The sequence below is a fragment of the Salvia miltiorrhiza genome, chromosome 1, assembly GCF_028751815.1.
Source record: "Salvia miltiorrhiza cultivar Shanhuang (shh) chromosome 1, IMPLAD_Smil_shh, whole genome shotgun sequence".
Taxonomy (NCBI): Eukaryota; Viridiplantae; Streptophyta; class Magnoliopsida; order Lamiales; family Lamiaceae; genus Salvia; species Salvia miltiorrhiza.
The window spans coordinates 23,344,615-23,408,988 of record NC_080387.1 but is presented as its reverse complement, the minus strand read 5'-3'; the positions used below and the strand labels follow the sequence as shown (position 1 = coordinate 23,408,988).

Genomic DNA, 64,374 nt, shown 5'->3' with positions numbered 1-64,374 from the left:
ATCTTCAAAGTCTTCAGTAGTCTTCAGTTTCTTCGGTCTTTGTCATCGAGAAACTTCAGCTACCAGTCACCTTTAGTCTAGATAAAAAGATTGAACTCTAACAGTTGAGTTCAAGCAAGAAGTCTAGTCTAGAGAAAAGTAAATCTAAGGGTTTTGGGATCATCAAAATCGGAATAGGATATTTATTCTATTTTTCAACAATTTCTCCATTTTTGATGATGCCAAAACCTTACAAAGGTTATGAAGGTAAAGAGACTGAAACAGGTTTCTAAGGGAGTTATATCAGTTCCCCCTGAACATTATAATCCTATAACCTGTAGTCAAAGCAACTTAAGCAATTGAACAAATTACAACTCAAACAAACACACAACTCAGCAGCAGGCATCATGCAAATGACTTGAGAAATTATAAACAGAGCCTGAACAAAGAGTTGTTGTCATCAGGTTGATGGAGCAATTCTTTTCTTATATAATCTTTGAAAAATTGATTAGATATCAATTTCAAAAGAGCATACACTGCACAAGGCAAATACAGAAAAGCTAAAAATATAAGGACAAACACAAACTAAGGTTTGGGCTCTTGCTCTCCATCAGTCTGCTTGTTAAGTGTTGATCTCCATCTTCATCTTCTTGTTCATGTGCTCGCTCTCTCGCACTTGCTCTCCATTGACTCGATGTCTTTTGATCAGTCTTCATCCTGGTCTTTTGGTGATCCTACCGCTTCATCAGCTAGTTTTTTATAGGTTTTTTCTTTGCATTTTTCTATTTTTCCCTTTTTGGCATCATCAAAAGGGGAGATGACTGACTCAACCTAAACACCTCTAAGTTGACTTGCAATAGAACAAGGACATCCTAGCAGTGATAACTTAACCCAAGTCGATCTCACAAGGAAAGTCTTTAAGGGCTTCTAGTAGTATCGTAGGAAAAACAATAAAAGAAAGCAGTAAAGAGTTTTGATTTAAAAACGTAACTTAAACTTAAACGTAAATTGAACTTAAACTTAACCTAGACAATAATTTAAACAACTCGAATTAAACCTAACTTAAGGAATTAAATACTTGTAAATTTAAAGACTTCTAATCTAGACGTGAAACTAAAGTGCATAATTTAAATTGCATAATTGAAAGGAAAGCATAAACATGAATGAAAAACATAAACATGATTAAACATAAATAAATTGAATTGAATTACGAAATACCGTAGATGTCTTGAACATGTAATTGTATCACTCAATCACAATCCAAGAAACTAAACTAAAAACTAAATTGAAATCTAACTTAGAACAATGAATTTTGAAAACTATGAAAAACTATGAAAGCAAGTAAATTCCTAAGCTTCGGATGCGAACAGATTGCAAGGATGGCGTCTAAAACTAGGGCAAGGGATTGATTGGATTCTTTACAATGAAAAGTATGGCCCTATTTATAGACTTCAAATCCTTCTGGATCACCATGGAAGTAGCCATGCAAAGCCGGACTCTAAAAGGAATAGAATCGTGCAAAGGAAGGTAAGTCCAGCTGTGATGCGCGCTCTGGAAGTAATCTCCACTCGGGCGGAAATCGCGGCTCTCGCCAGAGAAATGGATATCGCCAGGGGAACGGATGATTTCTCTGACTTCGCCAGCGGAATGGGTTCCGCTCTGGCATTGATTCCTCTGGCGTGTCTCTCCCCTCTGGCGCTTTTATCTCTGGCACCTTGACTCCTCTGGCGCATTGACTCCTCTGGCGCCTATGTTTCCAGTAGCGAAGTGATTTCTCTGGCGCTTCCTTTTCTCCCCTCTGACTTGTGATTTCGCTGCTCTGGCGAATGACTTCTCTGGATCTGAAGCGCTTGATTCCGCTGCTCTGGCTTCCGCGTGGGGTTTTAGCTCTGGCGTGCCAGAGTATACACATAAACACAATTCTTAGCCCAAACTCTCCAAATTTGCACTCTTCATCTCGAAAACCTAAATCTCCTGCAAAGCATAAATTACACCATAAAACGCACCGATTTCCAGAAGATTTAACTTAAAGTAAGCACATTCAAACCCCTAAAATTAGAACAATTAGGCATAAATCAACCCCCCCACACTTAGCCTTTTGCTTGTCCTCAAGCAAAATCCATATGAATCCTAGGAAGAGATTGATTTCAACGATGCTAATTTCCATCTAAACATTCTCAAAGTCAATTCAAAATTTTACAATCAACACACATCTCTCGATCATGCAAGTAACTCAAAGTTCAAGAAGCAACAAAACAGTAATGTAAGCAATTCGATCAGACTCAATTCTCCGCTAGAAGTGAATTCCCTAATGTGATCGCCTTTATAATCAAAATCACCATTTTTCACGCTTTGTGTGCTTAAGATTTTTGACAGTTGAGCCATAATTCATGAAATAAAAACCATTTAGATGTAATCCAAAGTCTTTTCAAGTGGTTTTCCATGCTCATAGTTAGACTAGAGGAGCAGAGACTCAGAGCTATCACATTTTAGAACAGGCCAGATGTTTCAGAGCTGGCAATTTCAGAGCTGGTTTCCAACGTTTTTCACAGATAAGATATGACCGTAGGTAATCACAATGACAACACTCCTTCTAGCATCTACCGGACAAATCACGTTTTACTTACTTACAAAAGTGTTGCAACAAAACTCCTAATTCTTTGCACAATTAAGAAACACATATCAACAGTAAAACAAGAATAACCACCATTCATTCACAAACCCGAAATTCGCATCGAAAACCATCTACTCTTCCACAAATTCATAAAAACTCGCAAAATTCGAGACTAAAAACTAAGCATAGAAAGATTAATCTCGCCCAATTGAAAATATAAGCACAATACACCACCCCCCCACACTTAAAGCATGCCTGTCCTCAGGGCACAAAAAGAATAAGAAGAGTTGAGAATAAGTCCCTGATTATCGGCATTGAGACACTGAAGCATCGTGCGAGGTGGTGAGATGGGAATTCGCTGGCTGTGGCAGAGCGGAGAGTTGCAGCACGAAACAGGACCGCACTGGATAAGTGCAGCGGGGAGAAGGGCAGTAGTGGTGAAGTGCAATGCGGAAAAGTGCAGCGGTGGTGGCAGCAGCGCTGGCGGCTGTATGAGAATTTCAGCGCTGAAAATAAGACATGCTCACCAAGCATCATAGTATCCGCAAAGCAACCAAAACTTAGGAAAGACATGAAACACCCAACTAAAAACAAAGAAAAGCAAAAACTAAACAAAGAAAAACAAACCAACGGTCGGTTGCCTCCCACCAAGCGCTAGAGTTAGAGTCTCCAGCCCGACTTCAGATCTGAACTTCAACAAGGGTTGTGCAGAGTTTGAGACTCCACTTCCATAGTCTGACTCTGGTGCTCGTAGTATGGTTTCACTCGATGGCCATTCACTCTAAAACTTTCCTTCGTGTTTTCATTGAATAGCTCAACGGCACCATGCTCAAACACTTCCTTAAGTAAAAACGGACCACTCCATCGAGATTTCAGCTTACCCGGGAACAACTTCAGTCGAGAATTGAATAAGAGCACCTTCATCCCGGGGCAAAGCTTCTTATGGCAGATACGGCGGTCATGGAGTCGCTTCACTTTGTCCTTGAAGATCCTCGCATTCTCGTACGCCTCGTTGCGTAGCTCGTCTAACTCCTCCATTTGCAGCGTGCGCTGCTTCACCGCAGAGTCCAAGTCATAGCTGGCAGCCTTGATCGCCCAATAAGCCTTGTGCTCAATCTCCTCCGGCAGATGGCAGGCCTTGCCATAGACGAGACGGTACGGACTCATCCCAAGTACGCCTTTGAAGGCAGTTCTGTACGCCCAGAGAGCATCATTCAACTTTACGGACCAATCCTTGCGCGAGGGCTGGACCGTTTTCTCCAAAATTCCCTTGATCTGCCGATTGCTCATCTCGGCTTGTCCAGAGGTCTGCGGGTGGTATGGTGTTGCAATCTTGTGCGTGATCCCATTCTTCTTCATGAGCTTTGCAAACAACTTGTTGCAGAAGTGCTTGCCTCCATCGCTAATAATAGCTCTAGGAAATCCGAATCTAGAAAGAATATTCTCTTGCACAAACTTAAGCACCACATTAGCATCACATGTCCGTGTGGGGATAGCCTCAACCCATTTGGACACGTAATCTACAGCAAGTAAAATATATTGAAACCCATGCGAAGTAGGAAATGGCCCCATGAAATCAATGCCCCATACATCAAAAATTTCGACAATTAAAATGCTTTGGAGAGGCATCTCATTCCTGCGGCCGATATTTCCTACTCTCTGGCACCGATCACATGCAAGAGTGAAAGTGTGTGCATCTTTGAATATGGAAGGCCAAAACAAACCTAATTGAAGAATTTTATGTGCTGTTTTCTGCCCCCCAAAGTGTCCACCACAATGATCTTCATGGCACATTTTCAGCACTTGTTGTTGCTCCTCTGTCGGCACACATCGTCGAATAACATCATCCTTTCCAATCTTGAAGAGGTGAGGAATCTCCCAATAATAATGTCTGCACTGAGCTAAAAATCTCTTTCTCTCCTGCGACGTCAGCTCCGGCCGTAGAATACCACAAGCTAAGTAATTTACAATATCTGCATACCAGGGCTCGGCGCTCGCAGGGCTGCACTGAGCAGCACTGATTTCGTCAAGGTTGGCAGAGGTGATCTCGGCAGAGATGGCCAGAGCAGAGCTGGCTTTGATTCTGCGCTGGAGATGTCGGCTCCTCTGCTCTGGCTTGGGTAGAGTAGATCTCGGCAGTGCTGCTCTTATCAAAGGTTAATGCATATGTATGCTCGAAAGGAAATGATTCAGGGATGCAATTGCGACTCGATTCTAGTAGATTTTTATTCAATCGGGAAAGGTGGTCAGCTACGTGATTCTCGCTCCCTTTCCTATCCCTGATCTCTACATCAAACTCTTGCAACAGTAAGACCCAACGGATGAGACGAGCTTTAGCTTGAGGTTTAGTCATCAAATATCGAAGTGCAGCATGATCACTATAGACAATGACCTTAGACCCAATGATATATGCTCGAAATTTATCTAAGGCAAAGACCACAGCAAGCATCTCTTTTTCAGTAGTGGTGTAATTTACTTGTGCACTATTCAGAGTTAAACTAGCATAGTAAATCACACGTAACATCTTATCCACACGCTGACCTAGCACCGCTCCTACAGCAGAGTTAGACGCATCACACATAATCTCAAAGGGCAATGACCAATCAGGCGCAATCACAACCGGGGCAGAGCTCAACTTAAGTTTCAATGTTTCAAAGGCATGCATGCAAGAGTCATCGAAATTAAAAGGAACATCCTGAGCTAGCAGTTTGCATAGAGGTTGGCTAATTTTAGAGAAATTTTTAATGAAACGCCGGTAAAAACCGGCGTGACCTAAGAAACTCCTAATCCCTTTGACATCAATAGGGGGCGGCAACTTTTGGATTACCTCCACCTTGGCTCTGTCGACCTCTAGTCCATGCTTAGACACCACATGACCTGATCACTAATTTCTTAGCAACAAATACTGCAACTAACACAGGCAATTGTAGCAAGTAAAAAGTAATCGAGTATCGTATCCACAGGAACTGACACAACGAAACTACTTTAGCTATCTCCTAAACAAACTAAAATAGTAGACAGGCAAACGAAAATAAAGATTGATTTACTAAAACGCAAATAACAAATAAAAACACTTAGGAAATTCAAATAATAAAAGACTCTGACCCTAGGGATGTACTTTTACTAATTAATTATATACATTTAATCTATTGATTCAATTACCAATTTAATCCAACCCTGATGAGAGATCACAGAACTATTCACAAGCTTCTCTAACGAACACCTATGAAAATAGATTAATTTACCCCCCTTCACATTCAAGATTCCAAGGAATAAATTAACTCCCAAGCGTACACAAAGAATAGCTCCCTATAGTTTCACCTATCCCATTCAAGTGTCAAGGCTACTTCTATAACATGCATTCCTGAATCGGCTGAACAATTATCGCATTCAAGACTCAAACTGAACAGCTAGACATGTAAATTATTGGCCAAATAATTCACAAGAAATTAAGCACCAGGAATCATGAATCACAAGTTGGAGGGCAAATTGATATCAATAAATCATACACACATAATTAATCAGCTATGTACAAACCCTAGGTTCAGATTAACGAACTAGCCAGACATATTAAAATAAAATAAAAGCATAAATAAAAGAAAGCAATTGAAATAAATAAAATAGATAAAACCCGGAAGAAATTCTGGATGAACAGCTTGAATCTTGAATCTTACAGGAAAAAAAATCTAATCTATGAAAGCATTAAAATCCTAAGTCTAAAACTGAAAAATATGAAAAGAGGTAAAGAGATATGAAAAGATGTGTCTATTAGGTCAGGAAAAGGACCTATATATAGGCACAGAAGATAAATACAGTACAGAGCTCGAAAATACTGATAAAATCCGAAAATCCCGCAAAATCCCGAAAATTCGGAAATTTCCGTCGGGCACTATTCACTACTGCGCGCGACTTTCTTGTTTCGGCCATATCATTCTCGTCCGAACTCGGATTTGTGAACCGTTTGGGCCTACAAACTCGTATCGAGACGATCTACAACTTTCATTAAGAGCATTGGTCCAAATTCGAACTCCATATTTCTGTAAAAATCATCAAAGTACGAGCAAGTAACATATTTCACAAGATAAAACAATTTAAGCACAAAACAATCATCCAACACTCAATTTCCTATAAAATTAACATCATAAGAACACTAAAAACCATGGAAACATGAGTGTTATCAACTCCCCCAAACTTAAGCCATTGTTCGTCCTCGAATAATGAGAAGAACACAATCAATATCACGAATGGGTAAGAAATCTAGCTCATTGATGCCTCTGAAAGAATAAGAATGATAGAATTCTCAAATCCTCAATAATTAAGCTCAAAAATCACCAATAAACACAACTTATAGCAAAATCAACCTTGACATTCCAAACAATTGAATCTCACAAGGTATGTGTATCACTCAACTCTCAATTTGATGGAATATATAGGACGTGTATGCTCTCATCGAATTCAATGCAATGCAGATCTCTTACCATAGGCTTGCCAATCGTCTACAATCTCCATCGCTAAAAGTGTGCCAGGACTAAGATCAGAAAGGTCTTTTTCTTTGGGTTATAATGTAGGGACATTGGTTAAGGTATGAAAATATAGGCTAAGTGACTCAAATAAATTAAGAACACCAACCTTATAACTTCACAAAGCAAGTATGGAATAAATTCCATCTTCCACCCAACTATATCACCAAAATCAACACAACTCAAGGGATTTAATCATCACAAAACAGAACTAAACACTCTTTTATGCTCTCCATTTATTTCCAACAAGCAAAAAGTCGATTTTCTAACAAATATCTCAAAGTACACTCGACTTCACACTTTTTTTTTCTTTTTTTTTTCTTCCTCGACAATTTTTTTTTTCTTTTCTTTTCACAACTTTTCTAGAGCTCATAAGAGTAAATATTATCATAATATCATCCCTTCTTTTTTATGAACCACTATGATATTCACCACACAAAGATCCCCATATACTTCATCACCCCCTATCATCCGGCTAAAGAATAAAAGCTAAATAGGCTCAAAGAGGGTAACAAAGGATAATTTTTTTTTTCAAGGATAGTGTTTGGGAAAAATTGTGGCTAACAAAAGATGGCCTAAAATCATCTCATAATCCTGGGCACAACAGCAACCTCGACACAGAAACCATGGCAAGTTCTAGAAGATCACCACATGCATGATAAAACTCACAACAAAGAATAAACTGTGTATGATAAACAGTTATGGCTCAAAATCTCACAGGTTTATTCAACGTCCAAAAGTCAAGGTTAAAATCACTCTAGAATTATGCAAATTAGTTCTAATTATGCTTAAATCATCAAAGAAAATCAAACTCCAATTTTTTTTTCACAGAAATCATCATTGGCATCTTACCAGAATCTAATGGAGCAATAAACATCTCAAAAATAGAACAATCACACACCACCAACCAAGCAAGATAAAACAATAAACGCAACAAAAATAATAAAAGTGATACACATATCTATTCTCACCCCCCTCCCCCAAACTTATTACAGAACATAAGTTCGAAAATAAGTTTGGAGGGATGATGATATGTGTGTCACTACTCACAGAAACACATGCTCCATGGTGGTAGTATGGACAAGGCGCGAGTTCCCACATCTTTCAAGCTCAACACTGCACTAAACTCCCAAACAAAACAAAGAAAACAAAGGAACAAAAAGAAACAAAAAGAACGAAAAACAAAACAAAGAAGAAAAATAGTTGGGTTACCTCCCAACAAGTGCTTAATTTAACGTCTAGAGCTCGACGATACCTCATGTTCTCAATCAACATCAAACACAGCGGGCGTGACAGAACGCTTAACACGAACAGAGGTAGAAGACCCATGCGCATCAGCTGTGTGAAAGACGATGCTTCCATTGTGTAATGACCCGATTTTTAATTGATGATTAAATTCTTCTAATGACTGATTTAAGGATTTATTATGATAATTAGGGTTCGGCATCCATTAATAAAATACAGACTTACATGAATTTGATGATTTATACGTGATGATTTATTTTATTTTTATTTTCAGTGGACGATGCACTCAAAATATATTTTGAGTCCATTAATTTATTAATGAGGATCTAACATTGAAGTGTTAAATATGAATTTTTATTTATTAATTACTAAAGTTGATCCATGTGGTTAGTTAATTTATTAAATTGACAAGCCCAAATGGATTTTATACTTCAAATAAGAATTAGTCTTGTATGTGTCAATGTATTTAAATGAGTTTGAAACCATATGATTAATGTATTAATCTCTTAGATATTTTGATGATTAAGATGGAACCATACTAAGCATACTGAAGAAATTCCACAGTCATACTAAGCATGCTGAAGAATTTCCACAATCATGCTAAGCATGCTGAAGAAATTCCACAGCCATGCTAAGCATGCTGAAGAAAGTCCATGTTCATACTTATCAAGCTGAAGAAGTCCACGATCCTCATCCATCCAAGCCACCCCATTTTTCTTTTATAACCTACACCATTTTTCAGCCAATTCCCACCTCTCACATTCATCAACCATCTCTCACAGCCAAGAAACGACATCACATCTTTCATCATTCAAGGTTTATATTCTAATTGATATGTTATGATATCCTTCAATTTGTATATATCAACTCCAGAACACCAACACATGCTCATTAACTCAGATTTACATATGCTTTGATAAATGAAGAAAATGAGTAGCAAATTCATAATTTACAGATACAAGATATGTTACATGTGAACTGAAATTGCACAAATTCTCTATGCTATTATGTGAACTGATATATGGCTTGAAACCCTGCTGTGTGTGTGTGAGTCGAGATCAGAGGGAGGCGGCAGCCGCTGTGGCTCGTCGCCGGCGACGGAGCGGCGGCGGTGAACCTGCCGTGGTTCCGTTCTGCCAAAGGGAAAAAGAAGAGAGGGATTTCAGATTTTAATTTTTTTTTTAAAAAAAGGGGAAAAAGATGAGGAAAAAGAAAAAGAAAAAGAAAATGAGAATAGGGAGATCCGGGGGCTTACCTTTGTGAGACGGTGCTCGGCTCCTCACAGCGAATCCGACGACGAACGGCGGCGATGGAGGACGAAGAGACGGCGGCCTGGCTTGGACTCCGGCAGAGAGGGCGCATGCCCTGTTCCGATCTAGAGATCTAGAAACCGAGAGAGAGAATCAGGGCGGGCAGGCGGCGGCCGTGCTCTTCCACGGCCAGGCGATGGCCGTGAACACCCAAGGCGGCGGCGTGCGGCTGACTTCCGGCGAGACAGAGTGAGAGAGGTAGAGAAAGGAGGCTGAAAGAGAGAGAGAGAAAAGCAAGGGAAGAGAGGGCCAGAGGGAAAGAAGGAAGAGATGAGAGAGGGGAAGGGAGTCGCTCGGCGAGGCGGCGCGCCGGAGGCGGCGCCGCACTCGACCGAGCAGAGATAGAGCAGAGAGAGAGCCGGGAGAGAGCCGAGAGTTAGAGAGAGAGAAGCTTGTGTGTGTGTTGGTGTGTTATGTGTGTGTTATATTTTAGGATTAGGCTTTATTTTTTTAATTGGGCTTAAACCTCTAATGGCTGGGCCGAAAATTTTAAAGAAAAGAGAAGGAATGGGCCGAATTTTGCATTAAATCAGTAGGCCGAATTTTAAATGCTGGACACTTTATTTTAATTTCTGTTGGGCTCATTTTGCCTTTAAATCCTGATGGGTGTTTATTTAATTGTTTGGGCCTTATTCAAAGAAAAATATGATAGACTTAATTTATCTAATTAATTTGGGCTTATATCTATTTAAATTATTTGAGCTCTTAATTATTAATTTAAATTGAGCTTGATTAATTTAATTATATATTGACCTTTAAATTAATTATTTAAATGGAGTTCTTTTATTTCAAGTATTTTTACAAATGGACTTTAAAATAAAATATTTTGAGTTAAACTCTTATTTAAATTAATTCTTTTCAAATGACTTATTAATATGGATTATTTGAAAATGATTAAATTATTTTAAGTATGAGAAAGAATGATCTATGATGATTTAATTTGTCTATGTGATATTGTTTGATTTGTTGTTAAAAGATGGAATATTTGACTTGATGACGTGAGTAGAACGAGTTATGATTAATGCGCATGTTGATGTTCGAATAAATAGTTTCGAACCTAAATGATAGTTATGTGATAATGTTTTGAGTTTAAGGTTTTGACGAGATAAGATTAATATGGATGCTAGAACCCTAAAATAATTAAAGGAGATAGTTTAGTTCAGAGACCTATTTTCTTTTCTTCACGACTTCTTCTCGAACTTATCGATTCTTCGTCAATAAAGGTCCAGGCGGGAAGTGATAGCTAAAGAGGGAAGTAACTCTACGCCCGTTGTGGGAACGAATAAGGTGGGCTTTCTTAAAACACGTATATAGAGATCCCCTGCACACAGGCCTCTTATACGAAATGAAATGATATAACTGTGATATTTCAAATGATGAATGATTATTATGAAATGAAATGTTTATGGAAATGATTAATTGATGAATGGTTCTTATGAAAGGAAAGGAAATGTTTATGAAATGATTGTCTGCCAAAAATGTTTATGTTTTATGTATGTATCCTATCTGTGTTGGTTCGCCAACTATAAAGGAAATCGAATTCGGACCCTACGCTAGACGAAGGTTTGCTAGTAAGGGTTAACGTGTACACCCATGGAGACTGTGTGTCGCTTGCGACCGGTCTTGGCGTCCGTGGAAGGAGGCCTCCTTCCCGGCGCGTAAAAGGAACAGATATGGATCATATAGACCGAAAATGGGATGCGCATCCAACTTTATGAAATGAAAGAAAATGTTTAGTAAGCACAGGTCCTTCAAGTAAAACCCTGTGTGTTACTGTTGGCAGTACAATAAATGATATAAAATGTTATGTTTCCGGCATATGTTCACTGAGTATTTTTACTCAGCCCTGCATGTTGTTTTCCCTAATGTGCAGGTTGAGCGGGTGATGGAATGGAGTGGAGTTGAGCGGATGTACCTTTTGACATAGAACAATAATGTAACCTTGAGTATACATCTTCATATGTATAATTCACACGTATTTCCGCTGCAAGATACTCTGATTATGTTAAGGTTTTTATTTTAAGTATGATACTCTTTTGTTGGTTAATCCACTTTGACGGACCTTCCTGAACGAATGTCTTGTTTTTGCCCAAGTGATCAGTTATGATCCTAGTGTTATATAATAATTGTCTCTTTTCGTAAAATGTTTGATTGTTAAGTAAATGCCCCTTTCTTTCCCCGCTTCTTAATCCCCTTCCCGAGTCATAACCCCGGTTAAACCATCCTTAGGGATTGCGGGCTGTGACAGAGTGGTATCAGAGCAGTTCGTTTGCTCTGGACCCTAGAAGTTCCTTTCAAAGTAAAGTCTAGATCGAGTCATTTGACTTAAATGAATCTTATGACACCGCTCAACGCTCCATTGCATCACGCTCAATCAAGAAAAAGGTAACTGAAGTTACAATGTTTAATTATGTTATGGTTTTAAACAGTTGCAAGGATGTGATTGTGAAACGCAGGTTATGAATGAAATGTTGATGCTTTACCTTTTTATGGCACAATTTGTGTATATTATGTTGATACGATTGTACGAATGAAAGGACATGGACACGTTTTTCAAGGAACATAGATTGCTATGAGTTACATGATCATAAATTGGAAAAGAACATAGATTGATGGATCAATAGGATATTCCTATATATTAGATGCTTGATATGTTGAATGAGAAAAATGACTGAACACCTCGAATGTTTTGGTTTCCTTCGGAAGACTGTAGTTTCGTTAAAACTCAAAGATAGACTGAAAAGATACGTGCCACGATGATAGTAAGTCAACGAAAGGTGGCATGAGACAACTTTAAGATGGACGTTACACCACGAAGGTTTTAAGCATAGTCTCTACGTTCGAAAGTTCACACATGACAGAATATCAAATTGACTTCGTTTCATGATGAGCTGTAGAAAGAATATGGTTTGACTGTTACATTACTATGTTGTAATATGTCTACTTATGTAAGAATGCTGAATGTTCAGAATATGAGTCTAGAACAAATGATCCTAAGTTTGAACTTTTAGCTTACTGCGAGCTGAAGTTTTGTTATATATAGTATCTTGAGGGTTTAGAAGACCCAGAATTATCAAGTTCGGGATGATGTTTCCCGTGTAACTGGGAAGTGATTATGTTGGACCTGGCCAGTCCACATGATCCAAATCTCAGTAGACGTCTTTTGGGTTTATAAATCCCTGTATTTCAACTTCAGTTTAAAAAAAAAAAAAATCAGATGGGTTCTCACTCTAGGTCATTTTGTTCGACCTGGTAGTTACTCCTTTCTACCCTCTGGTTATTTATTTGAGTCTCTTGAACAAATTTTCTGCAACACTTTATTTTGATATCATTCCAGATTTGAGCCTTTGCAACTTTTGAGTTGTTCTAGTAGATTATTTTGATGTATACGACTAAGAAGCGTTAGTATATTGACTTAGTAAGTCACCCAAACTATAGCATGGTTAATTGACCTTCAGTTGTGTCTAAATTAGTTGAGATTAGTATTTCTCCTCTGATTATTATCGACCACTCCTTTTGTTAACAATTTATAGTACAAACCGTAAGGTTTGAGAATAAGGACTTGAGTTATTTTGTCTATGCTGATTTCACGATGGAATCATGGAAAAAGTGTTACGCATGTGATATGAGAAAAGGAATGTATTGATGATCGTTTTTTTAAAAAAAATAGAATGTCTGGTAGATGAGAAGCTAGAAACGAGATGGGGACAAAAAAATGAACCATTACGAAAGATGGATGAACTTTTTCTCGAGTAAAGCTTGTTATAGCTATGAAACCAAGAATCCAGTTGAGGGTAAACTCTAGATTAAGACGATGAAGAAAACCTTTGATTTTCTTTGTACCGCACAAGAAAGACTTCATGTGTTGCGTTCCAGTTGACTAGATTTACAGATTTTGGTGGGAGGCCAAAAGAAAAGCAATGACTCAAGAATGTGGTTAGCAAACTTGTCTTAGAAAGACTTTAAGACGGACACATATTACATATATATATATATATATTTTCTTTTCCAATATCTGCGATAGGAGGAGAGAAACGAAAATGTTCAATCTAAAGCAAAACAGGATATCTATGACCCAGTATGACCACATTTGTTGTGGCATGTCCGTTATGCCCCACAATAGGTGGACACCAATGAAAAGATCCAGAAGAAGTTTCGACCTGGCCTAAAGTATGAGATAAGAATGGCATTCGCCAACCACGTTGAGTTTACGTACTTTGAATTGCTCAGCAAAACTCTAGACGTCGAGGTAGTTATGCACGGGGATCACCCGACACAAATTCAAACTGAACAAGGTGATCAAGACATAAGAAACTTTTCACCCATAGAAGGAACGATGATAGTAACACGTAGTTATATGAACCTTTAATTGAATGTAGGATCACTTAAGGTGGTAGCGAATAACTTGATGTTATACCAATATGGAACGTAGATGTAACCCTAAGAATGGACTGGTTAGCTGAGAACTATATGCTATGATTTATGCAATGAATGGGAAATCTCCTTCAAACCTCCAAGAATAGACGCTTTAAGTTTTCACGAGATTAGTATAAGGAGCGGATACCAGTTATTTCATATATACAGGCCATGAAGGTGATAAATAAGAAACATTACCAAGCTTTCCTTGTATACCTAAACGGATGAGCTAGCACAGAAAGGACAGTTGAGGACGTAGAAGTTATACGTGAATTTCATTATGATTATCCGGAGAACTTACCAAGACTGCCACCCAATAGATAAGTAGAATTTACCATCGACCTAGTACCAGGATCGACACGTGTATCAAAAGCATTGAACAAGATGACTCCAAAGGAATTGGAGAACCTAAAGATCCAATTACCATCGACCTAGTACTTAGGAACTACTAGACCTAAGTTAGATCATGTCTAGTGCATTCCCATCGGGAGCGCATATTTTGTATGTTATGAAGAAGTATGGTACTTTAAAAAGGCGCACAGACAATAGAGCGTGGAACAAATTAATACTCAAGAATGAATATCCTTTACTGAGGGTAGATGAATTGTTTGACCAACTCAAAGGTGCAAATGTGTTTTCCAAGATCGATTGAGGATCGGATGTCATCACCCAAGACAACTTTTAGAATGGGTTATGACCACTACAAGTTTGTAGTTGTGCCATTCAGGCTAACAAATGCCCAGATATATTCATGGGCATCATTGATAGAGTATTCTACCTTCACCTGGATAAGTTCGTCTTAGTGACTCCAAGAATGAAGATGAACATAAGGAACATTTAGGGACCATGTACACAAGTACTATTGGGTGAACGAATTTATGCCAAATCAGTAGGTGTGAGTTTTGCTCAAGGAAGTGGCATTTTCTGGAACATATTGAATGATTTGAGTTTATATATGTGTTTATATTTATTAAATATTGCACGTATAATTTACTTAGATTAATTTGAACACCAAGGTTCAAATTTGATGAAGGCCGTGAGTCATAAGGCCAGAGACGAGCGATGCTCGATTTTAATTGAGTTATTTTGAGCATGCCAATGTGTTTAGAATAATTAAAAATATTTGTATTTAAATTTTTGGAATTTATTTCCATTAAATACGAATTTTCTAACTATTCGATGATTTATTAAGTTAAGATATGTGGAGTATGTGAAGTCATGTAAGTGAACTAGCAGTGCATATGAGTTAATGCTATGTTAGTAAGACTATATGAATTATTTGAGTATTTATGAGATGAGCATGATTAGTAAGTTATTGAGCTTTTTGAATTGCATGAGAAATGCATATAAAATGGCTAAGTATGAGAAATTAGCATGGATTAGATTTATTAGTTTAAATGAGATAAATAAATTAGAGAAGCATGTTAATTAATTATAGTTGGAATTTAGTATTTAATTACAAAGTCCGAGATTTAATCGAGAACTATGAGCATGATAAATTGTTAAGATATAATTTATTATTTTGAGTTTGATATCGATTATGTGTCTAAATGGAGTGAGTGTGAGAGTTATGAATAACGCACATAAATGTTGGTATCTGACACTCGAACAATTGGTGTCGAGTATAAATGATAGTTTACTGATAAAGAGTTTTGATGATTTTGAATTGTAGTGCTAGAGATTCTAAAACCTAATAAGGAATTTGTAGTAGCTGATGAGACAAAGAGGATGGGTTGAACCCGTAAAAGATTATGATTTTGGTATTAACCATCACATGGACAAGACCAATGTAGTAGATGATACAGTGAGCTGGAAGGCCTTGTCTAAGATATGATAAGATGATGATAGAAGTGATTAAACCACCCAACTTGAGGAAAATTGTGGTAGGAGCACGAAGGAAGGATGGGAAGTTACGAGTAAGAATAAGGATAAGAAATTTCAAGAATTACAACGACGAATCAGATAATGCTATCTTCTTTGAAGGGAAGATATGCATCTCCATGACAATGAACTTAAGAATAAGATAAAGCCATGGCACCCATATACTGTCACCAGGAAGTACTAAGATATATTAAGATCTAGAAAAATTCTAGTTAGGAGGAATGAAACGAGATGTAACCTCATTTGTTGAAATATGTCTTGCGTGCTAGCAAGTGAAGGTTTTACCACATATCATATTGTTATTTTGAGTCTTCGAGCTCATAAAGTCAGGCATAATGTCGTGTTTGGGACAAACCGAGCCCTTAACGAACCAATGGATTTCTTTGTCGAGATGGATTTTTTTCGAATCCTTCAGACCTAAGCAAAGGTTGTCACGAAAGGGGGCAGTCAATGCCCACATGACTCGAGATTCCTTCGATGAATGAATAAAAGTTTATAACGGCGTTTTAGGCTGACTGCCTACATGCTCGAAATGGTTGGTCTCCTTACAAACTGTTTAAGTTGCCTTAAGAACGCTTTAGAGATATTAGTCATTATAGTTCCGCTTAAACGACATAAAAATTACTAATAAGGTATGTTGAAGACGACTGAGCTAAACCGGGGTGAAAGCTGAGAACATGTTTTTACCACTCATTGTGAGACATATAATACCAGTTATCAATCGACTATCGATAGGTTGGCAAATGAGGCGTTACACGTGAGGAAATATAGATCACCACTTTGTTGAGATGAAATGACTAGATGATTGAAATCATCCGTCAAAATTTGATAGTGAATAAAAGAGGGCCATGATTGACAGAGTCATATGTTGACAAATGACGAATTGACCCATGATGTGAAAGTGGAGAGATAATTTTCATAAAAGTTTCTCCATCAAGAGAAATCATTGGATTCAATGTGAAGGGTAAACCTAAACCCCGTTTTATAGGCTCATACAAGATTGTAGAAAGGATAGGCCCAATAACTTACTGGTTGGCGTTAGTGCTAAGCTTTGAGAATATGCGTAATGTATCCCATGTGTCGCGAATAAGGAAGTATGTTTACGATTCAAAGCATATGATCCATAAGAACAACATTGTTATTAGTCAATATTTGATTTACGAAGGAAGATCCGAATCTATCTTAGATCGGGAAGTTCAGGTACTAAGGACTAAGCCGATACCGATAGTAAGGGACCTATGAATACATCATGGTCAAGAATAGACTACGGTCTAACAAGAAAGTGAAGTACTCAGAGTTATTTCCTGAGGTACAAATTTCGGGACGAAATTTCTTTTAAGGGGGATAGTATGTAATGACCCGATTTTTAATTGATGATTAAATTCTTCTAATGACTGATTTAAGGATTTATTATGATAATTAGGGTTCGGCATCCATTAATAAAATACAGACTTACATGAATTTGATGATTTATACGTGATGATTTATTTTATTTTTATTTTCAGTGGACGATGCACTCAAAATATATTTTGAGTCCATTAATTTATTAATGAGGATCTAACATTGAAGTGTTAAATATGAATTTTTATTTATTAATTACTAAAGTTGATCCATGTGGTTAGTTAATTTATTAAATTGACAAGCCCAAATGGATTTTATACTTCAAATAAGAATTAGTCTTGTATGTGTCAATGTATTTAAATGAGTTTGAAACCATATGATTAATGTATTAATCTCTTAGATATTTTGATGATTAAGATGGAACCATACTAAGCATACTGAAGAAATTCCACAGTCATACTAAGCATGCTGAAGAATTTCCACAATCATGCTAAGCATGCTGAAGAAATTCCACAGCCATGCTAAGCATGCTGAAGAAAGTCCATGTTCATACTTATCAAGCTGAAGAAGTCCACGATCCTCATCCATCCAAGCCACCCCATTTTTCTTTTATAACCTACACCATTTTTCAGCCAATTCCCACCTCTCACATTCATCAACCATCTCTCACAGCCAAGAAACGACATCACATCTTTCATCATTCAAGGTTTATATTCTAATTGATATGTTATGATATCCTTCAATTTGTATATATCAACTCCAGAACACCAACACATGCTCATTAACTCAGATTTACATATGCTTTGATAAATGAAGAAAATGAGTAGCAAATTCATAATTTACAGATACAAGATATGTTACATGTGAACTGAAATTGCACAAATTCTCTATGCTATTATGTGAACTGATATATGGCTTGAAACCCTGCTGTGTGTGTGTGAGTCGAGATCAGAGGGAGGCGGCAGCCGCTGTGGCTCGTCGCCGGCGACGGAGCGGCGGCGGTGAACCTGCCGTGGTTCCGTTCTGCCAAAGGGAAAAAGAAGAGAGGGATTTCAGATTTTAATTTTTTTAAAAAAAAAAGGGGAAAAAGATGAGGAAAAAGAAAAAGAAAATGAGAATAGGGAGATCCGGGGGCTTACCTTTGTGAGACGGTGCTCGGCTCCTCACAGCGAATCCGACGACGAACGGCGGCGATGGAGGACGAAGAGACGGTGGCCTGGCTTGGACTCCGGCAGAGAGGGCGCATGCCCTGTTCCGATCTAGAGATCTAGAAACCGAGAGAGAGAATCAGGGCGGGCAGGCGGCGGCCGTGCTCTTCCACGGCCAGGCGATGGCCGTGAACACCCAAGGCAGCGGCGTGCGGCTGACTTCCGGCGAGACAGAGTGAGAGAGGTAGAGAAAGGAGGCTGAAAGAGAGAGAGAGAGAAAAGCAAGGGAAGAGAGGGCCAGAGGGAAAGAAGGAAGAGATGAGAGAGGGGAAGGGAGTCGCTCGGCGAGGCGGCGCGCCGGAGGCGGCGCCGCACTCAACCGAGCAGAGATAGAGCAGAGAGAGAGCCGGGAGAGAGCCGAGAGTTAGAGAGAGAGAAGCTTGTGTGTGTGTTGGTGTGTTATGTGTGTGTTATATTTTAGGATTAGGCTTTATTTTTTTAATTGGGCTTAAACCTCTAATGGCTGGGCCGAAAATTTTAAAGAAAAGAGAAGGAATGGGCCGAATTTTGCATTAAATCAGTAGGCCGAATTTTAAATGCTGGACACTTTATTTTAATTTCTGTTGGGCTCATTTTGCCTTTAAATCCTGATGGGTGTTTATTTAATTGTTTGGGCCTTATTCAAAGAAAAACATGATAGACTTAATTTATCTAATTAATTTGGGCTTATATCTATTTAAATTATTTGAGCTCTTAATTATTAATTTAAATTGATCTTGATTAATTTAATTATATATTGACCTTTAAATTAATTATTTAAATGGAGTTCTTTTATTTCAAGTATTTTTACAAATGGACTTTAAAATAAAATATTTTGAGTTAAACTCTTATTTAAATTAATTCTTTTCAAATGACTTATTAATATGGATTATTTGAAAATGATTAAATTATTTTAAGTATGAGAAAGAATGATCTATGATGATTTAATTTGTCTATGTGATATTGTTTGATTTGTTGTTAAAAGATGGAATATTTGACTTGATGACGTGAGTAGAACGAGTTATGATTAATGCGCATGTTGATGTTCGAATAAATAGTTTCGAACCTAAATGATAGTTATGTGATAATGTTTTGAGTTTAAGGTTTTGACGAGATAAGATTAATATGGATGCTAGAACCCTAAAATAATTAAAGGAGATAGTTTAGTTCAGAGACCTATTTTCTTTTCTTCACGACTTCTTCTCGAACTTATCGATTCTTCGTCAATAAAGGTCCAGGCGGGAAGTGATAGCTAAAGAGGGAAGTAACTCTACGCCCGTTGTGGGAACGAATAAGGTGGGCTTTCTTAAAACACGTATATAGAGATCCCCTGCACACAGGCCTCTTATACGAAATGAAATGATATAACTGTGATATTTCAAATGATGAATGATTATTATGAAATGAAATGTTTATGGAAATGATTAATTGATGAATGGTTCTTATGAAAGGAAAGGAAATGTTTATGAAATGATTGTCTGCCAAAAATGTTTATGTTTTATGTATGTATCCTATCTGTGTTGGTTCGCCAACTATAAAGGAAATCGAATTCGGACCCTACGCTAGACGAAGGTTTGCTAGTAAGGGTTAACGTGTACACCCATGGAGACTGTGTGTCGCTTGCGACCGGTCTTGGCGTCCGTGGAAGGAGGCCTCCTTCCCGGCGCGTAAAAGGAACAGATATGGATCATATAGACCGAAAATGGGATGCGCATCCAACTTTATGAAATGAAAGAAAATGTTTAGTAAGCACAGGTCCTTCAAGTAAAACCCTGTGTGTTACTGTTGGCAGTACAATAAATGATATAAAATGTTATGTTTCCGGCATATGTTCACTGAGTATTTTTACTCAGCCCTGCATGTTGTTTTCCCTAATGTGCAGGTTGAGCGGGTGATGGAATGGAGTGGAGTTGAGCGGATGTACCTTTTGACATAGAACAATAATGTAACCTTGAGTATACATCTTCATATGTATAATTCACACGTATTTCCGCTGCAAGATACTCTGATTATGTTAAGGTTTTTATTTTAAATATGATACTCTTTTGTTGGTTAATCCACTTTGACGGACCTTCCTGAACGAATGTCTTGTTTTTGCCCAAGTGATCAGTTATGATCCTAGTGTTATATAATAATTGTCTCTTTTCGTAAAATGTTTGATTGTTAAGTAAATGCCCCTTTCTTTCCCCGCTTCTTAATCCCCTTCCCGAGTCATAACCCCGGTTAAACCATCCTTAGGGATTGCGGGCTGTGACACATTGGGCACATCTATCATAGCCCTCCCCGTAGCTAAGAATGATCGACCAAGAATCAACGGCGGATTTGTATCTTCAGGAATATCGAGGACCAAAAAATCCGTAGGTAAGACGAGCTTGTCAACCTTCACAAAGATGTCGTCAAGCTTTCCTCTCGGCTTCACTCTTGATCTATCCGCCATCTGAATCTCCATTGAGGTCGGCTTGAGATCTCCAATTCCCAACCGCTTGAAAACAGAGATGGGCATCACATTGACACTAGCCCCTAAATCGCAAAGAGCCTTGGGAAAGAGCTCTCCTCCAATCTCGCACTCAATGGTGAAGCTACCCGGATCTTTCTTCTTCGAAAGTAGCTTCATTGGCAGCTCAGTGCCCACAGCTGTCGCCTGCGAGATTTTCCTATCTTCATGACCCATCTTCTTGGTGTGAACGACTGCCTTTTTTTCTTTATCATTGGCAGAGGAACGGATATTGGCAGAGAAATGGTTGATTTCTCTGCTCTGGCTGTTGAGTTCTGAACTTTGCTTCGCTGCTCTGCTATCTTGAGGCTCTGCACGCCGGTCTGATTCTTCAAGTAGCCTCTCTAGCTCATCCACTATGCGTCTATGCTCTGTCTCCTCGGGATTTACAACTTTTCTCTCATTCTTGCAATGGGAGATCTCCAGCTTGATTTCCTTGGCATCCTTGCCGTTCCTCCGCTCTGGCCGATCCCGCTGCTCTGGCTGATCCCGCTGCTCTGTAGAGGAATGGTGATTCCTCTGCTCTGTACGATCTCGCTGCTCTGGCCCGCTTCTCACTTGAATTGCGTTACACTTTTTGCTCGGCTTCTCAGCACATTGCTCTTCAAGCACCTTCCTCTTCATCAGCCTACGGGGAAGTGGACCCTTTGGAATGTATTCCCTAAGTGGAACAAGAGCCTTGTGTGGTTCCTCAATCAGAGATTCATGCTCCTTGCTCGTCTCCTCACAGTTTGCCAGGAAAAATTCAATCGCTTCCTCATATTCAGGAGACACAGTGTCATCGAAAATCGCATTGCATTTGCCCTTTGGATTGATAGTAGTGTTGCTCGGGAATTGGCTCGACTTGTGCTGCGCGGCTGCTTGGTTGGCAATCTGACCAATTTGAGTCTCCAACATCTGCACTTGTTTGGACAGTGCTGAGAAATTATTTTCAATATGACCCACTTGAGACTCCAAATTGGTCATTCTTGTATTAACAGTTGTCTTCATACTAGACATCTCTGTTAACATCTGCTGCATCATATCCAACATTTGAAATTGAATTTGCTCAATAGTTGCCATCGTATGCAGTGCCTGAAAAAACGAGAAATAGAAAAAAAATAAAAATAAAAAGAAACAGTAAACGCCTGAAGTACTACTAAGTCCTATCGGAAATATTAAAGTAACTTCTTATCAGTCCCCGGCAACGGCGCCAAAAAGTTGATCACTAATTTCTTAGCAACAAATACTGCAACTAACACAGGCAATTGTAGCAAGTAAAAAGTAACCGAGTATCGTATCCACAGGAACTGACACAACGAAACTACTTTAGCTATCTCCTAAACAAACTAAAATAGTAGACAGGCAAACGAAAATAAAGATTGATTTACTAAAACGCAAATAACAAATAAAAACACTTAGGAAATTCAAATAATAAAAGACTCTGACCCTAGGGATGTACTTTTACTAATTAATTATATGCATTTAATCTATTGATTCAATTACCAATTTAATCCAACCCTGATGAGAGATCACAGAACTATTCACAAGCTTCTCTAACGAACACCTATGAAAGTAAATTAATTTACCCCCCTTCACATTCAAGATTCCAAGGAATAAATTAACTCCCAAGCGTACACAAAGAATAGCTCCCTATAGTTTCACCTATCCCATTCAAGTGTCAAGGCTACTTCTATAACATGCATTCCTGAATCGGCTGAACAATTATCGCATTCAAGACTCAAACTGAACAGCTAGACATGTAAATTATTGGCCAAATAATTCACAAGAAATTAAGCACCAGGAATCATGAATCACAAGTTGGAGGGCAAATTGATATCAATAAATCATACACACATAATTAATCAGCTATGTACAAACCCTAGGTTCAGATTAACGAACTAGCCAGACATATTAAAATAAAATAAAAGCATAAATAAAAGAAAGCAATTGAAATAAATAAAATAGATAAAACCCGGAAGAAATTCTGGATGAACAGCTTGAATCTTGAATCTTACAGGAAAAGAAATCTAATCTATGAAAGCATTAAAATCCTAAGTCTAAAACTGAAAAATATGAAAAGAGGTAAAGAGATATGAAAAGATGTGTCTATTAGGTCAGGAAAAGGACCTATATATAGGCACAGAAGATAAATACAGTACAGAGCTCGAAAATACTGATAAAATCCGAAAATCCCGCAAAATCCCGAAAATTCGGAAATTTCCGTCGGGCACTATTCACTACTGCTCGCGACTTTCTTGTTTCGGCCATATCATTCTCGTCCGAACTCGGATTTGTGAACCGTTTGCGCCTACAAACTCGTATCGAGACGATCTACAACTTTCATTAAGAGCATTGGTCCAAATTCGAACTCCATATTTCTGTAAAAATCATCAAAGTACGAGCAAGTAACATATTTCACAAGATAAAACAATTTAAGCACAAAACAATCATCCAACACTCAATTTCCTATAAAATTAACATCATAAGAACACTAAAAACCATGGAAACATGAGTGTTATCAATGACCCAAGACAATCCCGCTAGTAACCATGAAATGACTCTTTTCCCAACTCAAGGTTAGGCCACTTTCAATACACCTTTGCAACACTACATCAATCTTAGTCAAACAATCATGAAAGGACTGCCCAAAAACTGAAAAATCATCCATAAAAACCTCCACGAATTTACCAATCATATCAGAGAATATGGACATCATGCATCGTTGAAACGTCCCGGGTGCATTGCACAATCCGAACGGCATCCTCTTCTATGCAAATGTCCCAAAAGGCGTGGTGAAGGCAGTTTTGACTTGATCTTCCGGTGTGATTGCGATTTGGTAGTATCCTGACAAACCATCTAGAAAACAATAAAAATCATGCCCTGCCAACCGATCTAACATTTGATCAACAAAAGGGAGGGGAAAATGATCCTTTTTTGTGACGGCATTGAGTTTCCTGTAGTCGACGCACATCCGCCATCCCGTGGTAGGACGTGTCGGCACCAACTCCATCTTGTCATTGCGCACAACCGTCATTCCTCCTTTCTTTGGCACGACATGCACCGGGCTCACCCACTCACTAACGGCGACAGAGTAGATAATCCCTTCGGCAAGAAGCTTAAGGATTTCCTTGCGCACAACCTCCATTAGCATAGGGTTCAAGCGTCGCTGGGCATCTCGCTTGGGTGAAGCTCCTTCCTCGAGGTTAATCCTGTGCATGCATGTGGCTGGGCTAATGCCACATATGTCACCTAGGCTCCACCCCAGCGCTGCTTTGTTTCTCTTCAACACCTCGAGCAGCGCCGCTTCTTGCTCTAGAGTCAGAGTAGACGAGATGATAACTGGCTTCTCCTTGCCTTCTTCCAGAAAAACATACTTAAGATTGGCGGGAAGTTCCTTCAGTTCCAGCGCTGAGCTCGGCAGAGCTGGTTGGGCATCACTGAAGGGCAGAGCTGGCTGGGCATTGCTGAAGGGCAGAGCTGGCTGGGCATTGCTGAACTCTTCAACTTCCCTAGCCAATTCCTCCATGTCGGCTGATCCAGCGTAAACTTCCACGCAATCCTGCTCCTGTAAAAATACCTTCTCAACCAAGCCATTAATAGCATCTATATATGAGCATTCATTCATAAAGTTGGCAGAAGGCATAGCCTGATTTTCATGCACCGAGAAAGACACTGATTCCCCTAACACTGTCATTTTAATAGTTCCATTTTTGACATCAATCAAAGTGTTAGTGGTCGCCATAAAGGGTCTTCCTAATAGCAGAGTGTGATCTCTACCATTCTCATGTACATCCCCAATCTCAAGCACTACGAAATCAACGGGCACAATCAAATCCCCGACTCTAACCAGAATATCTTCTACTATCCCACGGGGGTACCTAACGGACCTATCAGCAAGTTGTAGACACATGCGAGTGGATTTCAGATTACCTAACTCTAATTGTTGAAAAATAGAGTAAGGCATCAAATTAATTCCCGCTCCCAGATCTAACATACCCGTGGCTTCCTTACCATTTCCCAAAGCAATATTAATTACAAAGCTACCTGGATCGCGCTGCTTTGGTGGTAGGGATTGCTGCATGATTGAGGTTGCTACTTCTGAGACTAGAATCTTCTCATTGTCTCCGAACTTTCGCTTGTTGGAGACTAATTCCTTGAAAAACTTCACATATGCTGGGACTTTTCTGATCACATCAAGGAGAGGAAGATTCACGTTCACATTGGCAAGCATGTTGTAGAAGTCAGCGAACTGTTGGTCCTGCTTCTCGTTTCTCAATCTGCCCGGGAAAGGAATCGGTGGTCGATAAGGTGTAGAAGCTTTGTGGAGCTTGACCTCCTTCTCCTTCTCTCCTTCCATTTGCTGGTCTGCCTTTTCTCCATCAGTCGAGCTGGGCAGAGCTGAGCTTGGCAGCTCTGGTCTGGATTGAGCAGAGTTCGGCAGCTCTGTTCTGGTAAAGCCAGAGGAATCGGCTCTACTCTGGCGGGACGGTTCCTATGCTCTGGTTTGTGTTGGAATATCCACTTTATTATCCAAAATCTTACCACTGCGGAGAACAGTTACAGCTAGGGCTTGATGCGGGTGAGCAGGTTGGCCATGAAACTTCCCGGGCTGCTGTTGTTGTTGGATTTGATTTAAAGTACCGGAAAGTTGCCCGACAGTTGTTTCAAGCCTTTTTATGGTAGATGCTTGAGACTCTATATTCTTCTTCGTCATCTCCATATTTTGCTTACTAATCTCCATGAAGGCTTGCAATGTATCCTTGAGAGATGTTTTCTGTGGTGGAATGGGCTGTGCACTCTGCTGCGGAGCTGATTGTCGGTGTTGGTATAGCGGTCTATATGGTTGAGAAGAGCCTTACTGCGGTGGGAAGTAAGGTGGTTGTTGTTGGTAGCCCACTTGGGGTGGTCGACGGTATTGATTCCCCCCAAAGTTTTGATTTCCCCATCCAGCATTCGGCTGATTTCTCCATCCTCCAATAACATTTTGTTGACCTTGATTCATGTTCTGCCCATAAGGTCTGCTTGGCCCTTGATTGTAGCCTTGAAATCCTTGTGCCGCATAGACCTCAGCTTGTCCTTCTGGAGTAAACTCTCCCATTCTATGGCATTCATTGGCCCCATGGCTGAAATCTCCACAAATACCACACGGCTCTACGTACTGCATAGCTGGATTCGGCGGGGCTGACATCGGCAGAGCTGGATTTGGCTGAGCTGGTATCGGCGGTGTTGTCATCGGCAGAGCTGAATTTTCCTTCTTGTCCATCGTAAGATGCTGCACTTGTCTCACAAGATCGGCTACTTGCTTCTGCAGCTCAAACTGGTTTGTCACGGCACTAGCCTCCACTCTCCGTCCACGGACTGACTTTTGTTGGGAGCTCTCGGCCAAAGTCTTGAAAATCTCTTTTAGCTCTGTTGCCGTCTTCCGAGCTATGTTACCTCCTGCCGTGCTATCCACCATAAATTGGGCAGTTTGTACTAACCCATCGTAGAAGAACTGCATCAACATAACATTGGTGAACTGATGTTGAGGGCATTGACGGATGAGTTCTTCATATCTCTCCCATGCTTCATGTAATGGCTCGTCCGCTCCTTGTGTGAACTCCATTATCCTTGTTCTCAGTTCCTGCGTTTTGTGGCTTGGGTAGTATTTCAGCATAAATTTTTCACAAGCATCTCCCCATGTAGTGATAGAGTTGGGCGGCAGAGATAGCATCCATGTCCTCGCCCGGTCCTTAAGTGCATAGGGAAAGCACTTGAGCTTGAGTTGATCCTCTGTGAGAGTGAGCAGAGGAATCGTTTGCACTTGGGTGCAAAAATCTCGGATGAATTACAGCGCATCCTCGCTTGGCATCCCGTGGAACACCGGCAGCAAATTCGAGTCATTTGGTTTGAGATTGTAGTTTCTCACAGCAGTGGGGAGCACGATTGCCGACGTGTTGGTATCTCCAATCACTGGCCTGGTAAAGTCTCCCATGTACTCCATGTTTTGGGTCATGACTTCTTTCTCCTCGTATATATTCTGTTCTACTCGGTCAGTGAGATCAGAGTTGGCTTCCTCCTTCGTGTTCTGCTCTGATCGGTCAGAGCTGGAGTCAGAGTGCGCCTCAGATTCAGAGTCAGAGTATAACACGTCTGCTCTGGTATGTGTGCGAGTGTTATCCAGCGGGGAAGTTAGTTTTCTTTTCAGACTACGGCGTCCCTGCATACACAACACTTAACACACGGATTAAACGCACCGAGTGGAAGAAACGCAAAAACAAAAATTAAATAAAGCAAGTAAAAATGACACAACTAAAATGCCTAAAACTTTCCCCGGCAACGGCGCCAAAATTTGACTCAACCTAAACACCTCTAAGTTGACTTGCAATAGAACAAGGACATCCTAGCAGTGATAAGTTAACCCAAGTCGATCTCACAAGGAAAGTCTTTAAGGGCTTCTAGTAGTATCGTAGGAAAAACAATAAAAGAAAGCAGTAAAGAGTTTTGATTTAAAAACGTAACTTAAACTTAAACGTAAATTGAACTTAAACTTAACCTAGACAATAATTTAAACAACTCGAATTAAACCTAACTTAAGGAATTAAATACTTGTAAATTTAAAGACTTCTAATCTAGACGTGAAACTAAAGTGCATAATTTAAATTGTATAATTGAAAGGAAAGCATAAACATGAATGAAAAACATAAACATGATTAAACATAAATAAATTGAATTGAATTACGAAATACCGTAGATGTCTTGAACATGTAATTGTATCACTCAATCACAATCCAAGAAACTAAACTAAAAACTAAATTGAAATCTAACTTAGAACAATGAATTTTGAAAACTATGAAAAACTATGAAAGCAAGTAAATTCCTAAGCTTCGGATGCCAACAGATTGCAAGGATGGCGTCTAAAACTAGGGCAAGGGATTGATTGGATTCTTTACAATGAAAAGTATGGCCCTATTTATAGACTTCAAATCCTTCTGGATCACCATGGAAGTAGCCATGCAAAGCCGGACTCTAAAAGGAATAGAATCGTGCAAAGGAAGGTAAGTCCAGCTGTGATGCGCGCTCTGGAAGTAATCTCCACTCGGGCGGAAATCGCGGCTCTCGCCAGAGAAATGGATATCGCCAGGGGAACGGATGATTTCTCTGACTTCGCCAGCGGAATGGGTTCCGCTCTAGCATTGATTCCTCTGGCGTGTCTCTCCCCTCTGGCGCTTTTATCTCTGGCACCTTGACTCCTCTGGCGCATTGACTCCTCTGGCGCCTATGTTTCCAGTAGCGAAGTGATTTCTCTGGCGCTTCTTTTTCTCCCCTCTGACTTGTGATTTCGCTGCTCTGGCGAATGACTTCTCTGGATCTGAAGCGCTTGATTCCGCTGCTCTGGCTTCCGCGTGGGGTTTTAGCTCTGGCGTGCCAGAGTATACACATAAACACAATTCTTAGCCCAAACTCTCCAAAATTTGCACTCTTCATCTCGAAAACCTAAATCTCCTGCAAAGCATAAATTACACCATAAAACGCACCAATTTCCAGAAGATTTAACTTAAAGTAAGCACATTCAAACCCCTAAAATTAGAACAATTAGGCATAAATCTATGACTGATGCTGGAAGGCACGATTAGTCGATACTCAACTCCATTTCTTTGATTTTCAGAAGCCCGTGAGAAGATTCGAGAGGAGGTTGAGCAGATTGGCTTTGACAGACGGAGGAGGAAGAGGCTGAGGGAGATGATAAGGGAGAGGAAGAGGGTTTGGGATATATGAAGGGGGCATATGGGGGTGAGTATGCAGAGCTTTAGGTAAAAGAAGTATGGCAAATTGTGGCTCTGCATATGGATGTGAAGAAGTCTCAGGACCAGTTGTCTTCGACTTTTTCGCTCGCGGGAAGGGTGTGAGAAGGAAAGATCGAATCAGTGGTAGTCGTGAGGACTAGCACTGTCGATTTGCCTGCATCAGGTCTATGTTGAGAAGACCATGTGCGGCGAGGGGTCCTAGCATACAACGAGGATGCACTCGTTATTCCCGATGTTGGAGGTGGTGTGCAAGAAGCACGAGGTGAGTTTGTAGACCACTTGAAGGAACTTTTAGTTTTAGCCACTTCAAGTTCAATCCTCCAGAAGCATGTTAGCTTCTTAATGTTGTGCATTACGATGGAAGACACCCGATTCCCTGGATGCAAGTGGGAGAGGAAATGAGCTTGGCTTTGCTTCTCGACTAGGGCTGTAAATGAACAGAGCTACTCGCGAGCTATTCGAGATTCGATTCGAAAAAAGCTCGTTCGGAGCTCGATTCGATAATAAACGAGCCGAGCTCGAGCCTGATTTCGATCTCGAAATTTTTATTGAGCCGAGCTCAAGCCTGACAGTGCTCGGCTCGTTGAGCTCACGAACATGTTCGCTAACCTGTTCACGATCCTTCAATCGAGCCTTCAATCGAGTTAGTACACGGCCTTAAACGAGTCGAACTCGAACTCGAATAACATACTTATTAATTAAGAAGATTTTCTTAAATTTATAACAAATTCAAGCTTGAACATCATATATACGAATATCTAACGAGCTGAGCTCGAGCTCAAGCTCGAATTCGACATTATCGAGCATTACCCGAGCCGAACTCGAACCGAGCTCGAGCTTAGTATGTGGGTGACGAGCCGAGCTCGATCATCAAGATAAAAGCTCGAATTGAGCTCGAGCCGAGCTCGAACACACGAATATTTAAACGAGCCGAGCTCGAGCTTGCTTGTATTTGGCTCAGCTCGGCTCGTTTACAGCCCTATTCTTGACTGGAGTTTGGAGATAGGCTTCATTCCAGTTGAATGGCCCTGTGTGTATCAGAGCAGCTAGCACCATTTTCCTGCTGCATGAAGTCTTGGTCCTTGGTTTTCCCATAGCTGTAAAAAGAAATTTCTACAAAGGGAGATTTTTCTCACAGAGAAGTCTGTGGAAGATGATTAGTTGTGATGAAGAAAAATTACAAGACTAAGGCATTTAAATACAAGAAAAAGATATGAAGAAAATTCTTCAGTTCTTGTGCCTTAAGACGATTTAGTGAAATATTCACGTCCACCGTAACTGCAGGAGTGACGTGTGCCTCAAAAGTAGGAAGAATAAAATCATTATTTCTTGTCAAATCAGTAGGATTTGCAAGATTTACTGCAGAGGCATGTGATCTATTCAGAAGGAAGAACTATTTTGGCTAAGGAATTTCTTCTAATTTTCAACAATGCCAAAATAGGTGACATGAGAGTACAATATAGCATTTAAATCAGATGTCAGTCCCAAGTAACGAATAAAAAACTGATAAAATGACTTACACATCAGTTGTTCAGTGAACTATCAAAATGTTTAAAGCAGTTGAACATATGAATACTTACTGATCGACTGAACATCGTAGTCAGCCGATACCTCGTAGTAGTTAACTGAAGGTTTTGATTCCCCCTTGACTATAACTCATCTCTTTGATGGATACATCTTCAAAAATTGAAGAGATAAAAGAAATTATATTTTAAGAAACACTGATGAGTTGTCAGTCGACCAGTCGTGAAAGTTGGTTGAAAGAATATGGTTCCTAACAAACTATCCACTACTTTGGATCATAATTAATCACCTCTCTATTTATTAAAAAAACATGATCAACTCTGAAGAAAAAAATTTTCCACAACCAAATAATATAAAGACGTGAAAGGAATATACAAATTAAAGAGGTGGTCTCTTGTACACCCGGGTGTACCGTACACCCGGGTGTACCGTACACCCGGGTTATACCCGACCCAGATCCTGGGATCTTGATCCATTTTTTTTTTGAAATGACACTAACACTAACACGATCTTGGAATGACACTAACACTATTTTGTTTTACAAATGACATTATTTCAAAAATAACACTAACAATATTTTATTTTACAAATGACACTATTTCGAAAATGACACTAACACTATATGTAAATGACACTAACATTTGACATTCAAGTAGGATAGTCCAATTGGGTCAAATTCGGATAAGGATTCGGGTCGAGTACGACCTGGGTGTACCGTACATCCAGGTGTACAGAAGATTTTGTGAAAATTAAATATGCATAATTATTAATGGAGAGTCAAAGTTTATCTTCAAACTCAACTCCGAAACGTTGGCCAGTTACCAAAAATATTAACAAAAGAATATTATCAATATTCAATCTATTGTTAGACTCAACCTAAATTGTAATATTGTCGGAGTGAATATTGACTCTCACAAAACAAATTACTCCCTCCGTCTCATTAAAGTTGACCACATTTTCATTTTGGTTTGTCCCATTAAAGTTGACCACTTTCTAAAATAGGAAAGATTTGGACTTAATTAAGACTATTAAATTAAATTTAATTAAGCTCTTAATTATACCTATCTCCTCTCTCCTCTATTCCTCTCTTCCTCAATCGGTCTTTTCACCGCCTTCTTCTCTGAAAAATCTCAGCCGCCGGCTAGGCTATGTCCGGCGTCGTTGTCGCCTTAAGGCCGGCGTTGCTCCGCCTTAGCCTGGCATCTCTCCCTCTCGCTCCTTCTTCCTCCCTCTGTTTCTCACCTACAGCACACACACTTACACAAAATTTCACTGCTCTTTATAAATTCGGAGTCGCGCCGCCGCCGCGTCTCTGTAATTTCGGCAAGAGAGCGAGCCCTAGCCCTGAGGGTGGTCGCGATTTGGGGGTGGCGAGCCCTAGATCTGAGGGCAGTCGCGATTTGGGGGTGGCGAGTGGAGAGATAGAGGGGCGACCGTCATCGGAGAAAAAGGTTCGTCGGTCGTCGATGCGATTCTGGTTCTAGTATGCGATGCGACGGTGAGGAAGAAGGTGGAAGATGGCGGAATCGTCGAGTTCGAAGCTCGCCGGTTGTTGATTCTGGTTTCAGATCTCCTATTCTCATTTTCATTTCTTGAAGATTTTTGCAAGATTTGTGGTGGTGGTGCTTCGGTCAGAAGATTTTTGGTGGTGCTGGTGGTGGTGGAGGATGGCGGAATCGTCGAGTTCAAATCGTCAAGATTTTTGCAAGATTTGTGGTGGTGGTGGTGGTGCTTGCGGTCGGTGGTGGTGGTGCTCTGGTCACCGGTCGCCGGCGGCGGCGAGTTGCTGGCAGATTTGTGGTGGTTGTTGGCAGATTTACTAATTAAGCAATTAAGATAAACAAAAGTCATTTAAAAATATGGACCACTTAATTAACTCATAACAATATATTTTTTAATTTTCGTGCCGAAAAGAATGTAGCCAACTTTAATGGGACGGAGGGAGTATAAAATTATGGATTAACAATATCTGTTTAAATTTATTATTAAAGTGAATCCACGTAACTTTTGTCAAAACTCAAATACTGTATGTTTGAGAATTTTGACGGTTCAAAATAATTTGATATGTTTGCGAATTTGTGAGAATAATTGAAGGTACACATCAAATCATATTTGAAAAAGTAATTGGGAAAAATGATCTAATGGCAAAGTAATGATTATTTTTAAAGCATTAGGTGACAATTTTTTGTTGTTGATGTCAAAGATCTAGAAATTGAAATATTCTTACTTCCGAAACTCTCAAGCAAGATGTGGTTTTAAATGAAATATTTAAAACTCAAGGTGTGTATGTTATGTTCCCTTGGAAATGAAGGTGGATTTAGGAAACAATTTAAGAAGCAAAACAATGGTGAGGTAGAGCCATATTGATATGTCAGCGGAAGAGACCTATAGTTCCAAAATTAGAGTATAAATAAGTGAGATGAAATAGACAGTGGACACACGAACATTTCCTGATACAGATCTGAATGCACACTCCCAACTCAGCCTTGTTTTGTCCGGTTCTATAAGGACAAACCCACAATATATATACATACACATACGTATATACGTAGAGAGCACTCTATTCTAGAGAGAGAGTATTGAATAAAGCAAGAGAGAGACAGAGAGAGAAATGAAAGTTTTTACAGTGCCCAAGACAGCAGGTTTGCAGTGCCACCAAAAATTGTGGTTCCAAGTTTTTACACACCCCACCCCACCCCACCCCCCAACCACATTGCCTCATCTTCTCCAACCCCAATCTTTGACCAGACTCTGCAGAAACGAAACTGCCCTGAACTCCCGCCAGCTTAAGTAGAGAGAGAGAGGGAGGGGAAAATGCCTAAATAATTGGAAGAGAGAGAGAGAGAGGGAAAATTGAAAAAACATACCAAAATCCAACTCAACACACACACATACCCCCATAAAAAAGATTGCTAGTACTTATCCACACATACTATTATGCACCAACTCATGAAATCTTTAGATTGTTAATAATTCCATAAGATGATTAAAATCCTCGTAGATTCCATACCATGCCATGACTCTCTGCTCTCTCTCACTCTCACTCTCTCTCCATACAAAGGTTTTTAGTCTTGTCCTTAAAACCCTACTCTCTCTTTCTCTCATTTACTAGTAATTGAAAACACTCAGTCTCTCATCCATGGATAAATCCGAGGCTACCAACATCGTGATGTCGAGGATCCAAGCTTTGGATCCGGAAAACGCTTCCAAAATCATGGGTTACATTCTGATTCAAGACTTGGGCGAGAAGGAGATGATAAGGCTGGCTTTCAGCCCCGACGCTCTGCTGCTCTACCAAGCGAAGGCTGCTCTCGCTTCTCCATACCCTTTCCACTCCAATTCGCCCAGGATCATGATTCCCACCAACAATGCCTTCAATTTCACCGGCCCCTCCTCGCCTTTCCAGAGGTCCACGCCCCGCCCCATTTACGCCGCCGGAAATGACGACTCCTTTCTCGACGACCCCATTATCAGCCCCAGCGGGAGGAGCGATTCTCTCGTCTTTCCTTACGCCGACGACGTCAACAGCCCCCACGCCTTCCACCGCCGGAGTTGCTCCGTCAATGACGCCGCGTTTTTGGCTAATCTCGAGGATGGGGGAGGCGGGAATGGAAATGGCTTTCTCTGGCGCCCTTGCATGTACTTCGCTAGAGGGTTTTGCAAGAATGGGGGTAGTTGTAAGTTCCTTCACGCCGATAACGCTTCCGTTGAGGCCGCCGATGTCGGCTCTCCGGGCGGCGGATTTGACGAGATGATGAAGATGAAGGCCTTCCAGCAGCAGAGGCTGGCCGCCATGGCTTCTGGGGCTCACAACCTCTTTGCTTACAATAAGTGCATGGATGAGAATCTTAGGTATTTTTTCCCCAAATTCGCCTTCTTTGCGTTTAATTGACTATTATTCCCTTGTAATTTACTTCGTTTTGTTGCACATTGTGTTTGAATGTACGAGTATTGTGCATAGTTGATTTCTGCTTATTCTTGCCCTAATTTGAAGTTATGGTTAGAGAAAGGGGGAAAATGCACATTTTGAAAATATTATAGAGCACATATCTTGGGGCTTATTCTGTTTTGCAATGCAACCATTGTTGCTTCAATTGCTGTTGTGTTGTGATGAGTTTAAGTATTGTGATCTGCTTGGACTGGTAGGGGTGACTTGTCACCGATGGGATTGGGTTCTGCCGCGAGCTCAAGTGCTCGACAAATATACTTGACATTCCCGGCTGACAGCACGTTCAAGGAAGAGGATGTTTCCAACTACTTTAGGTAAATGGTTGTGATTTAATTGGGATTTTTGATTTCACATGTGCAAGAATGAGTGCTGATTGTGTTTCTGTTGTGTTCTTCTACATTCAAGCATGTTTGGGCCGGTGCAAGATGTTAGGATTCCCTACCAGCAGAAGCGGATGTTTGGGTTTGTGACGTTTGTCTACCCGGAGACTGTCAAGCTTATCTTGGCAAAAGGGAATCCTCATTTTGTGTGTGATTCTAGAGTGCTTGTCAAGCCTTACAAAGAGAAAGGAAAAGTCCGAGAAAAGTACTAGCCTTTGCGCCTGTTTGGTCTCAGTTATGATCTCCCCAGCCGATGATAACTAGTTTTTGATTCAACTATTTGTAGGAAGCATCAGCAGCAACAGTTGGAGAGAGGGGAGTATTCGTCTTGTTTAAGCCCTTCGGGAATTGATTCTAGGGAGCATTTCGATCACCCCTTTGGTGAGCTTAATTACTGGCTGCTTTGTTTTTCCAATAGAGAGATGAGTTATTAGCTGTAAGTTTGTGTTTCTCGTGCAGGACCTAGACTGATGTTCAGTCCACAGGAGATGATTCTGAGAAAGAAGTTGGAACACGAAGCGGAATTGCAGCACGCCATTGAACTTGAAGGTCAAAGGATGCTGAGGTTGCAGCTGAGGGACCTAAAAGCTCAGAACCATAATAATCACTATATGCAAATGTTTCCTTCCGGCGTCCCATATTCCTCGCCAAGAACATCTCAATTGCTTATGAATCAGCATGTCACTGCTTCGTCTCATGCAATCAATGAAGATGATCCAGAAGGTGAGCTCAGTTGATGCTCGTCTTTCATTTATGTATCCTAGTGTTTGTACCTTAACTTGAGGTTTTTGTTCGCCCTATTATAGAGTCCAATGATGCAGCTGCTGATGAGAAGTTTGTGTTTGAAGGAGCTGAATCTTCGTTTAATAACAATGATTCTGATCTCCATCAAAGGTATCTGTTTATTTAGAGAGCGCATTGAATTGTTCGCCAAGAATGTAACAGTCAGTTGATGTGAAACAATAATCTCCTCTTGTGTTGGACTTGAAATCAGCATGGAGCACGTTCTTCCAGATAATCTGTTCGCTTCTCCTACAAAATCAGCTTCTGAAAACCAGGCTCCTGCTGAAGGTGACGATGGCCGGCCTGCATCATCCATCGATACTACTTTGCTGCCTGGTGGTTCTCCCCTCACCATGGCTTCTCTCAAATCGTGTTACTTACAAATGCCTAGGTACTATTAAACTTCTTATATGAATTATGTTTCTAAACTCAGTGAAAGAAGCCGGGTTTCACTAGTGCAACGAACGTTCAGGTTTTCCTCCGGGCAAGAAGCCATTGAAATGTAGCTGTTAGAAGGTGGTGATGGTTAGGAAGCAGGAATTAGCTTAGCTTGGTAAGCAACTGCGAAACTTGTGCAATTTCATCATTAAATTTCATTTCTTGAAACTTTATTTTTGTTGATGCAGCAAGTTTGTGTAGCATATACAAGGAAGTAGAAGAAAGTTGAATAGCTGTATGGCCAAAAGCAATACCCACACAGCAGGAAAAAAAAAAGAAAAAAAAGAAAGAAAGGATCTTTAAGAGAAGCTTTCCATCAAGATTGTTGCCATGATCTCATCAATACCATACTACTACTACTACTTACAAGATATACAATGCATGGGTAAAAGGACAGATGAACTGATTAATGTGAGTGGGGCTCTCTCTCTCACTCTTTCTCTCACTTGCACATTTTGTACCCTCACTGTAGTTGTGTGCTGGACCACACCACACAACTAAATAGCATATTACAACCACTAGCAACGATATATTGGCAATTTATATAACTTTTCCTCTCCTGTAACCTTTACTTTTTCAACCTACTCTTTAATTTATGATATATTGACATGTATTCTATGTTACAATCAAGTTCAAATCTGCAGGAAAAAGTGAGGAAAGAGAAAGGGTTTTGCAGGATATTTGCATCCAATGCAAAAAAAATAGGAGGCGTTTGAGAATATTCCGTAAATTTAAGTGAAGTTTGGAAAAAGGGATTTTTACTGTTACTCTTTTTAGATCCAATTAAATTGCTAGTGATGATGTGCATCCTTTTAACATTGCTTGAATCATTATTTTCCTAAAGAAAGCAGGAAAAAGTTTCTGAATCATGTAACATAAATAAATGGTACCTTACTAAAGGGCAAAAAATAATGAGGAGAAAATGGAGAAAAAAGTGAATTCTTTTGTGGCATAATTAAAGGGCTGCCTGTAGGCCTTTAGAGTACTCTTTTGTCTCATTTTGTAGTTTCTTTCAAGTGGGCAAAGGGCCTAAGACACATGGGTATTTCTTTTTTATTTTTTCTAAAATTAGTATTCATATTTATTTATTTATGCAAATTAAATGAGATGTCATTTTCTGTATTTCCCGATTGACGACATAAGGACATGTCTAGTCTCTAGGTTGTTTTTCATGAAAATGTCGGACCTAATCATCAAGTTTAATTCTGATTAGCGTGACGTACCTGCCGTATTTCTATTATTGTAAGTTGTTAAGGAGGATTTAGGGGTGTAATTGGCTATCAAGATTTCATTCAACTCTAAAAACATGTTACTCAAAATAAGCGCTTTTCTTAATTTGAGAAAAATCAAAATAAGCTTTTAAATAATTTATAAGTTTCAAAAATAAGTTCTCATACTAGTTTTTTGAATATATAAATAAATAAATCAAGAGCTCAAACCCTATAGGAATAAGATCATATAGTACTCAAGTCTCAAATAGTATGTAATTTTGGATTGTATTTTGTTCATCTGGTGCACTAAGAACACGACACGCGGCAAAATGCACGCAGAGATAAAATAAAATAAAAAAAATTCTAATATGACTTTTTTTGACATTTGATTTTTTTTTAATACATAGTATAATGGAACACAAAAATACATATATGTAAATAAAAATATGTATAACATTACACACAAAAATATATTGCTGGTGATGAGCAGAGGTGTTGAGAGGTGGCAATGTTCGGGTGACAGTGGGCGCAAGGGGGAGTCGGCGGCCGCCGGTTCAAGAGATGCAGCGACCTTACTGCATTTGTGTGTGTAAAGTTATGCATATTTGTGTTTATATATATATATATATATATATATATATATATAGGGTTAGGTTCAATGAAAAAGGCCTAAATGTAAGAAAGAAGAGAGAACTAATCTCATCCATTGATCTTATCTAATCTAACGGACATGATTTATTCACGCCATGTTCAACGAATTTTTTCGTTGAACATTCGTGAACATATACAATATTTTTGGGGGTTCTGGGTTTCGACCCCCCATATGTTCAACGAAAAAATCCGTTGAACATGGCGTGAATAAATCATGTCCGTTAGATTAGATAAGATCAACGGATTAGATTACTTCTCTCTTATTTCTTACATTTAGGCCTTCTTCATTGAACTTTAGCCTATATATATATATATATATATATATATATATATATATATATTTATATGCATTTTCGTGTTCAATTATATTTATATGCATTAAAAAATTTCAGATGAAAAAAAAAATTAATATCCAAAAAATTTAATCCTATTTTACCCTTGCGTGTATTTTGCTTTTAAAGTCCTCTGCAACGTATCGCGTTTTTAGCGCGCCACATATACAAAATGTTACGTCCAATCAGTATATATATTATTTAAAGACACGGTACTACTGAAACTCAAAACTCAACCCTAATATATAGGCTAGAATAAAAACACATTTTTTTGTATAAACTATAAACGAATTAAAATGTATGAATTCTATGTAGAGCACGTATGAATTGGCTGTGTAACTGTATGAATTGTGAAAAATAAATTTTTCGCTACCTTTGGGATTCAAATTCAGGACCTGAATTCATCGAACAAGGTGATAAATCAACCGTAGATCTTGATGATCTAAGTGCTAAAAATTATTCCTATTTTATACAAAAAAAAAAAATATGTTTTTATTCTAGCCATCCCCTATATATATATATATATAGGGGTGGGCTAGAATAAAAACACTCTTAAGTGTATAAAATATAAACGTTTCTTAATTTACAAATTTTATGCAGAACACGTATGAATTTATCTAACAGAGTTACGAATTGCGAAAAATAAATTTTTGTTACCTTTGGGATTCGAACTCAGGACCACGAATTCATCCAACATGGTTACGAATCAACCGTAGATCTTGATGATCTAAGGGCTGAAAATCATTTATATTTTATACACTTAAGAGTGTTTTTATTCTAGCCCTCCCCTATATATATATATATATATATATATATATATATATATATATATATATATAGGGTCAAGTTAAACAGAGAATTATTATATATTTCATTTTGAACAAGTCTATACATTTTACGAACAGATCAACATAACTGACGAATAGACGTATTTATTAAAAAAAGAGAAAAACTCGTCATCAGCAGGATTCGAACCCGGGGCAAATTGTTGTTCATGCGGTACATTGATTTGTTCGTAAATATTGTAGATCTGTTCGTTTTTATTTGACGAATTCTCTATTCTCTAAATATTTAGCATTCTCTGTTTAACTTTTCTCTCTCTCTCTCTCTCTCTCTCTATATATATATATATATATATATATATATATATATATATATATATATGAGTTGGTTTGGTTATAGTGAAAACTGCAATTTAAAATGAGAATTGAAAACACTGCACTAGCGTGTAAAGTTACTCCATTGGAGAAAAATGAAAAAAAAATTGCTCCCTCCAGGATTCGACCCAGATGGTGCATCCATCCATAAAAATGATGCATCCGCCGTTGATATTCATGATCCAAGAATTGAGGATGGTTCTCCATTCTCATTTTAAATCTCGGTTCTCATTTGAACCTCCCTATATATATATATATATATGTGTATATATATATATATGTATGTAGGGTGCCGCTATTCAATGGACTTCCCTTAGTCTATAATATAAGACTAATTTATAACCATAGATTGTAGATGATCTACGGCTGGATTTTAATTAAAATCTTGTGTAGAGTGCATTTAATAAACTAAATTATGCATGCCGAATTATGACGTAGGGGTAAAATCGGCCACTTGAATTTGACTCCCTAAATTCTCTATATGGTAGTTCCGATTCTGTAGCATCAATTAAAAGTAATATTAAGATTTGCAATGATTACTTGTAAATATGTTCAATGGAGTGACGAAATCATGGTAGTAAATGAATTACACCTAAAAGTTCACCGAATCATTTTGAGGATTTGAGATAAATTTGAATTTTTCTTAATCTTGTATACTCAAAATAATTATTATCCTCTGAATCAAAAAAAGATTGTTCATCTTTCCACACTCAACACAAAGCTCTCTACGAAAACAAGGGTTTTCGTTCATCCCCTCCAAGTTGACTGATAAACTCGCCGGCCCTAACGCGCCGTCCGTTAGCAAGGCGACGTAAATGGCAGGAAGCAAGTCTAATACAACGGGTGAGATGACCGATTGTTCTAGATTAATTTGATCTCCTCTTCCATATCTACACTCATTTGGTTCCGATTCTCAATCCAATTAAATCTTCAAACGAAGAGGCTACGCAGTGGTTCTGGTGGTTGGCGTAGGTGGAGGAAGGCTGGCGCGGTGGTTCTGAATCGAGTAGGCACGCTGACGACGCGCGGGTTGGTGTCTGGACGGCGCATCGGTTGCACGTGAAGACAGTGCTGGACTGACGTGAGCTGTGGTGGTGGCGGCGGCGCTACTGATCGCCGTCTAAATCTGACGGCGACGCTGTGTGCAGGAGCGACGTACGATGAGGAGGAGGCGGCACACGGCTTTCAACCATTTGCTGTCCCCGAGTTCCACCTTGACGACACTTCATTCCCGCCCACAGTCCCCAACTTGGCCCTACGGATCCCCACACAAAGGTCCTCATTTTCAGCCCTCAAGAACACGATGGAATCCCCCGCCACATCCTTGCCCAAGATCGCCTGCACAGGCAGCTCGGTCAAATTATTTCCATGAATTATTTTTTGTTTATGTATGAATTATTTGTAATTCACGGCTGTTCCATTTTTTGTGTATTGTATAGTTCATTTAATAAATGAAAAAATTCATACGGATTTGTGGCTGAAGAGTATGATGAGTTCCTGATTGCATGAATTGTTTTTTATTTATGTATGAATCATTTGTTTTCATTAAAATACGCATCTATTGCATGAATTATTTTTGGTTTATGTATGAATTTTTATGTTTTGGATTAATCTGATTGCATGATTTATTTTTGGTTTATGTATGAATTATTTATTTTAGTCTCACCCTATATCTGTTGCATGAATAATTTTTGGTTTATGTAAAAAAAATTATTTGTTGCATGAATTATTTCTGATTGCACGAATTATTTTTGGTTTTTGTGTGAATTATTTGTTTTAGCCTCACCTTATATCTGTTGCACGAATTATTTTGGGTTTATGTATGAATTTTTATTTGTAAAAAGAATAAGAGAAATTTGATTAAATGTAATAAAATGTCAGTAATAATTCATACATTTTTAATGCAAAATTCGTACAAAGATGCTAGCGAAATTCGTACAGAGTTGTTAGAAAAATTATTTGTAATAATTACTGTATGAATTCTAAATTAAAACGGTAAGAATAATGCATGATCAGTAGAAATATCTAAGAATTTAGTGAAGATTTTTTAACTTACTTGTACGTGAATTATTTAGTGAAGCTTTTTAATTTTGGAATGTTTGTATTTGGTCTAATCGTGATCCCTTAATTAAAGGATGGGATAGTTATTATAATTATGTAATTACTTAATCACCCTAATACCTAGTCTAACGTTATTTAGCTACAGATTATGAAGTGAAGATCTGACCGTGGAATTAATAAAATCCAAGGGTCCACGATGAATCTTATTTTATAGGCTAAGTTTGGGTTTTATTTTATAGGCTAAGTGTGGAAAGATGAACAATCTTTTTTTGATTCAGAGGATAATAATTATTTTGAGTATACAAGATTAAGAAAAATTCAAATTTATCTCAAATCCTCAAAATGATTCGGTGAACTTTTAGGTGTAATTCATTTACTACCATGATTTCGTCACTCCATTGAACATATTTACAAGTAATCATTGCAAATCTTAATATTACTTTTAATTGATGCTACAGAATCGGAACTACCATATAGAGAATTTAGGGAGTCAAATTCAAGTGGCCGATTTTACCCCTACGTCATAATTCGGCATGCATAATTTAGTTTATTAAATGCACTCTACACAAGATTTTAATTAAAATCCAGCCGTAGATCATCTACAATCTATGGTTATAAATTAGTCTTATATTATAGACTAAGGGAAGTCCATTGAATAGCGGCACCCTATATATATATATATATATATATATATATATATATATATATATAATTGATTCCGATGGCATACGGATTTTTTCGGTATATACTATCGGTATATACCGGTGGTATATACCTAAACAACGGTATATACCGGTTTTTCGGCATATACCGCGGTATCGGTATATATCGGTATACCGCGGTATGAGGAAAATGATACCGTTGTCGTACCGAAAATCTTCGGTACGGTACAATACCGTACCGAAATTTTCGGTATACCGAAATTTCGGTATTTTCGGTACGGTAAGTGCGGTATACTGATTTTTCGGTATTTTGCTCCACCCCTAAGCTTGGCAATGCAAAGCGAAGGGGCTCGTTGGGGCGCTTGTTGAGCAAATCCAATGAGTTCCATTGTCTATGCTCTTATAATTCCGATTTATAGTTTCTAAAGGGATATCAAGCGGTGCGAATTTTTATCTACAAACAGTGAGGTCGAGGGATCAAACTCCATCGATCCCTCTCTCTTAAAGTCAAAAAAATATAATCCCGATTTATAATTCCAAAAGTATTATTGATACTTATGCAAAATAAATTGAGAGCAATTAAATGGCTTGAAGATGTCGTTTTCTATATTTCCCGACTGACAAGGACCACAGGTACACGTCCAATAATCAAATTGAATTCTGCCGTATTTCTTTTTATTTTAAATAAATATTTGTTCAAAAATCCTGAAGTTAAGATACATTTGAAAAATCATTATTATTCCTTTTGTTCACTTATCCTAATTTTTATATGAACCCACATATTTTATAACTATTTTACACTATAATATAATCTCATTCTTTTTAATAATAGTGCAAAAAATAATAGGAGGGAGTAAATTATTAAAACAACATACGCACTAGAAACAGCCTTTCCCTTAAACCCACGAGTATGCACAACAAAGCTTCAGAGTAAACAATGATGCGAAATCCATTTAATCTTGGAAAATTAGTTACTTCTCTTTCTTCTTCATATTCTTCCACACCCCATGCCATTCAACCGCCAAAACCTTTCTTCCCAAATCGAGATGCCCATTTCATTGAATCCATCCAACATCTCTGCCAACAGAAACGGCTGAAAGACGTGATTCCATTGCTAGAAAATCAAGTTCTCCCCCCTCCCGAGGCTTATTCAAGAATCCTGCAACTGTGTATCGAAAAGAGGGCACTAGATGAGGGCAAAAGAGTCCACGACCATATCACTCGCTCGGGTTCGGGTTTCGTGGCTGGGGTTTTCATCTCCAACAAGATTCTCGAGATGTATTGCAAATGCGGGAGTATGTCGGATGCCCGCAAGCTGTTTGATGAAATGCGTGAGAGGGATTTGTGTTCTTGGAACACTTTGATCTCGGGCTACGCGAGAATGGGCATGCTATTAGAAGCGCGGGAGCTGTTCGATGAAATGTCTGATAGAGACAACTTCTCCTGGACGGCCATGATCTCCGGTTACGTGAAGCATAAGCAACCCGCGGATGCCTTGGAACTGTACAGACTAATGCAGAGAAATGAGAAGCTGATGATGTGCAATAAGTTCACCGTTTCTAGCGCTCTCGCGGCCTCGGCTGCCATGCAGTCGCTGCTCTTGGGGAAAGAGATTCATGGGCGTATAATCAGAACAGGGTTGGAGTCTGATGCCGTGGTTTCGAGTGCTCTGTTGGATGTGTATGGCAAGTGTGGGAGCCTAAACGAGGCGAGGTACATTTTTGATAGAGTACAAGGCAAGGACATTGTGGTTTGGACAGCAATGATTGATCGATATTTTGGAGATGGGAGGTGGGAAGATGGCCTTTCTCTGTTTTCTGATCTCTTGCGTTGTGGGATTAGCCCTAACGAGTATACGTTTGCAGGGGTTTTGAACGCGTGCGCTCACCAAACTGCGGAGGAGTTGGGCAGGCAGGTCCACGGGCACATGATGCGGATTGGATTTGATCCGTGCTCTTTTGCTGCTAGCGCGCTCGTGCATATGTATGCCAAGTGTGGTAGTGTGGAGAGAGCGGATAGAGTGTTCAAGTCGCTGCCTAGGCCTGGTTTAGTCTCGTGGACCTCGTTGATCAATGGATATGCTCAGAATGGGCAGCCCCATGAAGCTCTCAAGCTGTTTGATATGCTGCTTTGGTCTGGCACTCAGCCTGATCATGTTACTTTTGTAGGTGTTCTATCTGCTTGCACTCATGCAGGTTTAGTCGATAAAGGTCTCGAGTATTTCCACCTGATAAAGGAGAAACATGGGCTGCTCCTCACGGCTGACCACTATGCTTGTGTGGTTGATCTCTTGAGTCGTGCGGGAAGATTCAAGGAAGCAGAGGATATGATTCGTGCAATGCCTATGAAACCGGACAAGTTTGTGTGGGCTTCTTTGCTTGGTGGGTGCAGGACTCATGGGAACTACGAAGTTGCAGAGCGAGCTGCTGAGGTCTTGTTTGAGATTGAACCCGAGAATGCAGCTACCTACGTCACTCTTGCTAATATCTACGCCACTGCAGGGAAGTGGGAGGAGGTGGCGAAGGTGAGACAAGTGATGGATGAGAGAGGAGTGGTGAAGAAACCTGGAATGAGTTGGGTTAGCCTCAACCGGAAGGTGCATGTGTTCTTGGTTGGAGATGAATCCCATCCGAAATCAAATGAGATATTCGAGTTCTTGGGTGAGATGACGAAGAGGATGAAGGAAGAAGGGTTTGTCCCTCACACGAATTACGTGCTGCATGACGTAGAGGAAGAGCAGAAGGAGCAGAATCTGTCGTACCATAGCGAGAAACTTGCAGTGGCATTCGGCATCATCAGCACTCCTCCGGGGACTCCCATCAAGGTTTTCAAGAACTTGAGGACCTGCGTCGACTGCCACACGGCCCTTAAGTTTGTGTCGAGGATTGCAGAGAGGAAAATAATCGTGCGGGACTCGAGTAGGTTCCATTGTTTCGAGTCGGGGAGCTGTTCTTGCCATGATTACTGGTGATCTTGAGCGCTTTACCAGTTGCTGCAACTCTATTCTTATTGTATTTGTATAGCGTAGCAGTTTAACACCGATGCACTTTCATTTTTCTTCAATGGCGGGTTGCATAAGTGAACATATTGGAATTTGAAATTTGGGAATTCGAAGCTTGTGTTATTACTCTTATTTTTTCTGTATCTGATTCACATATTTATTTATAAGGATAAAGGAGCAGTGTAAATTGTTGAGAGGTATTGAAGTGTCCCACATTGGATTGGAGATAGTGACATGAGCCACTTTATATGGTGAGGCAACCCTCTCCCTTATAAGGCCTTTTAAGGGAGAAATGGCCCAATATCCATTTCTAACATGGTATCAGAGCCAAAACCCAATCCAATGATGATGGACCCCTCAATATCGTCATCAACAGATGGCGTTTGGGAATGGACCCCTCAATATCGTCATCAACAGATGGCGTGGCGTTTGGGATAGTCCACGCTGCGCGTAAATTCCCACAATTACAATTGTTGAGGAGGATAAGATTTAGGGGTGTGACTGGCTTCACGATTTCGTTAATGCTTTTAGTAGGAAAAATAAAAAAGGTTGCACCTTATTATAACCAAAATTATATAGGAAAAAGAAATTGTAGTGATATAAATAAAATTGTGGAAATAAAAATATTCTCATTAAAACCCCCTTATAATGTTTAAAGTGTAAAAAATACATTGTTACACATTTTTTTTCTTGATTAAAAGACCCTTATAATGTGTAAAGTGTAAAAAATACACTGTTACACATTTTTTTTTTAATTCATACTATTATTTTGCAAAATCGTGTAATAGTCACGAAGAGTGTGTAACAATGTATTTTGAATTGCTACACATTTTTTGCAATCAGTGAAAACAATGTGAAAATTGTGTAATAATTTATTTTACACTATTCCTCAAAAAAAAAAAAATTATTTTGCACTATTATACAATTTTTCACAAAAATATGTAATAATCAATGGAGGCGGCGGTGTCGATAGAGAGAACGATAGATAGAAAGAAATCCTATAGATTGGGGAGAGAGAGAGAGAACAACGACGATTCTCGCTAGAAAACCGAGAACCGAGAGAGACATAATGAAATCCTAGAGATTGGGGATTTCAAAGTGGGAGAGAAAGTGAGAGATAGATAAAGCAGTGGAGATTGAGAACAACGGCGACATAGCGGCGTCAGTTATGGTGGAGGACAACAACGACACACAATGGAGAGGGTGGCAGTAGTGTAGAAATGGGAAATAAGAGAGGCGGACGTCAACGCGACGTCCTCCTCCTGCATCGTCATTTGTCGTTGCAACGACGTACACCTCGTCGTGTCTGGTGAAAATGAAGGACACAATGGGAGACAAAGTTCACATCGGAGGATGGGGTTTTCACAGAGAATTGACGAAAAGAGGGAGACAAGAAAAGGGAGAAAGAGAAAGAGACGATGAGAGAGAGAAAGAAGACCTGAGAGTAGCAACGGCAACGAATGCATGTGCAGAAGGGAGAGGGGGAAGGCAGCGGGCGGTGCATGTGCGGCGAGGGAGTTGGGGGTGGTGATTTTTTTTTTTTTAATCATTAAAAGTAAATTGGTACATTTACATTAACAGTATTAGTATTTTCAATTTTTTTTTTCTTCAAGAGTATTATTATTGTTATTTTTTTTATAAATTACATAAATAAATAAAGAAATTTAAAGATTACATTACGGTGGATTCAAACTCTGGACCTCAGGCCTTGGGCATTAACCATCTATTAACACAAAATAATAAAAAAAATTCACTACCATAAATATGTTCAAAAATTCAACTTTTTTAAAAGTGAATATCTGTGTTAGGTTGTTTACTTTTTTTTAAGGGTGTTTACTTTTAAGAATTAATCTTGATAAAAATAGTAAGACTATTCATTTATTTATTTAAATGGATTAGAATTTTAAGATATCTCAAGGTCCTTGATTATTTTAATCATTTGAACTTATTTTACTTGATTTATATCCCATTGAAAGAGTGAAATAAAAAAAATCCTAATCTTGAGAATAATAATACTCAATTATATATTTTATCGATCATTACCACCTTTAGAATTTACTTTTAATAGTCTAGTTTTCTAAAGAATTTTTTAGAGGTATAATTTTCTAAAGCTAATCATACTTCTGTATTTCAATAATATGATTCACGCGTGAGAGTGAAATAACAGAAGGAATTGTCATTTTCATGTTCATTTCAATTCTTACTAATTATTGTTGGTATAGGTTGGGTCTTCAGAATCACCATTTCCAATTTAATTATCATGGGCAATTGGGCATGTTCCATTCGTCCGAAAATAACTTAATTTATGATGCATTTATTTATTTAGTTTTGTTTTGTAAGGAAATGATGCAATTATCTTTCGTAAATTTTTTGCCTCTAACATTATTACATAAATTATTATCGATTCCTTTTATGGTTGAGCATTATATGAATGCTACTAAAAGTTCAAAATAATTTAAAATAGAGCAAATGCATCAAAATAACTTAAATCATATCCGTTTACATAAAATGGACCATATTATCGATTTTAGCCTAAAGTAAGCCCCAAAATATCAATTATAGTTTATTATGGATGTGCATGCGGACGTGGACGTCGAATACAATGCGGCATTCTTTTAAGGGCAAATTCAACCAAAGAATCTATAATTATTTTTTTCTTATTATAATAATTATTTGACCAAATAATTAAAAGTACATCATATCGTGAATAAAAAAAAAAATACTTGACATAAAAAAAAGATAACATTGAAATATTACATTTCTTCATATCAATAATTACTTTTTATTAAAACAATAATTATTTGACCGAATAACTAAAAATACAATTTTTTGTGAATAAAAATTACAATTATCATGAAAAAATGTACTTCCTCCGTCCACTAATAGTATAACACTTTGGTGGACACATGTTTTAAGAAAATAGTTTGAATGTGTTTGGCTGAGCTTATAAGCTCTTTAAAACAACTTATAAGCTGTTTATGAACTTATAATCGAGTCAGAGGGTTTTTAGTACAATTATTTAGGTTGATTTGGAAATTAGGACAATAACTTTCGGACTTGTAAAAATAGGATACTAATTAATAAGCGTTGCACCCGCATGACATTTATGAGCCAATTATTGAATTTTGGGACTTTATTGCACGGACCAAACACATGACAACCCGCACGGAGGGGTTGATTATGTGGCAAACACATCATTTTTATGGCTCAAGATAGGATGTCATGTGTTTGGTCCATGTGGGAAAGTCCGAAAATTCGATAATTGACCGATAAATGTCCTGCGGGTGCAACACTTATTAATTAGTGTCCTATTTTTACAAATCCGAAAGTTATTGTCCTAATTTCCAAATCAACCTAAGTTACTGTCCTAAAAAACCCTTTGACTCACTTATAACCTCCTTCAAAGTTTTTGTTAAAATAAGTTACTAAAAAGCTTATAAGTTGTAAAAATAAGCTCCCCAAAAATTAAGTTCCCTTACCTCAACTTATTTTCCCATATATACTATATTAAAAAGGCAGTTTTCAATTTCAAATTGATTTGAGTGGCAATTTTGAAAATATATGTAGGGTTAAGTACCAAGTTTCTTCCTATCGATGACGTCCCTATCGCGTACAAGACCCTATAGTCAGGGTCAGAGCTGTTTACTACCTCAACGTGGTAAAATCACACCAAATACCCCCCTGCGTTTCAACGATGCTTAACACTGTTAGGCACCATTAAAACGCAAGGGGGGTATTTGATGCGATTTTGCCACGTTGAGGTAGTAAACAACTATAACCCTGACTATAGGGTCCTGTACGCCAGTTGGAGGACGCCACCACTGCTAACATCTTGAATTCGTCCGCCATCCAAAAACGAGGAAAGAATCATTCACAAACGGTGGTGGCTTAGGTTGCCGTCCGACTGAGCGAAGAAAATAGTGAGATTGGGGACCTGGGTTGGGTGGAGGCGGCTCTCTGGCCGTGCGTTCGCCGGAGATCGAAGGGGGTAGGAAGTGGCGTCTAGAATGGGGACCTAGGGTTTAGATGGGGAAGATGAGATGGAAGGGAAGAGAGGGAGGCGGCAGTCGCGGCCTTACTGCGATCGTTGGAGACTTGGGAGGCGGCGGCAGTGCTATCCACCGGAGAACAGAGGGAGACGGGGGTGTCGCCGATCTGATTCTGGCCTCGCGGGTGGAAGGGGGAGGTCAAAGTGCTAGAGGTTCAAGGAGAGAGTATAATAATAATAAAAAAAATCTAACGGTGTTAAACACCGTTAAAACACGAGAGGGTATTTGGTGCGATTTTGTCACATTGAGGTAGTAAACAGTTCTGACCCTGACTATAGGGTCATGTACACGATAGGGACGCCATCGATAGGGGAGAATTTGGTACTTAACCCATATATGTATAATATGGTGGTTAAAAATAAACCACATCCCCATTATCTTATCCACAAATATTAGATGAAATATCAATTAATAGATATCAATTATCACGAATTTAATACGAAATATCACATAAATTGACAATAAAGAATTCTAATTGATATTTTTTACTCACAATTTTTCGCAATAGTCAAATTTGTCAAAAAATTTGGCAATTCAAACTTTTAAATCCACATCAAATCGTTCGAGTCTTTGATTTGAGAAATCAAACGTTAAAATTTTACTGATTTAGAAATAATTTAGCGTTTTGGTCTATACTATACATCTATATCTATATCTATCTATCTATCTATCTATCTATCTATCTATCTATCTATCTATACTATATTAGAAATGGAGTTTTCAATTTAAAATTAATTTCAAATTAATTTAAAAATTGAGTGACAATTTTATTGTTATAATATAATTGAAGGTTTATGTTTAAACTATATACTCCCTCCGTCCGCCAAGATTATGTAAAAATTACTATATTTGGCGTCCGCCAAGATTATGTCACTTTCCTTTTATGGCAATGGTCCCACCATCCTCTTTAATATTTTATCCTTACTAACACTCTTTATTTACAAAAAACCCACTCAAAATTCAATCTCAACCACACATCTCATAAAGTGGTGGGACCCTTTCTCCACTACATCAAAATCATCACCAATTTTATTAAATCCCGTGCCCAAGCAATTTTACATAATTTTGGCGGACGGAGGTAGTAGTATTTTTCTTCTTATTTTCATTTTCTTTAACTTCTTATTTGTTGTTACATTTTTTTTCCAAAATTGTGAAATTCGATTGATAATAAAATATTTAATATGCATATCAAATTAAAGATCGCGATAAGAGCTTTAATAAGATACTATATTTTATGAAAATATTTGATTTAAAATGTAAAAATTAAATTTATTTAAATATTAAAATTTTATAAATTTCTCTCTTCTCTCTCATCTTTTTTGAATAAATATATTTTTAATTCTTTTTAATTGGTATTTTATTTTTATTTTTTTAACTTAATCTTTTATTTTTGTTTCTCATAATATCAAATTTTATAATTGTCAAATATTTTATATTTTTTTCCATATTTAATTTAAATATATTTAATTAAAATTAAAATTTTATTATATTTATAAATATAATAATTGAATTAGTATTACTTTTATATTAATATAAAAATAAAAAATATTTTTCTGTGCATTGCACGGGATGCAAATGCTAGTTATCTTATAAGCAACACTTATTTTACAAAAATAACTCAACTACTCCCTCCGTCCCTGAAATAAGTTTCTCTTTGAGGACGACACGGATTTTAAGAAATATTGTAAAGTGTATTGATAGTGGAGAAAAAGTATTATAATTTGGTGAATCGTGAATGAACGGGTGGTGATTTAATCGGTGAATTATAGTTAGATTGCGAATTTTACCTAGTGTTTGAGCGTAAAAGTTGGGAGAGAAAGTTGAATTGCTGAGAAAGAATTGAGTTGCTGTTGTATTAAGTGAAGAGCACATAGGTTACATAGGAGGAATGCATGGGGTATTTATAGAGTATAATAGAAGGGTAAAATAATAATTTCATCTCTGAAAACATGCTCCCCGCGTGGTCAGGGGCATAGTGGTAATTTTGCCCGTAGACGGGCGATTCCGCTGCTCTGGCGCTCCCCGAGTGAAACGGTCACTCTTACCGCTGACTATCTCGCATGATAGATCATTCTTCTGTCTTTGGTGACTCCTCTGACTAGGCCGCATTCCTCTGGCGGAATTCATTCCTCTGGTAAAGTTCATTCCTCTGATGGGGTCCATTCCTCCGACCCTAGTGATTCCTCTGTCCGAGTCGATTCCTCTGCTCTGCATATATTACTCCTCATCATAATTATTATTGGAAGTTGTGAAAAGCTATTGGGAGTGGTGAAAAAGTGAAAAGTAAGAATAAATAAGTATTATTAGTGTTGGGGTAGTTGCAAAAAAATGGAAAGAAAGAAAGAAGAATTTATCTGGGGGACGTCCCAAAAAGGAAAAAGCAGAACTTATTTCAGGGACAAAGGGAGTATGACTTTTTTTTTCACCATATATCATTCTATTTTTTTCTTCTCTCTCTAACAAAGATTTTTTCTCTCTAACTAAAAATTATATCTCCAGTTTATAAGCTTAATTAACCAAACACTTCGAAACATCTTATAAGTTCCAAGAGTCACTACAACAAAAAACATATATTGAGACACTTATTTAGAGGCATTTTTTATTTAGTGTCTCTAAATATATGTTTTGGGACAATTGTTGAATACTATCTAAATGTAAAGACATTTAATATTTTAAATGATAAGTTTCAGTAATTAAAATTTTTTGGGGGAAGAATCGCGCTTTTTTTTTTTTTTTTTTTCTTCCTTATTTTGGCGGACTCCTCCCTTAAGCCAATTTCACTCCCATATCCCCTTCATTCATTGTTCTCTCTTAGTGAAACTTCCACCAATTTTCTATTTCACACCAGCCAAAATACTCAAAATCTGAAATTCATTGTGCCTCACACTATTTTTGCCGCTGCGCCGTCTTCATCGCCGAGCCGCTGCGCTGTCAACATCCTGTTCAATGCTTCAGTCGCCGCTGCACCTACTACCCATAACCTAGGCATCGATTTTGCGCGTTGTGCGGCGCTGTCACTAGTGTTCTCGCTCCAATCGAAAGCCCCATAGAAGAAGTCTAGGTTTTAAACTAAAGTACCCGAACAAGGGAATCAAAATTCTAAACAAGATTCATCTGGTTGCTCTGCAATTTCAGGTATCCATATAAATTATTTCTTATTTTTCAATATTAAGTAATTTTTTATGTCTTTGGTATTTTTCAATCTTAAGTAGTTTGTAGTTTGCTGGCCAAACAAATGGAAGGACTTTACGACAACATAAATCTTTGTCATGGATTGGGGTGGTGGGGTGGAGTAGAGATGCAGGCACTTCCTTTCGCTTGAAATTCCTCTTTTGTTTTTGGGAGAGAAGACGATTGAATTTCTTTTTACTATAGCTAGATTGGTTGCCAAACTTGTTTTTGTCTGATTATGATATTTAATTAATTTTTAATCTCGATTTGGGATTTTTAATCAATGATGTACAATTTTGAACTGATTATTTGGTTGTAGATTTAACTTGTTCATTTCCCCCCTCAATTCTAGGATTCACTGATTTAGTCTTCTTTTGTAGTTTTGCTATGTTTATGCCTGTGTTGGATTGATGAATTTTCTCTTTTCACCAAAGAATCATGCAATCAGGACAAATGAATACATTATGGCGAGAGTTGTGGAGACTGTTATATACTCCCTCCGTCCCTGAAATGACTTTCTCTTTGGGGACGGCACGGGTTTTAATGAAAAGTTGTAAAGTGTATTGATAGTGGAGAAAAAATGATATAATTATTATTGGAAGTTGTGAAAAGTGTTATAATTAATATTGAGAATGATGAAAAGTGAAAAGTAAGAATAAATAAAGTATTATTAATGGTGGGGTAGATGTCAAAAAATGGAAAGAAAGAAAGAAGAAGTTATTTGAGGGACGTTCCAAAATGGAAAAAGAGGAAGTTATTTTAGGGACGGAGGGAGTATATTTGTTTCAACAAGTAATGTCTGACTGTAAGTTATTATTCTATTTTCTCTATTCAGACAGTCTTGGATGAAGATGAAAATTGATGCAGGAACAAGATCAGAGGATCTTCATGGAGGTGTTAGTTTTACATTTTGTTTTCTGATAGAAGATAATAAACTTTGTGACTTTAATTTTTCTTGTTGATGTTGGACATGAATAATAGGACTTTTGATTCATATCGAGTTGCCATTTGGATTGTTTAGTTATTGAAATGTTGATGATACTATTTATTGATATATCAAAAAACGATGTTATGATTGTATTTGTAAAGTAAATGCTTTTATATACTAATTTTAGGCATAAACTTTTTAATATTATAAAAAATAGTGTCCCTAATTTATTTTGACTGTCAAAATAAGTGCCTCATGTATTCATCTTAAGACACATATAAGGGTCCCATAATATTAATATCGAGACATAAAACAAATTATGAGGCTACATATTTTGTGTCTCGATACTTGTTAGGTCCGGAGGGTCTCGAATAGGTGTATGGGGGGGGGAGAATACACCTATAGACTATTTTTCTTTCCTCAAACTGAGGAATCTCAAGATAGAGATCAAAGCGAAACTTTACACGCAAACTATGACACCTGTTAACTGAAAGGAGTTTTGACCAAACAGGGTTGACGACTGATACTGAAAACTCTTCAGTAAGGAGTTATCAGTTAAGTTACTGGAACTTAACTGATGCACGTAAAGGCTTCAGTCGAGTTTGCTAAAACAGAGATGATAACACTCTTCCTGACTATCAGAAGATAGATCAGTCAGACTGATATCATACGCAGCGGAAATAAACTTAGTTTCGTAATAGCCTCGGTTGAGCACGTTGTTAGTCTTATGTTTCTCTTTGCAGTTATTCGGTATTCAGTTTATCAATTGAAACAACACAAGTAAGAATGTAAGACTGAAAGCTGTAAATAACACAGAGACTTTTACGTGGTTCGGAAAAACCCTTTCCTACATCTACGGTCGGTTGATCAGACTAACAATCCACTCCGCAAGTGCTTAACAGGTGCACTGCAAACCAAACCGTGTGCTTGCCGGGTGCACACAACCGTACCACTGAAGAAACCGCTTCTTCAGTACCCACACTTCACTCGTGTCGGATTTCTCTCGCCTAACACAACCCGCACTAAGACTTCTCAGAGTCAGAGTACCTTCCTGAACTCCGAATCACTCAAACACTCTACTCTTTCTTCTTGAAAGGAGGTTTGAACGGTTGCCAACTGTACTTCAAAGAACAAGTTCTTTGGAGCAAGTTTGACCGTGGCTTTTGGGTAAACAGAGGTTTGCCTAAGGTCTAAGAGAATATATGTAATCAGCATTGACTGATTTTGGCTTTGGAATTCTCTTTTTCGATTCAAGCTTTGGGGAGGTTAAGCTTTAGGCTGAGTAGCGATTTTGGCAGAGCTTCAACTTATGTCGTTGAATCGGTGAAGATTGAAGTCGATCCTCGAGCGCTATTTATTGGAGAGGTCTTGAATAGATCCATTGACGGAGAACGTCTTCAAGATTTCTTCTGTTGGAGAGCATTTCGAATTTGGGCTGAGGCTTCAATCTTCGAGGTTCCTTGTTTGGTGGAAACGGCTCTCTTGAAGGACAGGAGATGTGACGTCTCTGATAAAGTAGCCATCAAATAGGAATGACCTCTGCAGAGATAAGGAGATCCTGAGATCTCTGCATTTAATGCGGCTGTACTTTTGTGAGTACGTGGCTTCTTTTGAACGTTGGAAGTTCAGTCCGAGGAAGAAGGTTTAACTGATACTTGACTTTAGTATCAGTTCGTTGAGTCCACGGAGCACGCATTAAGTAATCAGTTCCGAACTGATTCTTCAACTGATACTTCAGTTGGTATCTTCTGTCTTCAGTCTTCAGTCTTCAGTCCTTCGTCCTTCAGTCTTCAGTCTTCAGTCTTCAGAACCGCAAGCTAAACTAGAAACGAACTCCAACACTTGAGTTGAAAACTGTTCTAGTCTATTACAATGAAGACCTATGGATTTTGGTATCATCAAAACAAGGATTAGGATATTCCACAAGGTTCCCAACAATTTCCCCATTTTTGATGATGCCAAAACCATACAGCACTTCTAGACAAACAAAAAGACTGAACTCACAGCAAAAGTTCTAAAACTGGCGTGAATACAATTCCCCCTTAACAATAGAACCTAATAACTTGTACTTAGAGTTAAGAACGAAACAGTTCTAAAAAAGAACAAAGAAAAGAGACATAAAAACATAATCAGAGCCTGGACAAAGAGTCATTGTCTTCAGGTTGAGATCAAAAAGAAGTTATTTTCATTAAAGAAAGACTGATAAGCCATCAGTCGAGGTACAGGGCAAGACTTACATTGGAGTGAAAAGAAAAACAAAAACAACATGGGAAACCCATGGACTCCAGCAGTCTGCATCGCTGCGCCTTGAACTTCTTGATCTTCATTTTCTGTCTTCAGTCGTCATGTTCCTAAGCTTGTTCCACTCTCACTTGTTTTCCATTGAATCGAGGTCTTATCCTTTGGCTAATCTTCCTCATGATCATTGAGATGATCATTTTTCTTGATCGTCTTCAGTCTTTTGAGAATAAGTCTCTTGGGATCTTTCCCCCTTTTTGGCAACATCAAAAAGGTAGAATTGACTGAAGGATGAAGCTAAGACCATTGCGAGGAAACAGAATCGCAGAATGGTCCAGAGAAAGATGCTGAGGGTAAGAGGTAGATGGAGAATGCGGAGGTTTAGAAAAAGAAGAAAGTGAAAGATGAGAGGAGACGAAGAAAGGGGCATGGGTTGATTTGCATGGCTCTCGAAACTGGGAAGAAGAGAGCAGTGAACATGCAAACCAAATGAGGTCGAGGAGAGGGTTTTTGGTGAAGAGAAAGAAGCATAAGAGGAGAGGTGTGTGGGTAAGGAAAATCGAATCAGCGGCTATCGTGAGGATAGACACTGTCGACGTTGCGCCGGTTGACAACGAGCTCCTGCTCATTGCTGTTACACCACACGGAAGCTTCACAAAAGGTGAGAAGCTCGCCTGAGAAAAGGGTGAAGTCCGTCTTGTTGAGATATGTACTTCAAACCGTATGGTCCGGGCATGAGGATGGAAGACACTCGCTTCGCTGGATACAAGTGAGGGTAGAGAAAACTTTGACGTCGGAGAGACGTTAAGATCCAGTGGAAGGGTCCGGTGAAGACCAAGTATGTGAGCGTCATTCTCCCACTCCATGACTTTGCAGTCATTGATTTCTCCTTTCGTCGGAACAAATTTTCTCTGCAACTTTGGAAAGATTGAAAATTTTTCTCACAGTGAAGGCTGTGGAGATTTGTTAGTTGATGCAGAAAAACTATTGAAGACATCATGGTATAAATAGACAAATTTTGTACCAAGTAAGAAGATAAAAAGTTTTTCGAAAACTGTGCCTAAAATGTTTTTGAAGAAAAATTCACGTCCGCCGTCACTGCAGGGGACTGACGCTTCAAAAAGGTGAGAGGTATCATTGCATTATGTCGTGTCAATGAGGTTCTCAAGAAATTTGATCACAGAGGCAAAAAGGTTGGAAAGATTTTTAGAGAAGATCAGGACAAGTTCAATCAAAACAGATTTTCCCTTTTAAAATACTTGTCCTTCTTGGATATTCCATTTTCCAACAATCAGTTAAAGGTTTTGAAAGAAACTGATCAGTTAGAGAAGGATTTTGAACTTAAAACACAAAGCTCTTAACTGAAATAACTGATTTTAAATGGTAAGTTTGAAAAATACTTACTGATCGACTGATCATCGTAGTCAGTCGATACCACTTGATCCTGGTTGATTCATCAGGATGACTTCTCTTCAGATGAGCGCTTGTCTCGAGCTTTCTACGTCAGCGGTCGTAGAACAGGAGTTGGTTGACCACCAGTCAGCATGACAGTTTGAGAAGATCTTCAAACACAACATCACTCTTCTGGGTTGATGAGGCCGATCTTTCCACACAGATCGTTGAACCTTTCTTCTGGAAGAGCTTTAGTCAGCAAGTCCGCTCTCTGAACAGCAGTTGGAATCCATTCAACAGAGATATTCTTCTTTTCGATATGATCACGGATGAAGTGATATCGAATAGCAATATGCTTGACTCTGGTGTGATGAACTGGATTCTGGGAGATTGCAATAGTACTGGAGCTGTCGCAATAGATTGGGACTTCCTTTTCGTCTATCCCATAGTCCTTCAACTGTTAGACTAACCATATGAGTTGTGAGCAGCAGGGCAGCAACATATTCAGCTTCAGTTGTGGAGGTGGCGACTGAAGTCTGTTTCTTTGAAAACCATGAGATGAGCTTGTTGCCTAGGAATTGACAGGTTCCGGAGGTTGATTTGCGATCAATTTTACATCCTGCAAAGTCCGAGTCTGAATATCCGGTGAGCTTGAAGTCGTCGTCTGCTGGGTACCACAATCCTAAATTGGGTGTGCCTTTGAGATATCGTAGTATTCGCTTTGCTGCATCCAAATGAGCTTCCTTTGGATCTAACTGATATCTTGCGCAAACCCCGACTGCATACGCGATATCTGGTCTGCTCGCAGTCAAATACAGTAAAGATCCAATGATTTCTCTGTACTTGTCGAAGAGACAGATTTTCCTTCTGAACCTGGATCAACTTTCCAGTTTGTATTCATAGGGATCTTGACTGATTTCATGTGCTGAATACCAAATTTGGCTATCAGTTCCTTGGCATACTTGGACCGACTGATCAGTATTCCTTCGCTGGTCTGCTTGACTTGCAATTCGAGAAAGAAATTCATTTCTCCCATCATGGACATCTGGAACTTGTTGGTCATGATGTCAGCAAACTTTTTGCACATGTGTTCGGATTTGGATCCGAAAATTATGTCATCAACATAAATCTGAACAAGCAAGAGATCTTCTCCTTATTTGAGAGTGAACAACGTTCTGTCCACAAATCATTTCTTGAAACCTTGTTCAACAAGATACTCCAAGAGAGTATCATACCAGGCTCTTGGAGCTTGCTTCAAGCCATAGAGCGCTTTCTTCAGCTTGTACACCTTTTCTGGTCCAACAACTTCAAATCCTGGAGGTTGTTCCACGTAGACTTCATCGGTGAGCACTCCATTGAGAAATGCACACTTCACATCCATTTGGTGTACCTTGAAACCTTTGTGAGCTGCGAAGGTTAAGAATAGTCTGACTGCTTCCAATCTGGCAACTGGAGCAAATGTTTCGTCGTAGTCGATTCCTTCTTCTTGACTGTAACCTTTTGCTACAACCCTTGCTTTGTTTCTCACAATGTTTCCTTCTTCGTCTTTCTTGTTCTTGAAAATCTATTTCAAACCAATCACCTTTGCATCGTTCGGTCGATCCACAAGCTCCCAAACTGAATTTTGATTGAATTCATTGAGTTCTTCTTGCATTGCGATGACCCATTGAGTGGACTTCAGAGCTTCTTCGACATTCTTGGGCTCTGTAGATGATAAGAAATAGCTGAAATTCTTATCTTCGTTGATGCAGTTCTGGTTGATATCAAAGACGAGGTTGCACATTGATCTTCGAGTCTTGACACCGTCCCATGGTTCTCCAATGATGTTCTCCTTTGAATGGAGTTCAAACCATCTTCGATACTTCTTGATCTCTTCTGGTGATGGTGGGGCTTCTTCAGTCAGAATGGTTCTGAAGTGTTGAACACCTTCTGTAGCAGGGGAGATTTGAGCTGGAGCAGCTTCGGCATGTTCAACTCGATCTTCAACTGGAGTTCCCCCTTGACTGATGCCATCTGCATTGGCTCCAGTCTGAACTTCAGACCTTTGGCTGATCTTTTGATGCTGAAGCTTCTCAGTATCTTCGTCTTTTCCTGGTCCCCACACCAAGACAGTAGAAGGTTCAGTGTTGTGGATTTCAGCTTTGGAAACTTTAGTGTTCTCAACACATCTTTCAGTTTCCTGTTTCCTGAAATCATCTGTAGACTCATCAAAGACAACACGTGGTGTTTCTGAAGGAATATTAAATTGAATTAACGTTCCGTTTGCCCGATGATCGTTTCTTAGATTATTATTAATTTATCATACAACGATTAATCCCTAACATGCTCCTATGAATTTAAGTGCTGCACGTTGGAGTTCAGAAATACCTGAAGAATTCAGAAGAATTCGTCAAACTCGCAGCTGAACAGACCATTCAGCTTCAAGCCTTTGTTTGAAACCTCAATCGTCCTCAAATCGTATTCTGCCCAGAAATATGACTTCTTCGTCTTTGAGAGAGCTTTCCGTGGCCGCCTGTTTCGCCTGAATCGGAGTTCTGTGCAGGAAGTTATGGCCGTTCTCCTGAAACTGCCAGAACTTGATTTCCTGCGAAAAATCTGACTCCAGCTCTGATCTTCTGAACTGTATCCCGCTCAGCTTTCACCGTTGGATGGACAACGAACTGTGAAAGTCCCAAGAGAGAATGCTCCACACGATTTCCTGCGCCCCACACAGCTCTCAAGAACCTAATTTTATCAGTGTGTATTTCCTGAGAGCTGACAGCTGTATTTATAATAAAATAAATACGTAGGAGGCGCAGATTAGGTGTAGGAGGCGTGTTCTCTCTCTTCTTGGGCTAGGAGACTTTGGGCCAGTCCAGGGACCAAATACAAGGAATAAAGATGGGCCTCAAATAAATTAATTATCTATAGTCAGCCCAGACCATAATTAATTTATAAATATCAGTTCATTCCACTAGAGAACCAATATTGACTTACCCCTTTATTGCCGGTGTTTGAGTCGGGGCTTGTATTTAGACTTATTAAATCCTCGTATTTAAAATATCCGACATCCATTAATTAATTAGAGCTCTGACAACTTAAATTAATTAATCTCTTTGTAATCCTTAAGCAGCACCACTCAAACCTTATTATTGCGCCTGAACTTAAACCTGCAGGGTTTAACGCAATAAACATTATTGAGCTCCTTAAGGGGATGTCATTATCCTCTATCGGATACGAGTACTAATACAGATAATCAAATATCATATATTAACTGCTATCACCCAAGATACAGAGTACTCAAGTTACTATATAACTCTCACTCATAGTAAATCAAAGTGATACACGAATTAACATATATATTCGAAATCTTATTAGTATTAAGATTTTATTAAGTCACTGAGATCTTGATTCTTCACTTAAGTCAGATAGAAGAATACATCTCACTGTGGCCCTATCAATACGTTATGACGTACCGGTATAGACAAGTAGTCAAGACAAACTACTTCCATCTATACCGCAGCCTAAACCGATGACTCGTCCTAAAGTCATCTCGGCTGTGATCATATTATATCTCTTAAGGTTAATCCAATTATATGGTCTTCTGTGATCTACAACACACCATATAATCTACTTGTATAGAGATAGAGAACATACATATGCAATCATGAACACAATCAGATAGGAGATTGGATAGTGAACTTAGGAAACATTGTATACAAGCATAAAACGGTTCTTGCTTTCAGTATACAAATCCAACAGTTTCTTCAACACAAAGAGTTTGAGAATTAAACACTCGATAGGCTTTGCTGGATCGATCTGTTCCAGAGTATCCAAGGAAGATTCCTGGATCAGCCTTGCTATCAAATGTGTTTAACCTCTTCTTTTTATTGTTGTGGATAAAACACCTAGAACCGAAAAGTATGAAAATAAGCAATTGAAGGCTTCCTGTTCTTCCATAGTTCGTATGGAGTCTTTCCATGTCTTTGAGTGAGGAAGGAGCGATTCTGTGTGTAGCATACGTTGTTGACTGCTTCAGCCCAAAACTTCAAGGGGAGTTTCGATTCGGCTAGCATCGTCCTTGCTGATTCCTTCAAAAACCTGTTTCTTCTTTCAGTAACTCCGTTCTGTTGAGGAGTTCTTGCTGCAGAAGTTTGATGATTGATTCCTTGTTCATCACAATACTCACGAATGACAGTATTGAGGAACATAGTCCCACGATCTGATCTGATGCTGATGATGTTGACTTCTTTTTCCACGCTCAGTCTTCTCAGCAGCTTTGGCAGTTCTTCCAGTGTCTCATTCTTGGTGAAGAGAAAGATAACCCAAGTATATCGTGAATAATCATCCACAACAACTAAGGTGTGCTTCCTACCATTGTAGCTTCTTGGAGAGATTGGGCCAAACAGATCCATGTGAAGTAGTTGAAGAATTCTTTCAGAGGAGTGTCCTGACTTTGACTTGAATGTCATTCGCGTCTGCTTTCCTCTTTGACATGCTTCACATTCTTGCTTCTTCTGGAACACAATAGAAGGAAGACCTTCTACAAGTTGATGTTTAGCAAGCTTGTTGATCGTCTTGAAATTGAGATGGTTGAGTCTCCTGTGCCACAGCTAGTTGAGCTCCGAGCTGCTTTTGCTGATGAGACACGTTTCTAGTGGGCTGTCTTCCCATGAGACGACGTAGAGACTTCCTTGTCTGAATCCTTTCAGAACCACCTTCTTTTGATTGTTTCTAACTGTGAATTCATCCTTTTTTATCTTCACTGTGAAACCGCTGTCACAAAATTGACTCACAGACAACAGATTATGTTTAAGACCAGAAACAAAGCTAACATTACTGATACTGGCGTTACCCATGTTGAGCACACCATAGCCTTTTGTTTTCCGATTGAGTTGTCTCCGAATGCAACTTTGGATCCAACTTTCTCAACATACTGAGATAGATATTCTTTGTAGCCCGTCATGTACTTTGAACAGCCGCTATCCAGATACCATGTCCTGATTGAAGCTTTAACTTCTTCTTTCTTTTTGTGTTTCCTGATTTTGACCTGCAAGGAAGAGTTACTTCAGGTACCCAATCAAGATTTGGGTCCTTCAATGTTAGCTTGAGTTCCCTTTGGAACCCATATCTGCTTCTGAACTGGTTTGGCTGATCTCTTGCACTTTGCTGATCGTCTGACTGAAGTAGTTGGTACTTCAGTTGGCACATGAGCATTATTCTGTTGAGCTTTCCTTTTGAAGGCCTCACTCTTGAAGGAATTTCGTTTGATGAGTGGTTGAGGTCTTCTTTGCTCGGCAAAGTATCTTCCTTGAGATACTTGAGTCATTATAGACTGATGGAGACTTGACTGATGTCGTGGGACGTGAGTCATGTGATGTCCAGTCGCTTGTCGTCGTGGATGTCGCTTGGCTCGTCTGGACTCATCATTGCTTTGTCTCCATGGATGTTGTTCTTTCTAAAACTGAACTGATTTCAGTTTCTAACTGATGTGACTGTTCTTCCCCTTGGACTGATGAGGAAGATTCTTCTTGATTCCAGATGTTCCTTCCCCGATCTTTGACTGAAATCTGCTTTCCAGTCTTCTCAGTAGAGTGATCTGGTTGGGGGCCTCCTTTGCTCGTCTGTAGCTCCGTGGAGGTGGAACATTTGTTCTTGCCATCGGATTGCGTTTGCGAACTTCATCCATATCATGATCTCTTGATTCTTCTGATGTGGTGATTTTAGAAGTATCGTCCTTTGAATTGATCATGACATTCTTTCCTTTATCAGCTGCAACCTTTCCTCCAATGCTTTCAACAAGACATTTCGATGGAAAGTTGCTTATCATGGGAGACTTCATCATGCAGTCTTTGACTGTTTCTTCCAGTTTGTGATTGAGCCTCTTGATTTCATGGGATGCTCTATCACATTCTGAGTTGGAGATTCTGAGCTTTTCTTCCAGTCGACTGTTCTCCATGATTAGCTGATCAAGACAAGTTTCATCCGGAAAGTAGATGATTGTCTGATTCTTAGCTCGTTCATCATTGATCTCTTTTTTCATTTTCTGATTTTGCTTGAGGAGATCTTCGAACATTTTCCTCAACTGACAGTGATCAATCAAGAGCTGATTGAGCTCGTCAGTTTCATCGGATGAGCTTTCTCCAGATTCTGAGTGGTCTCCTGAAAACATTAGGAAGTTATCAGTATAAGGAGTTTTTGAATGAGAGATTACCTCTGAGCCATTCATTCCATTGTCGTAGCTGTTGTCGGCCACGCTTTCAGTTTCATTGGCCATCAGGGCTTGGCTCTCATCATCTGAGCTGGTAGGGTTGAAGTCGGATGATTCAGATGTGTCTTCGGAAGAATCAGCATCGTCAGCAATCATCGCTTTCTTCTTTGTAAAGTTGCGATCCTTCTTGGCTTTCAGCTCTTTGCGCTCAGATTGAGTCAGTTCAGGGCATTCATTTCGAAAGTACCCTTTCTTTCTGCATCCAAAACATTCCATGTCTTTGATGTCGTAAGCGGCTGACTTTCTTTCTCCGCTTCGATCAGTGGAATGTCTGGAGTTGCTTTCTCTTTCCTTTCCTTTGTTGTGCAGTTTGTGGAACCTTCTGTACTTGCGGAATTTGGACTCCATCTTGTTGAATCTTTCAGTCAACAAAGCATATTGACTGAAGAAGTCCTCAGGGTAGAGTTCCGCTGGTTCCTTGATTTGCTTCTTGCCTTCTCTCGCTGAAGCTTTCAGTGCTGCTCCTCTTGTGGTTGATGGACCATTTTCGTCTGATCCTCCAGCCTTCTTGATTCCAAGATTTCTCTGTAGGTCGAACTCATTTTCCATGAGATCAGAGAAAAGCTTGTTTGTCGGGAGCTGACTGAATCCAGGCTTATGCTGATGAGCGACTGAGTAGATCTTCCATTCTCCGCGTGGCAGTGCTCGAAGAATTTTCAAGTTAATTTCTCGTTGAGTGTACTTGTCTTTAGAGATAGATTGAACTTCATTCAGGATTTGATTGAATCTGAGTTCCATCTCTTCGACAGATTCATTCTTGAGCATGAGGAAGGAGTCAAACTTCTGGCAAGCTATGGAAAGCTTATTCTCCTTGATTTCCTCAGAACCTATGCACATTCTTTCAAGAATGTCCCACATCTCCTTTGTAGTTCCACACTTGATGATCTTCATGACATGCTTGTCAGGAACGGTGCCAGAGATGATGCTTTTGGCGAGGTTGTCTAGCTCATCTTGCTTCCTTTCTTCTGTGGAGAAGTCTGCCTTTTGCTTGGGCTGGACCTCATCGTAAGGATCCTGATGTGGATCAACCTTTTGACCGTTTCGGTGATGGTGATTGGTCCGTTGGTGATGACTTCCCACATTCGGTAATGTTGGGCGGTGAGGAAGCTTTCAAGCCGAAACTTCCATATGTCGTATTTTTCAATACTAAACATAGGTAGAGAAGATAATCTGCTGTGGTTAATCTCCATCAAAAAGAGAGAACAGATAACAACAGATAGAGCAATTAGCAAGCACAATATGGAAGAGAAACTTTTTCGAGACCTTTGAGAAAAAGGATCTAGTTCAATTAGAACCTAATCAGAAACAGAGTGTTCTTGCGAACAACCTGCTCTGATATCAATTGTTAGGTCCGGAGGGTCTCGAATAGGTGTATGGGGGGGAGGAGAATACACCTATAGGCTATTTTTATTTCCTTAAACTGAGGGATCTCAAGATAGAG

At 39.0% G+C, this 64,374-nt stretch overlaps 2 protein-coding genes, 1 long non-coding RNA gene and 1 other non-coding gene across 7 annotated transcripts; all 4 read left to right on the top strand.

The window, feature by feature from the left end:
- Positions 1-26,485: 26,485 nt before the first annotated feature.
- LOC131007380 (small nucleolar RNA R71) lies at positions 26,486-26,591 on the top strand. The gene has a single exon (XR_009096082.1). It is a non-coding gene; the product is annotated as a small nucleolar RNA R71 (small nucleolar RNA).
- A 6,245-nt stretch (positions 26,592-32,836) lies between these two features.
- Positions 32,837-36,943, top strand: LOC131007063 (zinc finger CCCH domain-containing protein 53-like). Of its 3 annotated transcripts, none has more exons than XR_009095884.1 (10): positions 32,843-34,132; positions 34,427-34,543; positions 34,635-34,814; positions 34,896-34,990; positions 35,069-35,332; positions 35,416-35,503; positions 35,604-35,783; positions 35,865-35,945; positions 36,019-36,241; positions 36,475-36,943. XR_009095884.1 is itself a non-coding variant. In XM_057934208.1 (9 exons), the coding sequence occupies exons 1-8, from the start codon at positions 33,420-33,422 to the stop codon at positions 35,896-35,898; spliced, it is 1,671 nt and encodes a 556-aa protein (XP_057790191.1). In that variant the 5' UTR covers positions 32,837-33,419; the 3' UTR covers positions 35,899-35,945; positions 36,019-36,453. The 3 variants fall into 3 exon arrangements, 1 of the variants encoding a protein (XP_057790191.1); XR_009095883.1 differs by having other exon boundaries at positions 36,462-36,943; XM_057934208.1 differs by lacking the exon at positions 36,475-36,943 and having other exon boundaries at positions 32,837-34,132; positions 36,019-36,453.
- A 5,740-nt stretch (positions 36,944-42,683) lies between these two features.
- LOC131007062 (pentatricopeptide repeat-containing protein At4g37170-like) lies at positions 42,684-45,012 on the top strand. Its single transcript, XM_057934207.1, has one exon. The coding sequence runs from the start codon at positions 42,842-42,844 to the stop codon at positions 44,873-44,875; it is 2,034 nt and encodes a 677-aa protein (XP_057790190.1). The 5' UTR covers positions 42,684-42,841; the 3' UTR covers positions 44,876-45,012.
- Positions 45,013-51,687: 6,675 nt separating this feature from the next.
- Positions 51,688-53,218, top strand: LOC131007061 (uncharacterized). Of its 2 annotated transcripts, none has more exons than XR_009095882.1 (2): positions 51,688-52,089; positions 52,965-53,218. It is a non-coding gene; the product is annotated as an uncharacterized LOC131007061 (long non-coding RNA). The 2 variants fall into 2 exon arrangements; XR_009095881.1 differs by having other exon boundaries at positions 52,961-53,218.
- The last annotated feature ends 11,156 nt before the right edge of the window (positions 53,219-64,374 follow it).

Coding starts and splice junctions, on each gene's coding strand:
- LOC131007063 (XM_057934208.1), top strand. CDS start 33,420: ATGGATAAATCCGAGGCTACCAACATCGTGATGTCGAGGATCCAAGCT. Junction 34,544..34,634: donor GATGTTTCCAACTACTTTAG/GTAAATGGTTGT, acceptor TCTACATTCAAG/CATGTTTGGGCCGGTGCAAG. Junction 34,815..34,895: donor AAAGGAAAAGTCCGAGAAAA/GTACTAGCCTTT, acceptor AACTATTTGTAG/GAAGCATCAGCAGCAACAGT.
- LOC131007062 (XM_057934207.1), top strand. CDS start 42,842: ATGATGCGAAATCCATTTAATCTTGGAAAATTAGTTACTTCTCTTTCT.